The sequence below is a fragment of the Artemia sp. Qi Xiang Cuo genome, chromosome 10 (assembly GCF_049724085.1).
Source record: "Artemia sp. Qi Xiang Cuo chromosome 10, ASM4972408v1, whole genome shotgun sequence".
Taxonomy (NCBI): domain Eukaryota; kingdom Metazoa; phylum Arthropoda; class Branchiopoda; order Anostraca; family Artemiidae; genus Artemia; species Artemia sp. Qi Xiang Cuo.
The window spans coordinates 52395885-52467973 of record NC_142803.1 but is presented as its reverse complement, the minus strand read 5'-3'; the positions used below and the strand labels follow the sequence as shown (position 1 = coordinate 52467973).

Below are 72089 nucleotides of genomic sequence, written 5' to 3'. Positions count from 1 at the left end.
AGAAATACAAAACCCCTCAAAATCTGCGACCTGAACAGAGTATAGTTTAGTTTCTTTTCTCGGTAGGTGGGTATGAAAGTGTTCAAGGGTAACTAATGAAATCCCACCGAGGACCAAAACCATACACCGATGATTAGTAGGGCTATGTCCACATGATGAAATGTTCCAAATTCTTAAATTATCGGTTAAATCCAAAGAAACACTATGGTGCGTGTGCAAAATAATCTTCCCTTCAATTTTTAAAACGACGATAGACTTTAAACTAGACATAACATAAAGAAATTACTGTAAAATAAGAGGGGGGAAGCCTGGATATAGGCAAAGATCTCCTAAATCAAGATCTGCAACACTAAGAACAGAATGTCTAGTTATATTTGAATTAAAGTCATTATGAAAATACACGCGTCTATTACAGGCAAATAAAAGCCTCATATTAACGGGGAGATATTCTGGGAAGGGCTTTATAATCATATCGAAACACCGAGAGTAAGGAGGACAAAGTTCACAAGCATGGGAATACCATAACATAAGGCACTCAACTTTCTCACTGCAAATAGTGTCATGGGTATGTAAGATTATCGAACCTTCCAAAGTTTTAAATAAAATACATTTGTAACCTGCCATATTAAAAGGTAACTAAAGGACATAAAACCATTTCAGCAAAATGATTTGAAATCTGTTTGTTTGGTTGACCCTGTTTACAAGAGGGATATTGCTTAAGGAAACAGAAATACATAGCCAAATAGCCTTCAAGGATATTGGTCAGATCTTCCCAATTAACGGAATACATCAGGTAATATGGTATGTTAATACGGAAAGCCTCAGATCTGATTTAGACGATCTGAATTTGATTGTTTCAAATATTGAAAATATTATAATTATGGAACAAATAGTCAATAAAGACTTAGAAAAGGGAAAAAAGAATTCACAGAACTAAGAGAAATACATGACCTAAAGGAATATGTAATAAATAAGGGCAAACTATTACATTTAGAATTAAATGAAGGAAATGGAATTCTCAAAATATTAGAATCATTAATGACAGATAATACAAATCGAAACAAACGAAGTCTTTTACCACTTTTGGGAAAAACAATAGGATGGGTCACAGGACTATCCACGGAAGAAAATGTAGAAGACATTCTTCATCAGGTAGATTATTTAACGGAAGAAAATGAAAGGCTACTACACATGTCGGACAGATCTATATCTTTAGTAAGTGAACTCGATCGAGATTTAAGAATGGAAAGGAACATTAGCTTTTAAATTTTGGGAATAACTTCCAAGAGAATTATAGTTTGTATATAAATAGAAACTAGTGAGATAAATTTCCTAAAGATACAAATAAACTAATAAATGAAAAAAAGTTCAATTCAAAAGAAAAATCTTGTAAATAAAATAGAAACAATAATCCTTTCTATTCATCAAGCAGAAAATAAAAGTTTCCCGTTCATTGTCACAGATCCAGCAGACATGCTTAGGACAATTTTCGAAATTGAAAATTCACTACCAATAGGTTATAGAATATCGGTAAATTACAGACGATACGGCTTACTGGAACTTTATAAATCGACTAGCTGCAATGTGGCGACACAACAATTGAAATCGTTGGTTATTTGTGATTTTTCTAAATCAAATAAACAAGATGGGTTCAGAATGATCGAAATTTTCAGCATTCCGTTCCCAGTGTCAAACACTTCGTATTTCTTTCAAATAGAGAATGATTTCAAATTTTTTTGGATAAGTAAAGATCAAACGAAATATTTTTAGAAGATGACAATATAGAAAAAAGGTGTAATTTAAAGAATATACCACTATTGTGCAACCACCAATATATTATTAGAAGCACACAAATGAACTCCTGCAGTTTAGCAAACTATATGGAAAATAATGAATTAATTAATAAAGAGTGTCAAACCAAAATTATAAAGAAAAATAAAATCTTAATCCAAAGAATTGGAAGGGAAAAGTATATAATGACATCTCCTTTCAAAGAGTAAATAAGAATACATGTCGATTGTAAAACAGAAAAAAACAATAGACTCAAATATATAAGGGGAATGTCGGTTGTGAAATTGTTAGAAGAATGTTGTCTAACTTCAGAATCACTAAATATGAACAATATGTACGGGGGACAGATCACGAGGGAAATAGCACCTTTAAACATATCGATAATTATTCTAGAAGGTAACCTATTCGTAGCTGGTAAAAAAACGAAAGGAGCAAAGAATTTGAAAATTTAATCGCAATTTATTTCCAGAACTACTCCAAGATGTTGATTGTCATAGCTGAGCAAAGAAAAATGCACATTTACTAAAATGACGAAAAAGGAAGTAAAATGGCTAGCTATTGGACATTTTTTCTCAATACCCTTAATCTATTTCTATCTTTATTAGAAATAGTTTCTATTGGAATTATATTTAAAACATTGAAAAAATTATGGTTAGACTACAGGAAACAAAAGTCTCAAGGATTCCACGTATATTTAGAACAGGAAGAGATTGAACTAAATTGATTCTTAGCAAAGTTATAGTTTCATTAAGATAAAATAACTGTAGGAAGAATTTTAAGTGTGGGAGGTTGTAGAAATGTGGGAAAGCCATCACAACCTGACTAAATTGTAAAGATAGCAAAGTATGACTTTTACGTAATGATAAGAGTAACGAAGTATTAAATTTCTTTGTGTAAGGAAACGAACAACATTAGCTAGATTTTGAACTATTGTACCCTTGACTTAACAAGGACCATAAAATGCAAATACAAATAGCGGACTGCCGTTTCAAACTCGAGGGGTCAACGACAAGATACTACGCGATTTGAATCACAAGACGAAAAAAGGGTTTTTTTTAATAGAGAAAGTAGATACTAACTTTTGAACAAAGAACTATTATTAGGATGACATCAAACTGGTCTCTGACCAGTGACAGGAAAAAAGAACAAAACAGATAGAGCTTAAAATAGAGATTGAGGAACGAAAACAAGGTAGTCTTTTTTTGGAAATCGAACAAAGAGTAAGTGCTTACTTTGTAATAACGATAAGCTACCACTGTCTGTCTGAAATTTACCTTAGGGATAAAAGTTTGAAGATAAAGGTTAAAATAAGAAGAAAAACCTCTAAAAGACTTTCTGTCACTTGGAAATAATTTTAATACGTATATAAGAGAAATTGATGATTTGGGACTTATAGTTTCATTAGTATTCCCATCTAGTCAAGACTTGAGCCATTTGGACAAAACAGCATTTTGTTAAGGTTAGAATAAGCCAAATTTAATTTCTTCCCAGAAATTTAAGCTTTGAGTAACTGAGAGTTTAAGAAGGAAAGAAAACCTTAACCAAGAAGAGAAAGACGAGAGCCATTTGGGCTTCCCCTTTTCAGCCTAGAGTCCCTTGAGACTTTGTTTGACTTTATAAAAACCTTATATCCGAAAATTGGAATTATCGGACAATAATATTACTTAAACCCCCCCCTTGTGTAATCTTCAGACGTTTATACGAAGAGGAACACCGTTCCCCTTTTTAATCACTCTTTCATTTCGTTAACCCCGTACTGCATGTTTATACAAAAGTAACCTAAATGTTTATACAGGCAGGTCAGGGGAAGAGGGGAACAATATTATCAGTGTAAGAATTTCCAAACCTTTATGTCCAGATATTTTCAATTAAGCTTTCCCTGCTAAAGTTAAAGCTTAATAAAGGTCCAAACAATACACGGCCCTTTTTTTAAGAAATAATAGAGAATCTCTTGGTTTAGGTTAATGAAATTTGAATTAAAAGCAAGTACGGTTATTCTTAGCTTAGCTCAAAAATAACTTGAACTAAAGGATTTTTATAATCCAGAACTCAAGCCTTGACTAGCTGTTCAAGTGTAACCCCTTTAAGTTGAAACATTCGTTAGCTTAGGATTAACTTAATCTTTTTCTTTTCGGTATACATTGGTGGATTTGAACAAGTAGATCATTTGACCTTAGAAGAGGTTTGGAAATAGTCAACATAGATAGAATTAGAATATTTTTCATTTTATCTTATTTTATAAATAAAATCAGTTGTCACTGAATTCTGAGTACCGATTCTTACCAAAGGCCTCAGTTTGTATCACGCTACCAAATTTATTAGCCCTGTTAAGTAGGGGCAACCTTGCACATACAAATAAAAATTTTCAGACATACAAACCGAGAAAGACAGACACTGGGATAAGCAAACACCCACCCAGACACACACAGGCAAAAAGAGTGAGAAACACATACAAATACATAGATTCAGACATACAAACCGAGAAAGACATGGACTGTAATAAACAAATACCCACCCAAACACACAAGCAAAAAGAGTGAGAGACACATACAAATACATAGATTCAGAAATACAAACCGAGAAAGACATGCACTGGGATAAACAAACACCTGTTCACACACACTGGCAAAGATTGGGAGAAACACATACATATACATAGATTCAGACACAAAAACCGAGAAAGATATGCACTGGAATAAGCAAACACCCGCCCAGACATAAAAACATAAAGAATGAGAGACAAATACAAATACATAGATTCACACATACAAACCGAGAAAGACAGAGACTTCAGACATACAAACCAACAAAGACAAACACTGGGACTTGCAATCACCAACTCAAACAAACAGACAAAGAGAGTATGAAATACACACAAATACCTAGAATCAGACACACAAACCGAGAAAGACATGCACTGGAAAAAGCAAACACCCGCTCAGACACACAAGGAAAAAGAAGGAGAGACATACAAATACAAGATCCACACCCACAAAGCAAGAAAGACAGATACTTCAAACATACAAACTAACAAAAACAAACCTTGGGACTTGCAAACACTTGACAAACATACAAATAGAGTATGAAAAACATACAAATACATACATTGGGACATACAAACCGAGAAAGACAAAAACTGGGACTTTCAAACACCAACCCAGACAAACAGACAAAGAGAATATGAAACACATACAAATACATAGATTCAGACATATAAACCTAGAAAAACAGGCACTGGGACAAGCAAACACCCACCCAAACACACCAGCAAAAAGAGTGAAAGACACATGCAAATACATAGATTCAGACATACAAACCGAGAAAGACAGGCACTGGACTAAGCAAACACCTGCCCAGACACACACAGACAAAGAGTGAGAAACACATACAAATACATAGATTCAGAAATAAAAACCGAGAAAGACATGCACTGGAATAAACAAACACCCATCGAGAACACAGTCAAAGAGAGTGAGAGACAAATACAAATACATAGATTCAGACATACAAACGGAGAAAGTCAGGCACTTTAGACACACAAATCAACAAAGACAGACAGCGGGATATGCAAACACCCGCCCAGACACACAAGGAAAAAGAGTGAGACACACTTACAAACACATAGATTCAAACATAAAAACCGAGAAAGATAGGCACTTCAGATATAAAAACCATCAAAGACAAACACTGGGACTTCCAAACAACAACCTAGACAAACAGTCCATGAGAGTATGAAACACATACAAATACATAGATTCAGACATAAACCGAGAAAGACAGGAAGATCGACAAGCAAACACCCGCCCAAACACAGAAGCAAAAAGAGTGAGAGACACATACAAATACATAGATTCAGACATACAAACCGAGAAAGGCAGGTGCTGGGATAAGCAAACACCTGCCTAGACACACAAAGACAAAGAGAGTGAGAAACACATACAAATACATAGATTCAGACATAAAAACCGAGAAAGACATGCACTGGAATAAGCAAACACCCCCCCAGACACACATTCAAAGAGAGTGAGAGACAAATACAAATAAAAAGATTCAGACAAACAAAAAGAGAAAGACGGGCACTTTAGACATACGAACAAACAAAGACAGAAAGTGGGATAATGAAACGAGAATAATAACACACGATCAAAAAGAGTGACAGACACATACAAACATATAGAATCAGACATTCAAACTGAAACCGACAGGAGCTTCAGATATACAATCCATCAAATACAGACCCGAGGGCGTACAAACGCCCACTCTGACAAACAGACAAAGAGAGTGTGAAACATGTACAAATGCATAGATTCAGACATACAAACCGAGAAAGACAGGCAATGGGACAAGAAAAAACCCACCAAAACACACAAGCAAAAGGAGTGAGAGACGCATACAAATACATAGATTCAGACATACAAACCGAGAAAGACAGGCACGGCGATAAGCAAACACCAAACCAGACAAACAGACAAAGATAGTGAGAAACACAAACAAATACGAAGACTCAGAAACAAACCGAAACAAACATGCACTGGAATTAGCAAACACCCACCAAGACACACAAGCAAAAGGAGTGAGAAACACTAACAAAAACATAGATTCAAACATACAGAGCGAGAAAGACAGACACTTCAGGCATACAAATCAACCAAGATAAACCCTGATACTTACAAACACCAACCCAGACCCACACAGGCAAAGAGAGTGTGAGTCACATACAAATACTTAGATTCAAACAAACAAACTGAGAAATACATGCACTGGAATAAACAAACACCCGCCCAGACATACAAACAAAAAGAGTGAGAGACACATATAAATACATAGATTCAGACATACAAACCAAGAAAGACAGACACTTCAGACATACAAACCAACAATGACAAACACTTTTGTTGCAAACAACAACCCGGACAAACAGACAAAGAGAGTGTGTAACACATACAAATACATAGATTCAGATATATAAACCGAGGAAGATGACATAATTTAAGTATCAAATTGAAGAAATTCTTTATTAACGTTCTTTATCGATATCATTTGTAGGATACGTTTGATAACATTGACAAAATCTATGTATTAGAATGAAAAAATTCTTTATCATCATCCGTTGATGGATATGTCATTATGACAAAATTGTAAGTAAGTAACAAACTCTTTCTTGAATTCACCCCTTGGATACACAATACAGAAATTTCTATCATGAAAATATGAAAAAATTGTAAGTAAGAACCAAAATGCAGAAATTTCATTCAAGAAATTATGAAAAAATTGTAAGTAACAAACTCATTCTTGAATTCGCCTCTTAGTTACACAATACATTAATTTCATTACTGGAATTAAGAAAAAATTGTAAGTAAGTACCAAAATGCTGAAATTTCATTCAAGAAATTATAGCAAATTGTAAATAGATAACTAACTCTTTCGTGAATTCACATCTTGGACACACATTACAGACATTTCATTCATGAAATTATGAAAAATTGTAAGTTAGTAACAAGCTCTTTCTTGAATTCACCTCTTGAATACACAATACAGGCATTTCATTCATGAAATTATGAAAAATTTTTAAGTAACAAACTCATTCTTGAATTCGCCTCTTAGTTACACAATACATTAATTTCATTACTGGAATTAAGAAAAAATTGTAAGTAAGTACCAAAATGCTGAAATTTCATTCAAGAAATTATAGCAAATTGTAAATAGATAACTAACTCTTTCGTGAATTCACCTCTTCGATACACAATACAGACATTTCATTCATGAAATTATGAAAAATTGTAAGTTAGTAACAAGCTCTTTCTTGAATTCACCTCTTGAATACACAATACAGAAATTTCATTCATGAAATTATGAAAAATTTTTAAGTAAGAACCAAAATACAGACATTTCATTCAAGAAATTATAAGAAAATTGTAAGTAAGTACCAAACTCTTTCTTGAATTCACCGCTTGAATACACAATACAGGAATTTCATTCATGAAATTATGAAAAAATTGTACGTAAGAACCAAAATGCAGAAATTTCATTCAAGAAATTATGAAAAATTGTAAGTAGATAACAAACTCTTTCTTGAATTCACATCTTGGACACACAATACAGAAATTTCATTCATGAAATTGTTAAAAAAATTGAAGTAGCTAACAAGCTCTTTCTTGAATTTGCCTCATTGTTACACAATACAGGAATTTCATTCATTTAATTATGAAAAAATGGTAAGTAAGAACCAAGAAATTTACATTTCATTCAAGAAATTATGAAAAACTTGTAAGTAAGCACCAAACTCTTCCTTGAATTCACCTCTTGAATACATAATACAGAAATTTCATTCATGAAATTATGAAAAAATTGTAAGTAAGAACCAAGATGCCGAAATTTCATTCAAGAAATTATGAAAAAATTGTAAGTAGCTAACGAACTCTTTCTTGAATTCACCGCTTGAATACACAATAAAGATTTTTCATTCATGAAATTATGAAAAAATTGTAAGTAAGTACCAAACTCCTTCTTGAATTCACCTCTTGAATAAACAATACAAAAAGTTCATTCATGAAATTATAAAAAAATTGTAAGTAAGTACCAAGCTCTTCTTGAATTCACCTCCTGGATACACAATAGAGATATTTCATTCATGAAATTATGAAAAAATTGTAAGTAGCTAACAAACTGTTTCTTGAATTTACCTCTTAAATACACCATACAGAAATTTCATTCCAGAAATTATGAAAAAATTGTAAGTAAGTAGCAAACTCTTTCTTAAATTGCCCTCTTGGATACACAATACAGACATTTCATTCAAGAAATTATGAAAAAATTGTAAGTAAGTACCAAACTCTTTCTTGAATTTATTCTTTGAATGTACAACACAGATATTTCATTCATGAAATTATGAAAAAATTGTAAGTAAGAATCAAAATGCAGAAATTTCGATTCACAATACCGAAATTTCATTCAAGAAATTATGAAAAATTGTAAGTATGTAAATTTTTTATTGAATTCACCTCCTGAATGCACAATGCAGAAATTTCTTTCAAGAAATTCTGAAAAAATTATAAGTAAGTAACAAACTCGTTCTTAAATTCACCTCTTGGATACACAATATGGATATTTCATTCAAGAAATTATGAAAAAATTGTAAGTAAGTAACAAACTCTTTCTTGAATTCCCCTCTTGGGCACACAATATGAAAATTTCATTCAACAAATAATAAAAAAATTGTAAGTAAGTAACAAACTCATTCTTAAATTCGCCTCCTTGATACACAATACAGAAATTTCATTCATGTAATTATGAAAAAATTGTAAGTAGATAACAAAGTATTTCTTGGATTCACCTCTTGGACACACAATACAGAAATTTCATTCATGAAATCACGAAAAAATTGTAAGTAAGTAAGAAGCTCGTTCTTGAATTCATCTCTTGGATGCATAGTACAGAAATTACATTTAAGAAATTACTAAAACATTGTAAGAAACAAGCCCGTTCTTGAATTCACCTCTTGGATACACATTACAGAAATTTCATTCAGGAAATTATGAAAAAATTGTAAGTAAGGAACATATACCTTTTTGAATTCACCTCTTGGATAAACAATACAGATATCTCATTCAAGAAACTATAAAAAATTGCAAGTAGGTAGCAAATACAATTGCAAATACAGAAATTTTATTCATATAATTATGAAAAAATTGTAAGTAAGCAAAACACTCTTTCTTGAATTCACCTCATGGCAAAATACAGAAATTTCATTCAAGTAATTATGAAAAACATTGTAAGTAGATAACAAACTCTTTCATGAATTTGCCTCCTGGATGCACAATACAGACATTTCATTCATGAAATTATGAAAAAATTGTAAGTAAGAACCAAAATGCAGAAATTTCATTCCAGAAATTATGAAAAATTGTAAGTAAGTAACAAACTATTTCTTGAATTCGCCTCATGAATTCAAGAAATTTCAGAAATTTCTTTCAAGAAATTATGATAAAATTGTAAGTAAATAACAAATTCTTTCTTGAATTCACCTCTTGGATACACAATACAGAAATTTCATTCAAGAAATTATGAAAAAATTGTAAGTAAATAACAAACTCTTTTTGGATTCACCTCTTGAATACACAATACAGAAATTTCATTCAAGAAATTATGGAAAAAAAATTATAAGTAAGTAACAAACTCTTTCTTGAATTCACCTCTTGGATAAACAATACAGAAATTTCATTCAAGAAATTATGAAAAATTGTCTGTCGAGGTTAGTTTAGATTGGCTATAGATGGTAGCACACCCACTCTGACACAGTTATAGTGAGAGAGTGACATGCAAAAAGTTGGGCTAATTTAGGTTTAGAGTGGCGTGCCACTGTAAGTGAACCTAAATTAACCCAACGTTTTATAATTCAACATTTCAAAAATTTTTCCATAATTTTCTTGAATGAGTTGTCTGTTTTATGTATTCAAGAGGTGAATTCAAGAAAAAGTTTGTTAGCTACTTAAATTTTTTTCATAATTTCATGAATGAAATGTCTGTACTGCGTATCCAGGGGGTGAATTCAAGAACGAGTTTCGTACTTACTTACAATTTTTTCATAATTTCATGAATAAAATTTCTGTATTGTGTATTCAAGATGTGTGTTCAAGAAGGAGTTTGCTACTTACTTACAATTTTTTCATAATTTCATGAATGAAATGTCTGTATTGTGTATCCAAGAGGTGAATTCAAGAAAGAGTTTGTTTGCTACTTACAGTTTTTCATAATTTCTTGAGTGAAATTTCTGCATTCTGGTTCTTGCTTACATTTTTTTCATAATTTCATGAATAAAATTTCTGTATTTTGTATTCAAGAGGTGAACTCAAGAAAGAATTTCGGTGCGTACTTACAATTTTTCAGAATTTCTTGAATGAAATGTAAATTTCTTGATTCTTACTTAAAATTTTTTTATAATTACATGAATGAAATTTCTGTATTGTGTAACCATGAGGCCAATTCAAGAAAGAGTTTGTCAGCTACTTACAATTTTTTTATAATTTCATGACTGAAATTTCTGTTTTGTATGTCCAAGATGTGAATTCAGAAAGAGCTTGTTATCTACTTACAATTTTTTCATAATTTCTTGAATGAAATTTCTGCATTTTGGTTCTTACTTACATTTTTTTCATAATTTCATGAATGAAATTTCTGTAGTGTATATCCAAGAGGTGAATTCAAGAAAGAATTTGTTACTTACTTACAATTTTTTCATAATTTCTTGAATAAAATTTCTGCATTTTGGTTCTTACGTACAATTTTTTCATAATTTCATGAATGAAATTCCTGTATTGTGAATTCAAGAGGTGAATTCAAGAAAGAGTTTGTTACTTACTTACAATTTTTTCATATTTTCTTGAATAAAATTTCTGCATTTTTGTTCTTACTTACAATTTTTTCATAGTTTCATGAATGAAATTTCTGTATTGCGTATTCAAGAGGTGAATTCAAGAAAGAGTTTGTTAGCTACTTAACAATTTTTCATAATTTCATGAATGAAATGTTTTTATTGTGTATCCAAGAGGTGAATTCAAGAAAGAGCTTGTTACTTACTTACAATTTTTCATAATTTTATGAATGAAATGTCTGTATTGTGTGTCCAAGAAGTGAATTCAAGAAAGAGTTTGTTACCTAATTACAATTTTTCATAATTTCTTGAATGAAATTTCTGCATTTTGGTGCTTACGTACAATTTTTTCATAATTACATGAATGAAATTCCTGTATTGTGCATTCAAGAGAGAGTTTGTTACTTACTTACAATTTCTTCATATTTTCTTGAATAAAATATCTGCATTTTGGGTCTTGGTTACAATTTTTTCATAGTTTCTTGAATGAAATTTCTGAATTATGTATTCGAGAGGTGAACTCAAGAAAGAGTTTGTTAGCTACTTACAATTTTTACACAATTTCATGAATGAAATTTCTGTATTTTGTATCCAAGAGGTGAATTCAAGAAAGAGCTTGTTACTTACTTACAATTTTTTCATAATTTCATGAATGAAATGTCTGTATTGTGTGTCCAAGATGTGAATTCAAGAAAGAGTTTGTTATCTACTTACAATTTTTCATAATTTCTTGAATGAAATTTCTGCATTTTGGTACTTACTTACAATTTTTTCATAATTACATGATTGAAAGTTCTGTATTGTGTAACCAGGAGGTGAATTCAAGAATGAGTATGTTACTTACTTACAATTTTTGACAAATTATGACATATTCAAAAACGGATGATGATAAAGAATTTATTCATTCTAATACATAGATTTTGTCAATGTTATCCGACGTATTCGACAAATGATATCGATAAAGAATGTTAATAAAGAATTTTTTTCAATTTGATACTTAAATTATGTCGTCTTTCTTGGTTCGTATATCTGAATCTATGTGTTTGTGTGTGTCTCACACTCTCTTTATCTGTTTGTCAGGGTTGTTGTTTGCAAGGTTCAGTGTTTGTCATTTTCGGTTTGTATGTCTGAAGTGTCTGCCATTCTTGGTTTGTATGTGTGAATCTATGTATTTGTATGTGTCTCTCACTCTTTTTGCTTGTGTGTCTGGGCGGGTGTTTGCTTATTCCAGTGCATGTCTTTCTCGGTTTGTTTGTCTGAATCTATGTATTTGTATGTGATTCACACTCTCTTTGCCTGTGTGGGTCTGGGTGGGTGTTTGCGTGTCCCAGTGTTTGTCTTTGCTGGTTTGTATGTCTGAAGTGTCTGTCTTTCTCGGTTTGTATATGTGTATCTATGTATTTGTATGTGTCTCTCACTCCTTTTGTTTGTGTGTCTGGGCGGGTGTTTGTGTATTCCACTGCATGTCTTTCTCGGTTTGTAAGTCTGAATCTATGTATTTGAATGTGTTTGACACTCTCTTTGTTTATTTGTCTGGGTTGGTTTTTGCAAGTGCCAGTGTTTGTCTTTGATGGTTTGTATATCTGAAGTGCCTGTCTTTTTCGGTTTGTATGTTTGAATCTATGTGTTTGTAGGTGTCTCTCACTCTTTTTGCTTGTGTGTTTTGGCGGGTGTTTGCATTTCCCACAGTCTGTCTTTGTTTGTTTGTATGTCTAAAGTGTTTGCCTTTCTCGGTTTGTTTATCTGAATCTATTCATTTATATTTGTTTCTCACTGTCTTTGTCTGGTTGTCTGGGCTGGTGTTTGATTATCCCAGTGTATTTCTTTCACTCTTTTTATGTCTAACTCTATGTATTTGTGTGTGTCTCTCACTCTCTTTCCCTCTGTGTATGTTTGGGCAGGTGTTTGCTTGTCCTACTGCCTGTCTTTCTCGGTTTCTCTGCCTGAATCTATGTATTTGTATGTGTCTCTCACTCTTTTTGTTTGTGTGTCCGGGCGGGTGTTTGCTTATTCCGGTGCATGTCTTTCTCGCTTTGTGTGTCTTAATCTATGTATTTGTATGTGTTTCACACTCTCTTTGTCTATTTGTCTGGGTTGGTGTTTGTAACTCCCAGTGTTTGTCTTTGTTGGTTTGTATGTCTGTTGTTTCTGTCTTTCTCGGTTTGTATGATTGAATTTATATATTTGTATGTGTCACTGACTCTCTTTGCTTGTGTGTCCGGGCGGGTGTTTGCTTATTCCAGTGCATGTCTTTCTCGGTTTGTGTGTCTGAGTCCACGTATTTGTATGTGTTTCTCCCTCTCTTTGCCAGTGTGTGTGGGCTGGTGTTTGCTTATCCCTGTGCATGTCTTTCTTGGTTTTTATGTCTGAATCTTTGTATTTGTATGTGTCTCTCACTCTTTTTGCTTGTGTCTTTGGGCGTGTGTTTGCTTGTCCCATTACCTGTCTTTCTCGGTTTGTATGTCTGAATCTATGTATTTGTATGTGTCTCTCACTCCTTTTGCTTGTGTGTTTGGGCGGGTGTTTGCTTGTCCCACTGTCATTCTTTCTTGGTTTGTATGTCTGAATCTATGCATTTGTTTGTGTTTCATACTCTGTTTGTATGTTTGTCTGGGCTGGTTATTGCAAGTCCTAGAATTTGTCAATGTTATCCGACGTATTCCACAAATGTTATCAATAAAGAATGTTAATAAAGAATTTTTTCAATTTGATACTTAAATTATGTCGTCTTTCTCGGTTCGTGTATCTGAATCTCTGTATTTGTATGTGTTTCCCACTCTCTTTGTCTGTTTGTCTGGGTTGTTGTTTGCAAGTCCCAGTGTTTTTCATTGTTGGTTTGTATCTCTGAAGTGTCTGTCTTTCTCGGTTTGTGTGTATGAATCTATATATTTGTTTGTGTTTCTCGCTATTTTTGCTTGTGTGTCCTGGCGGGTGTTTGCTCATTCCAGTACATGTCTTTCTCTGTTTGTGTGTCTGAATCTATGTATTTGTATGTGTTTCACACTCTCTTTGTCTGTTTGTCTGGGTTGGTGTTTGCAAGTCCCAGTGTTTGTCTTTGTTGGTTTGTATGTCTGAAGTGTCTGTCTCTCTAGGTTTGTATATGTGAATTAATATATTCGTATGTGTCTCTCACTCTTTTTGCTTGTGTGTCTTGGCGGGTGTTTGCTAATTCCAGTGCACGTCTTTCTCGGTTTGTGCGGGTGAATCCACGTATTTGTATGTGTTTCTCCCTCTCTTTTACAGTGTGTATGGGTAGGTGTTTGCTTATCCCAGTGCATGTCTTTCTCGGTTTGTATTTCTGAATCTATGAATTTGTATGTGGGTCTCACTCTTTTTGCTTGTGTGTTTGGATGGGTGTTTGTTTGTTACAGTCCATGTTTTTCTCAGTTTGTATGTCTGAATCTATGTATTTGTATGTGTTTCTCACTCTCTTTGACTGTGTGTGTCCGGGTCGTTGTTTGCTTATCGCAGTGTCTATCATTCTCGGTTTGTATGTCTGAATCTTTGTATTTGTATGTGTCTCTCACTCTTTTTTCTTGTGTGTTTGGGCGCGTGTTTACTTGTCCCACTGCCTGTCTTTCTCGGTTTGTATTTCTGAAGCTATGTATTTGTATGTCTCTCTAACTCTTTTTGTCTGTTTGTCAGGGTTGGTGTTTACTTATCCCAATGCCCGTCTTTCTCGGTTTGTATGTTTGAATCTATGTATTTGTATGTGTATCTCACTCTTTTTGCTTGTGTGTTTGGGCGGGTGTTTGCTTGTCCCACTGCCTGTCTTTCTCGATTTGTATGTCTGAATCTATGTATTTGTTTGTGTTTCACACTCTCTTTGTCTGTTTGTCTGGGTTGGTGTTTGCAAGTCACAGTGTTTGTCTTTGTTGGTTTGTATGTCTGAAGTGTCTGTCTTTCTCGGTTTGTATTTCTGAATCTATATATTTGTATGTGTCTCTCACTCTTTTTGCTTGTGTGTCTGGGCGGGTTTTTGCTTATTCCAGTGCATGTCTTTCTCTGTTTGTGCGTCTGAATCCACGTATTTGTATGTGTTTCTCCCTCTCTTTGCCAATGTGTGTGGGCAGGTGTTTGCTTATCCCAGTGCATGTCTTTCTCGGTTTGTATTTCTGAATCTATGTATTTGTATGTGGGTCTCACTCTTTTTGCTTGTGTGTTTGGGTGGGTGTTTGCTTATTCCAGTCCTTGTCTTTCTCAGTTTGTATGTCTGAATCTATGTATTTGTATGTGTTTCTCACTCTCTTTGACTGTGTGTGTTTGGGAGGATGTTTGCTTATCGCAGTGTCTGTCTTTCTCGGTTTGTATGTCTGAATCTTTGTATTTGTATGTGTCTCTCACTCCTTTTGTTTGTGTGTCTGGACGGGTGTTTGTTTATTCCACTGCCTGCCTTTCTCGGTTTGTATGTCTGAATCTATGTATTTGAATGTGTTTGACACTCTCTTTGTTTGTTTGTCTGGGGTGGTTTTTGCAAGTCCCAGTGTTTGTCTTTGATGGTTTGTATATCTAAAGTGCCTGTCTTTCTCGGTTTGTATGTTTGAATTTATGTTTTTGTATGTGTCTCTCACTCTTTTTGCTTGTGTGTCTGGGCGGGTGTTTGCTTATCCCACAGTCTGTCTTTGTTGGTTTGTATTTCTTAAGTGCCTGTCTTTCTCTGTTTGTATGTCTGAATCTATTTATTTGTGTTTGTCTCTCACTGTATTTGTATGTCTCTCTCTCACTCTTTTTGTCTGTTTTGACAGGGTTGGGGTTTGCTTATCCCATTGCCTTTCTTTCTCGGTTTGTATGTCTGGATCTATGTATTTGTATGTGTCTCTCCCTCCTTTTGCTTGTGTGTTTGGGCGGGTGTTTGCTTGTCCCACTTTCTTTCTTTCTCGGTTTGTATGTCTGAATCTATGTATTTGTATATGTTTGACATTTTCTTTGTCTGTTTGTCTGGGTTGGTGTTTGCAAGTCCCAGTGTTTGTCTTTGATAGTTTTTATATCTGAAGTGCCTGGTTTTTTCCGGTTGTAAGCTTGAATCTATGTGTTTGTATGTGTCTCTCACTCTTTTACTTGTGTATCTGGGGGGTGTATGCATATCCCACTGTCTGTCTTCGTTGGTTTGTATGTCTAAAGTGCCTGTCTTTCTCTATATTATTGTCCGAATATACGTATTTGTATTTGTCTCTCACTCACCTTGCCTGTGTGTCTCGGTAGGTTTTTGCTTATCCTAGTGCCTGTTATTCTCTATTTGTATGTCTAAATCTATGTATTTGTATGTGTCTCTCCCAATCTTTGTCTGTGTGCGTCTGGGCAGGTGTTTGCTTCTCCCAGTGCCTGTCTTTCTCGGTTTGTGTGTTTGAATCTATGTATTTGTATGTGTCTATCACTCTTTTTGCTTGTCTGTTTGGGCGGGTGTTTTTTTTGTCCCACTACCTATCTTTCTCGGTTTATATGTCTTAATCTATGTATTTGTACGTGTTTCATACTAGCTTTGTCTGTTTGTCTGGGTTGGTGTTTGCAAGTCCCAGTGTTTGTCTTATTTTGGTTTGTATGTCTGAAGTTTCTGTCTTTCTCGGTTTTTAAGTGTGAATCTATGTATTTGTATGTGTATCTCACTCTTTTTGCTTGTGTGTCTGTGTGGGTGTTTGCTTGTTCCAGTGCATGTCTTTCTCGGTTTGTGTGTCTGAATCTATGTATTTATATTTGTTTCACACTCTCTTTGTCTGTTTGTCTGGGTTGGTGTTTGCAAGTCCCAGTGTTTTTCTTTGTTAGTTTGTATGTCTGAAGCGTCTGTCTTTCTTGGTTTTTATGTTTGAATCTATTTATTTGTATGTGTCTCTCATTATTTTTGCTTGTGTGTCCGGGCGGGCTTTGCTTTTTCCAGTCCATGTCTTTCTCGGTTTTTGTGTCTGAATCTACGTATTTGTATGTGTTTCTCAACCTCTTTGCCAGTGTCTGTGGGCTGGTGTTTGCTTATCCCAGTGCATGTCTTTCTCGGTTTGTATTCCTTAACCGCTCTCCGAAACTATACCTAGTGGAGGAAAATAGTACCCTCATTTTTAATATTATTAAACAGTTTTAAGAAAATAAACGAGTATATTCAAAAAGTCATTTCGTTAGCCGAAATTTACATTAGGAGAAAAATAAGGCCTCTTAGGCGTTATTTGTAAGCCCAAACTCATCAAATCACTAAATCCAGTTACTAAATTTGTCCAACATTCTCTTCATTTCTCTCAATCTCTCTTAATCTCTCTCAATCTCTCTTAATCTCTCTCAATCCCATCTCAATCTGTTTCGCTCAAATCATCCTCTAAAATGTCTCAAACTGTTTCTCCCAAATAATCTCTAAAATGTCAATTAATTTGTTTCACCCAAATAATCCCCTAAACGTAATTTCTGAATGTTCCTTTGTTTTGGCATCCCTGCACTGTCACATTTAAAATTCCCAGGAAACAATTCCCGCGTTAAATATATTCAATCTGTCTTAATCTCATTGTGTCTCGTTTGAATTTCTGAAAATTATCTAATATGTCCTAGTTACACTATTAAGGCTTCGAAATAATAATTCCTGAATTTATCGCTAAGCCTAAAGAAAATGAAGCCTTATTAAAATATAATTTCTATCTCTTTAGAGTACCGCATAATTCCTGGAAATCAAGTGACGTCATTCCCGTCTGTATTCAAAGTCCCTATGATTTGTCTAGAAAGAGACGTGTGATCTTGTACAGTTAGACTCGTTATAGATGGCAGCAGAGGTGTCCCCTTCAAATTGAATAATGGGTTCCTACTCATATAAGGCTTTTAAAGAATGCGTTGTCGTAGTAACTTCAAAAAAGGCTCATTCGATTGAAAATTCAAAAGGCTAGTGCCCTTTTTAATAGTCGAAAGTGAATGGAGGGAAACTAACCCCCTCCCACGCCCACCTTTTCCCCAAACACATCCAATCAAAATTTTGGGATAGCCATTTTGTTTCACGCAGTTTAAAGTTCAGGAAATCTTACCTTTGAGCAGGACACTCCACCCACAGTCTTCAGGAGAAGGGTTATAAGTTATGCCCTGGGGACACATAAGGTTTTTATTGGAATTTTTGTCGTAGAAGCATGAAAAGGGGCTCATTCAATTGGACATTCAAAGGGATAGTGCCCTTTTTGATAGTCGAAAGCGATTTGAGGGTAACTAACCCCCCTCTCACGCCAATCTTTTTCCCAAATACATACAATCAAAATTTTTAGATAGCCATTTGTTTCAACGTTGTTGAAAGTTTTGGAAATTATGTCTTTGTGAATGACAACCCTCGCCCCAAAGCCCTCAGGGCAAGGGTTATAAGTTATGCCCTGGGGGCATATAAGGCTCTTATTGAACGCCTAGTCGTAGAAATTTCAAAAATGGCTCATTCGATTGCAAATTAAAAGGGCTAGTGCCTTTTTAATAGTGGAAAGGTATTGGAGAGTGACTTATGCCCCTCTCACACCCACCATTTTCCCAAACATATCAAATCAAAATTTTGAGATATCCATTTTGTTTAAAGTACTTGAAAGTTTTGGAAATTAGGTCTTTGAGGATAATAACCCCTTTCAGAGCCCTCAGGGCAATGGTTATAAATTACACCCTGGGAGCATATGAGGTTTTTATTGAAAGCTTTGTCGTAGATACTTGAAAAAGGGAGAATGCGATTGAAAATTCAAAGAGCTAGTGCCCATTTTAATAGTCGAAAATGATTGGAGGGCAACTAGACCCCTCTCACGTCCACCTTTTCCCCAAATACATACAATCAAGATTTTGAGATAGCCATTTTTTTCCACGTAGTTGAAAGTTTTGGAAATTATGTCTTTGTGAATGACGACCCCCCCCCCAAAGCCCTCGGGGCAAGGGTTGTAAGTTATGCCATGTGGGCATATGAGGTATTTATAGAGAACGTTGTCGTAAAACTTCAAAAATGGCTCAATAGATTGGAAATTCAAAGGGCTAGTGCCCTTTTTAAATGTTGAAAGTAATTGGAGGGCAACTAACCGTTGTCGTAAAACTTCAAAAAGGATTCATTCGATTGGAAATTCAAAGGGCTAGTGCCCTTTTTAATTGTTGAAAGTAATTTGAGGGCAACTAACCCCCCTCTCACGCCCACCATTTCGCGAAACACATTCAATCAAAATTATGTGATATTCATTTTTTCAACGTAGTTAAAAGTTCTGGGAATTATGTCTTTTAGGAAGAAAATCCCTCAGAGCCCTCAGAACAAGGGGTAAGTTATACCCTGGGGGCATATAAGGTTTTCATAGAATGTGTTGTCGTAGAAGCTTCATGGCCACCTTTTCCCCAACCACATTCAATTAAAATTTTGAGATAGCCATTCTGTTCAACGCAGTTGAAAGTTCTGGAAATTAGGTCTTTGAGGATGAGACTCCCCCCAGAGCCCTCAGGGCTAAGGTTATAAGCTATGCCCTTGGGGCTTACAAGTTTTTTTTTTATAGAAAATGTTGTCTTAGATATATATATATATATATATATATATATATATATATATATATATATATATATATATATATATATATATATATATATATATATATATATATATATATATATATATATATATATATATATATATATATATATATATATATATATATATATATATATATATATATATATATATATATATATATATATATATATATATATATATATATATATATATATATAGAACCGGGAGCCAAGCGGCTTCGCCACAGGGTCCTGGCACGGCTACGTGGAAGGCTTTTACATATGGACTACCATTGTTGCTTGTCTGCTAACTGCTAACAATGTGAGCCTCTTCTGGATGTCATGGCGTCACCATAGGTTCAATACAACTACCCTGGGAAAACACGAAATATTCCTTACAGTTTTGACCTATTTAGATGGGTTTTTTTTGTGGCCGGAAATGTTAATGTACCAGTTTTAAGAAAAAACACAAAAAACTGTCTAGCCGAAATCAAGGCCTCTGCACGGCTACGCGTCAAGCTTGAGTATATTGATTCCCATTGTCGCTTTTCTTCTAACCACAGACAAAGTGAGCCTCCTCTTAACGTCATCGCTTCACCAAACGTTTGATGCAGCCACCCTGGGAAAAAATACCAATTCTACCTTAAGGCTGTGACCTTTTTAGATCGTTTTTGTGGCCAGAAATGTTAATATGCCAGATTTAAGAAAAGGAAACTGTGTAGCCGATTTTGGCAGGCTTTGGCCTGCCAAACACTTGCCATTTGGCAGGCTTTTATATAATGATTCTCATTGTAAGTAGCAGCCTGCAAATGAGTCAGCTTTATTTGTGACTCTTTTCTGGCTGGGGGAATGTAAAGGGTTTCAATGGGTCATTCGGATTCTCGTCACGATTAATGGACCAATCAAATTACTCTTACCTGTATATCCTTCACAGGCTCACATACGCTAAGCTAACACGTTTCTACTTTCTATTCTAGTTTTGTCTTCTGGCCACCGAATTTGTTGTTCAACATTTTCGTATGCAATTCAACGTGTCTTTTGCTGTTTCTTGTTCCATGTCCTTTTCTTTAGATTTTCAGTCATTTGTCATCTTGTGTTATTTTGCATGCGTCATAGATACTTAAAACGATGCAACTACTCCTGGGGGGGATGATGTAATTTTTGCTCATGAAACTTTATGACGTCACTCTTGAATTTTGCTTTAAAAAAAACTCTTTTTTTTCTCTCGCTCAAAAATAAAGGTGATTTTTCATACTCATGACCTATCTAGATCGTCTTTTCAGACCAGAAACTTTCAGGGTCCCAATTAAAAAAAAAAAAAATCGGAGCTGCAAAAGTTAAGTTTTAAGACTATAAATGAAAACTAAGAGCACTCATGATATATTTCACGCTTATTCTATAGTGACTCTTATGTTTTGACTATCCTGTAAATACCATTTTTAACACTAGATGCTACAATTGGAGCATATATTAGGGGTTTACTGGACCACAGCTAGGTTATGATTAAATATCTTATATTTGAACTCTTGTCTTGCAATCAATTGATCTATTAGGTTCTTCATCATCTATTTCAATTAAATCTATATGCCTCATTTTAGTATTATCTATAAAGGCTTTATGTGTTATGAAGTTTTGAATAAAATCGTGTTCGTAAATTGTTTCGAATTCTGTTGCTCAACGCTTAGGCGCTATAATTTATTATATCCAGAATTTAGTGCTACGGAAAATTTCAGAAACTTAACTTCAATCCCTTCTAATAGTTGTCCTATAGAATTATCACGAACACCTAAAAAGAGGTTTATTGAAGAAGGGTGAATAAATGAAATAAACAATAACAACAGACGAATTATTTGAAAACTTTGTAATCATGGAACTAATCTCGAGATATGAGAAACTAGTGACCTCAATGTAGCCCACCCCTCTCTGAGTCTCAACACCAGGGTGACTATGAAGCTGAACTAAATGGACCGTCGTCTTTGTTATCCAGAAGAATAGTATTATCAATATTGCCGGTGTATTGTATAAGGATCTGATATATCTGCAAAAAGTCCTGAAAAAGCATTTGGAAAATTTTTGATAGGAGGGATCATAGTCTTTTTTCGAATTTGGGTAAATTTGTTTATTTTATTTTATACACTAAAGTGTATAAAATATCGACGAGCAAAATAGGAAGTCATATATGGACAACTATAATGTGAATGAATGAATGAACAGAATTTTATTTTAAAAATTAGCATCACAGTATGATCGCCAAATTTGAATTTTACGTCCAAAAAAAAAAACACTATATAAATCTCAAAAGCACTATACATATATATATATATATATATATATATATATATATATATATATATATATATATATATATATATATATATATATATATATATATATATATATATATATATATATATATATATATATATATATATATATATATATATATATATATATATATATATATATATATATTTTTTTTATATATATATATATATATATATATATATATATATATATATATATATATATATATATATATATATATATATATATATATATATATATATATATATATATATATCTGACGTTTAAGTCAAACATGTCACTGTAAAAAAAAAAGTTAAAAAAAAACTACACTTAGTTAAAAAGTCAATATTAAAAATAAATAGAAAACAATAAAATCAATGAAAATACATAAAAATATGATCGGTCAAAATTTAAAAATTTGTGTTATAGCTTACATATTTACGAAACTAAATATAAAACTTTTTGCTAACCGCTGATGGGCACAGTATACCGGCTGAAGTTTCTCAACAGGCCCTGCAACCCTGTGCGGGAGTAATTTTGTTGTCGATTTATGGGGGGGGGAGGGTTTTGTGAATTGGGTGGCTCAGAGATTTTATTCCGAAATCCATGCAGAGTTTCTCTCTTCTTTTTTTCAGAGTTTGTATTTTAAACTTTGTCAGCAGCTCTTCATACGATATTTTTGCCTGCTTTGAAACCATCATTAGAGCTCTTTTCTGAGCTCTTTCGATCCTGGCGCTTTGCTCAGTAGTCAGTCCAAAATGTCATACAGGAGCTGCATATTCCAGAATTGGGCGAATAAAAGATGTAAATATTCGGAAGAGGTGATCTGGAGGAGCACCATATTTTGACATAAGCTTGAGCATCTGCAGCCTAACATTCCCTTTTTTACTAGACTAGATGTGTTTGCTTCCCATTTTAAATCACTGGTAATAATAACTCCCAAGAGTTTAATTTTCCTTACTTTAAGAGAATCAAAGATACTTGGTATAAAATTTGGTTCAGAAGAATTTAAAAATAAAATATTTAAAATTGAAGATTTACTGTCGTTTAATTTCATATTTGAACTGGAAGCTCTAGTCTTCACGTTATCAATTAAAATTTGAGCTTTGCTACGTTCATTTGTTTCACAAATTTCTCCAAGGGTAAGGTTGTCAACATATTTCCAGCAGTCTTCACATTCATTAGCAATATCATTGATCATAACTAGAAAAAAATAGGACCCTAAATGGTACCTTGAGGTACACCACAAAAACTGGCTTGGGTTCAGAGAAAGACTTCTTATATTTTAAAGTTTGGAACCTATTTATTGAAAAACTCCGAGTCACTTTCACAACAGCAACATTCACTTTAAAATCAATTAAAAGCTTAGAAATTAAAATGTTATGATCAATCAAATCGAAACCCTTTTTAAAATCAATTGTTATTAAGTTTAGCCATTCACCAGGTTCATCAATATGCGTAAAAATAAAATGTAAAAGACTGACTAGATAATGGGATATTCATGTATTCTTTTTGTTACGGTACTGATGAGGATCAAGGAGGGGTTCAACTTCAGCTTTAAGCCAATTTGCTACAAAAGTTTCATATATTTTGCTGAACAAGGGGGTTAAAGTGATTGGCCTCAGACCATCTAAATTAAGTTCAGTATCTTTTTTAGGGATTGGAGTAACATACCCCGTTTTCCATGTTTGTGGGTAAACTGAAGAAGTTGAAATGCAATTAAAAATTTGTGTTAGTGGCTTAGTCAATTTGTCAGGAAATGCTTTTATAAGTTCAGTCGGAATATCTATGGGAGTTATACTAATTCGTTTAAGTTTCTTTATTTTACTAAAAACTTGATCCTCAGAAATAGTAGGTAAAGGTACGCCATCATGTGGAATTTTCTAACACTCTTGGTTCGTTTTATTTATATCAAGACGCGGCAAAGACTGGATTATTCTGGCCAAATGACCATTTAACTGGTTAGCAACTGTTTCATCGTTAGAATCCGAACAAAAATCAACACCACTAGGGATTTTCCACAAATTCGTTTTATTTCCTTATACCACATGCTGGGCTTTGATTCAAAAAGGTTATCAATTGTTTTTTTTGGTAATGCCCAGCCGCAGCCGTCATTTTACGTGCTTTGTTGCGGAGCATATTAGCATTTTCTATTTTCCCTTCTTTTCTTAGTTGAATTTTATACTGAATCAAATCGTTGATTTCTTGGGTTATGTATGGACGATCTGTGTTGCACCGCTTGAGCGTTTTCTCAGGAAAGTATTCTTCATATTTATTTCTTAATTTAATGTTGCAAAAATTTAGCTTTTTCATTAGGGGACTCTAAAATTTGCTACCTTATCCCATGACTCGGCTGTAATCCAATTTCCAAATTCTAAGAGACCCCTGTCCGAAAGAGGGCGGTAGGAAACTGTCTCAATGACATATTTTACTTTACATGACGGAAGCAGAGCCCACTTTATTATGTAGTGGTAGCTACCACCAAGGGGAGGTAGGTCTTGAGGTTCATTATAATATTCTGACAAATTTGTGAAAATTACGTCGAGTTTAGTATTACCTTCAGTAGTCGGAAACTTTACTATTTGCGTGAGTCCTTGACTTCTGAGGAAAGTTTTAATTCTTAGATCGATCTTATCACCAGTAACGCAAACTCCAACATTCGGGTACTTAGAAGTAATAAAATCAATACAAAAATCTAACTTTTCAGCCAAGACCTTTCTTTGGAGAGATGCCATACTAGGTGAGCAATAAAACACTCGAATAACAATACCAATTACAGATCTCAGAAGCTTTTTTTAGTCGAATCATAATCCAAATCATTTCATCATCGTCATCAATATGGGGAATCTGCAGAGGCTACGGCGCCAACTACTCACGTACGAAACACGCTACGCCACCACCTTTCTTACCTAACGTATGATTCTGATGTCTTAGTTCAATAAATTGTTTGTAACCTTGTATTGTAAGATGTTCAGGACTTTGTTTATGTACTTCTGTAACTGCAATGATATCGGCTCCAGTTACATAAACATAACCCTCAAGTTCCCCCATTTTATCAACGTTGAGACTTTCCGCATTTTAAGTCAATAAAGAAGGAAAATGAAAATGTTATTGAGGGACGTCTTTTTCAACAAGTTTAACTTTGCTTACTTTTGTCTGTTTTGGAAAAATCTGTTTAGGCGGGAGAGAGACTTGAAATTCATCTAATTCAATATCTAGCCTATCTGATTCATCATGAAAGGCTGCAAAACGGTTACAGGACCGAAACGGTGACCACGGAGCAAAAAATATATTAGCGTTCGTCTCGCTATCTGAAGTTTTAGAAAATCTACATGGAGCTATTACCTGTGGATCGTTCTGCCTGCTATCTGAAAATTTCGAAAATGGTTTCGCCAGGGCATGGTGGGAAGAGGTGGGGGAGAAGTGCGTATGGGCGGGGGAGGAAAACTGAAAGAGGATACTAAAGTAGGGGTATTCAGGGATGGGGGGCTTTGGGTATTGAAAGCTTGGTAGAGATTCGAAACTATTTTTTGTCTGATATTCGCAAGGATGTCGCTGACAACGGCAAGCAGCACCATTAAGGAGCGATAATGGCGTGCTCGTTGGCGCATGCCTTTTTATTTTCCGAAAGTCAGGAGTGACATGAGCAAAAATGCAATCTCTGTCGGTGCAAGTTAAAACACTACATAAATTTACGTGGTTAAAACTACAATCATTTTGTTGCAGCATTTTGATCTAAAGTTTAAGCATATACGTAAAAATCGAATCTTTTTCTTCCGTCTACAAAACCCTCGTTCGAAGAACCGGCAAAGCGTGTTGTATTTACGAGCGGCACTGTCCTTTTTACTGGTTGTACGCTCTTACGTCACTCTTCACTGCGAGAGTCGGAATGGGTACACTTGCACTAGCTGATGACGTATCACAAGGATTCATTTCGTGTGTTAAGATCACACAGTCGTGGGCTACGCCTGGGCTAGATTTTATGTTTTGCACTTCATTATTAAGGGGTGAATTTCGGTTAGCAACAGCGAAATCATTGTCCGTTTGCGTTGACACGGTAACTTGGTCTCGGGAAGTTTGCGAAGGGCTACAAGGGCGGGTTTCAATAGCCACCAAGAGTTCTTGTTTCAGCTGAGCTATAAGAAAGTCTTTAACCTCCAAATGACCTGTCAACACTTTAATTTGATCGTTTTTTTCCTCCGTTTCTGACAGAAACGTTGAGTGCTTTTTCTGGATTTCTAGATTTTCTGCTTGAGATGCCGATAAACTGGCTTCCAGGGTCTTAATTTTCTCCCACAGACGAATTGTTTCGGATTCATAATTAAGAATGTCTACACTTACCGCAGACGGCTTAGTCCCTTTTGGTAGCTCGGGGTTGGTTCTAGGTCTCGTAGTAATTTGTGGTGAAGAGGTGCCGATAAATATCTTAGGGGATGTCTGCCCCCATTACACCCCACCTCTTTAAGTAAAGTCCAACTATTCTAGAATAGAAGACTATAGCCAGCAGGTTATTGTAAGGACTGTGTCTTATGATTGGATTACAAAACAAGCACTTGAAAGGCTTATTAGTTTAACAGACAAAAATATTGAACTCTTCCGTTCTTGAAGCCATTTTAATAAAAAAAAAAGGAATGTCTTTGAGCTCTAGCTATATAATAAATAAAGTCTGCACTTCCTTTGCCCCAGCGTTCTGTAAGCTAGAATATCAGAACTGACCACTTGATGTGACTTTAAATTGCCAATTAACAAAAGATTAATCAAATTTGTATTGTATTTCTAATAAAATTATACAGTTGAAGTTATTAACGTCTTAAACTAAACCTAATGAAATTAAAGGTTCTTTCCTTTAATAATCATCTGGTGAAAAATCATTTTAAAGAGTTTAAATGAGCACCAATAATCCTTAATTCTAGCGCTCCGTTTTATTAACATAATTTTGTTCATTGTTACACGGTAACCAATATTCTAAACTCTTAATTTTGTGAGTACGGTCGTGCCGTGAGCCATGCCTCTTTCTAGGTAATCCCTCTTTCGGTGGTATTAGTCACCGAAGTCTCTAAATATTAAGGCTTATTAATTTTGGCCCGTTCAAATGCCACAAAATATAATTTTCAGGCAACCAATATAATTGGATCTTTTTCTGCCATCTTTACCTCCTTGACAGTATTATTTTACTTCTGCTAAAATGCTGGGGTAAAAGAAAGGCTTTTCTAAGTTTTGAAGACGGGGATCTGTAAATCTTCAGTATAGGCTGTACACTACGAGAAATCTATTTGAGATCTAAGAATTCACCTTTTTAGGTATTTGGGCTCAAATTAATGTTTTGCAGCACAAAATGGCAAAAAGCGACACATCACTCTGACACGATCTATTCGCAACTCAAATTTAATCTAAATATTTTATTGCTGTTCAATGATTTCTTTCCCATTATCTTTTGACCTCAAATATGTCCTCTTCTATTGTTTAATTCTCTTATAGTGCACATTCTGACATAATAAATTTTCCTGTGCCCCCACCAAAGCAGTTGTACTGTTTTTTTTTTTTTTTTTTTTAAAAAAATAGTTTATTTATAGGGATTTCTTGATATAGATTCGACTTTGAGAATAAAACTTAATGTAATTGAGATTTAGTAAAAGAAGACTTAATTACAATATGCATTTAGAGCTGAATTTTTAGCATATTGGTAGCAATTATTAATTAGGATATGACACAAAAAGTCCCCCAGATAGGTTTCAACAGCTTTACAGACTATAAGATGGTGTAAACAGACTGTTTTTTTAAGTTAACGACATTTGGCTAAAATTCAGATGTTTTTGCAAATTTTTCGAAAATTTATACTACATTTAGGGCTCCAATATTAGAGGAACTTTTTTTGTCGTCTTTCCAGAGCTTTTTGAAGAGTAAGGACCCTTGAAAATGTCACTGAGCTCGTACTTGACCAACATTTTATGTCCTTTGGTGTTGCAGTGGATTTGACGTCAGCTTGGTAATACGGGACCCAGAGATAGAACCCGACTGTAGCAACACATGGCAGGGCCGACGCAAGGACCTTAGTAGTCAAGATACGTCGTTAATCCGACAAAATGTGAAACAATAATTACTTTTATTGTTCCAGTAAAAAATTACCCTAGGTCTATAAAATATAGTATTTTATATATTATTAAATTTCCTTATTTTATATATTATTATTTCCTTATTTAGTTATTGCTTTGTCTTTTTTCTTGCAATTACTTGAGTTTTTTCATTTTATATTCTTTTTACTTTACTTAAACTTCTTTTTCATTACTTTTCAAAATTCTTGTCTCAATGCTTTACTACCAATCAAAACCAGATCTATAGTATCCAGCTAGTGACTGTTATTCATAAGTTAACAAAAATATTATATCTGTGGGGGAGACTGGGCTTGAGCTTACATCATTAGAAATTTAATGATTTTAGCAAAACCTTACTTTAGGTCTTCTGAATTTTGATCGAGGACCGGTGAATGAAGCTTCCGTGAAAAATTCTGAGTTTAAAATACCCCCTTAAAAGGTGTTTCAAGTTCCTATCTCTACTCCTTCTGTAGCCTATTCTAAGGCTAAATAAAATGCATAAAGACAAGTTGAGCCTTAGCCTTAGACAAGTCAAGCATAAAGACAAGTTCAAGTTCCTATCGCTACTCCTTCTGTAGCCTATTCTAAGGCTAAATAAAGTGCATAAGGACAAGTGCATAAAGACTTGTTCCAATCTTACGAAACAAATTATACTTTCCCTAATTTTGGTTAGAGTCTGATTTTCTCTTAATCTAGGTTTTTTATTACGTAAACTAGTCAATGTATTACCTAAATAGATATCAAATATCCTAAAAAGATAGAGCCTACACTGCTAACTTTCAACTGAAAATATATTTAAATACACCGACAGACAACTGTGCCTATAACTAGTCTCTCAGATTTACTGCAAAAAATAATGTCATGATACAATATTTTTAGTATGCATTGACTTTTGAAAAAAAAACATAATGGGCACTTCCAGTCAACAATTAAGAGCCAAAAGCGTATTAAAATACAGTTTAAGTTGAAGACAACAAGGCCAAAAGAAAAAACTTGGAAGAATAGACCAAAAAATCTAGCATGTTCAGCCATTTTCAAGTAAACTTACTACTCCAACTCGTATGTTCTAACACCACTAGGAAAAAAAGCGTTTCGTAAGAGCAATTTCAATACGCTTTTCTATTATGCATGATATTCCAAAGAAGGATTATTTAGAAAAAAAGGCATTATTGCATGCATCACACGAAAAGTAAATTTTTACCAAATTTCGCTAAATTCTTGGATAATGAGATAAAATTTAACTTCAACCAAACTTTTTAAACATAAATAACACTAGCTAAGACTATCTCGGGTATAAATTCTGCATTGACGAGATTACTCGGAACTTTTGCAGAATGTGTTCTTACATACATTAAGCTTGTAACATTTTCTCCTTGCAGTTCTTTGACGTGAAGGTAAATTCCCAGCATAACTGAATCTTTTCTCAAATTTATTCTCCTTCAAACTTGTTTTTTTCCATCATGAATTCGGTGGTGTTTCGATAAATTGGAACTAGAAGCAAAGCTTTTCTCACAAACATCACACTCAAAAGGCTTCTCACCGGTATGGATTCTTTTATGTAAAGACAAATTGCAACTGGAAGTGAATTTCTTCTCACATGAATCACACTCAAAAGGTTTTTCCAAAGTATGTGATCTTTGGTGTTTAGACAAATTGGAGCTGGAAGCAAACGCTTTCTCACACAAATCACAATTGTAAGGTTTTTCTCCAGTATGAACTCTTTGATGCAAAGACAAATTACTACTAGAAGTGAACTTTTTCTCACAAAAAATACACTCAAACGGTTTTTCTCCAGTGTGAGTTCTTTTGTGCTTGGATAAACTTGAACTTGAAGTAAAACAGGTTTTACACACTCGACACTCAAACCGTTTTTCCCCAGTATGGGTTCGTAGGTGTAAAGTTAAATTAGATCTTTTACTAAAACTTTTTTTACACACATCACATTCATATGGTTTTTCTCCACTATGTGTTGTTTGATGATCACTTAATTTATTAATCGAGTTGAAAGTTTTTGCACATATTTTACACTCAAAAACTTTTTTCTCTATATGTCTTTTCATATGTGCAGTCAGATACTTCTTTCTTTCAAAAGTTTTACTACACACCCTGCACATAAACAACAGATTTGCACTTGTTAATATATCCATAAAACGACTTGGCCCCTCTTCAGGCTCTTCCTCCTTTTTTAGACCATCTCCCGCTAACAGAAAGATTTCCATTGGCAGCTCACTTTCACTATCTGAATCTATTTCTTTTTTAATGTATATACTTTCCAAATCAGGCATACAAAATGTTCCACACACTTGTGTAGACGGATCATTCTCAATAAATGACGTGACATCTAGAATAAAAAAAACCACAAAACCGTTAATTTAGAAATTTTTCCATTTTAAAGTTGATTCGTAATTTTACTTTTATTTTTGCATATATTTATTTTTTACCTTTTTTGTTTACTATTTTTTATTTCACTTTTATTTTTGTCTGGTGGAAAAAAAGAAAAAAAAAAGAAGATTAATCGTTCAATAAAAATTGTGCATCTATACAGGCTGAAATCAAAACATAATATCGTTCAAGAGAACCTTCAGCTATTCATATTAAAAAAACTTTGGATTAACAAATTACCATAACTTGGGCTTTTTTTCAAAATGTTAAGAACCCAATAAATCTTGATATCAGTATATCTATGTTTAGGATAGTTGTGAATTAAGGATTTCAGACACGTTTAAGATAGGTCTATGTTTTCTTGAAATCGAGATCAAGAGAAAGCGAGAGAGAGAGAGAGAGAGAGAGAGAGAGAGAGAGGGAGAGAGAGAGAGAGAGAGAGAGAGAGAGAGAGAGAGAAAAAGAGAGAGGTAGTTAGTATTACTACAACTACCAAAACTATTACCGCTACAATCACTGCTTCTGTAGCGAGTAGTGTTGTAAACTTAACGTAAAATAAAAACTTGGTAAGTCAAATTGGTAGAATTGGTAAAATAAGGTAAAATTGGTGTTGCCCTGTAGCTACAAGATCAGTTGAGCATTTCTTTTTAAGCATCACTTACAGCTTGTAATGAAAATTTCTAATGATTCGGATTTTCTTGGGCTTAAACAAGGTAATCCCCCTTCATCTAGAGTTTCATCAATTTAATTAAATTTCTATTTTATCCCTTTGGTAATCTTCTGCCTAGGGTAATACCTCAGCAATTGGCCAGCGCCTGATTTCAGACATTCATTTTGTTAAAAAAATGAAAAAAAAAATAAAATAATAATAAATGATTCAAATTTGCCATTATTTGGGATTAAAATCATATTAATCGGTTTTTTTCTATATTTAAACCTAGGAAATGTTACCCTAACAGCCTTGCATATTTAAATAGCCATGTTCAACCACATTCCGCATATTATATATATGTTATTTTTCATTTATTTATAGACGTACCAAATACAATTAAAAAGACGTTTGTAACACTTTGATTAACAAAGCACTGGATCATAAGAGCGGAACATTCAGTCACTTTTACAGTCATAAAGACCATCTTCAACAGGATTTGCTTGCAAATCTAGCTCCTGATTTAGGTGACCGTGCCTATTCTGAAGCCCCCCTCCCACCTCATCCTAAACAAAAGTCCTGAATACGGCCCAGAGGATTATATATCAATTTCTACCTCCACCTTCCCACCGTCTCTATCTTAGAGCTAATTCTGTATTTATCTGAAGATTATTTAAATCAACTGCTGTGAACACAAGGGCCGTTAAACTAGAATAAGAATTTCTTTTAGATACAGTAGCCAGTAGAAACTCACTCGGTAGCACTTGATCGAAAAGCAGGCTGAATCTTAGAAAAGGTCACTAGAGCTTTGGATTTCCAATTGATTGAGCCCCCTCTAAAGCTAGTCCGACCACCCCTTCTACATGAAGTGCCTCTGGGAAAAAATAAATTAACAAATATTAATACACTAAACCCTTATGGATCTTCTTTATAATTGGCCGTGACTAAAACAATAGAGTAGAAATTTCAATTCCCCTTATAATGAAAATCCTGGAATTATTCAAGGGTAAATCCGGGGAAATGTTCCACCGAGGGGGGGGGAGGGTATTCCGTTAGGGTAAACGCTCGAATACAAAATTTTTGTAAAATGTGAAATTTAAAATAAAAATGCGGATATTTATTCTGCTTTGGCCCTCCACATTGTCGAAAATCCAGATCCTGCATTTCTTTTTGACGAGGCAACTTTAATATTTGAAGCAAATGGGTAATTGAAATTCAAAAAGTCCATAAATAGAGACCTTCCTTTAAATAGATACTCGAGATATTCCTATAAACCCAATTTACAATAACTTAAAATGAAAGGCTTCAAATTGAATTTTACTTCACTTTAAATTAAGATCATCTGATCACACTTTTAATGAAAATTAGGCACAAGACAAACTAAGTCAATCACTAAGCAGCGAATTCTTGCCCAATCTAATTGGTGAATAGTCTTTCATGTGTTCTGGCTTGGTTTTGTGTTTTGCAGTCTTTCATCTGCTGAGTTAGAGTTAATTCAAAAGCTAGGTTTTCCTTCTTTTTTTTGAGCACTAAAAACGACTGGGCGGAAGTCCCTGACGAAATATTTGCTTCTATCATTTTAGCTTCTTTTTTGTCCGCTGGCTGACATTACCCTTATTTTTCTCGGCTATTTAATTTTTGTTTGTTTGCCATATGTCAATCCTGTTTCTAGCCCTTTCAGTCTTTAGAAGTTCACAGAAATAATGTAATTTTATTTCAGCTAATATTTCACAATTTTAAAAATATAATTACATATACTATAATACACTTTATCGTTCTGATAACAAGAGACCTAAGTCAGACAGGCCACCTTTTAAGCCTAGGAACAGAGCTATACACAAAACAAAATCCCATTCAATCTTTTTTCTGCCAGCCTTTTCACGCTTTTGTGCGCTGAAAATTGCAAGGCGTTGTAAAATACGTAAGATACCAGTAGAATACGTAAAATACCGGTAAAATAAGTAAATCACGTAAAATAGGTAAAATACCAATTTTAAGGGGGTCCATAAAATTACGGTAAAATACCCAATTTTACCAGTTACAACACTAGTAGCGAGTACTACCAAGGCTGAGATTATTGAATTGAAAATTTCAGGAAACATTGGGCTCTAGGACAGTGGGCTCTAAGGGCTGCTTTTAGTAAGTGAAATTTCAAAGGGCTGCGTTTTTAGTGCTAATTCCCTTGAGATTTCAAAAAAGGAAATTCCTTAGTTGATTCTTCACTTTGACAGCTAGGGGAAAACTTCACATCTACATACACTATTTCTGATTTCGGTCAAAATTCTCTCTGCAATTTTCTTCCGGGTGTTCACTTATGCGATTAGTTTACTTGTGATATCCATGTGATAATTTATGTTAGCTACTGGGTTTTTCTTGATTTCTCTTATTATTAATCCGTTTTTCTCCCTTTTTTGATCGGGTATAAGTAAAATAACAATAATGTGAATTCTTTATCATGCTTCAGCTTCAGCCTATCAATCGCCACGGTAAAATATCTTAAAATTTTCCCGTATATTTTTCTTCGTCTTCCAGATTTCTGAAAATGAAGACAAGAAACCACTGCGTTTCACTTGGCGTAGCTTTGGACCTCTTAGAAGACGAAGAATTTACATGTGAAGATATTCAGGTTTTTGTCCTGCCCACTGACACCAATCAAGCATCTGATAAAGATGAAGGAAATGACGACACGGCGGCTCCGATTGTAAATGACGTCCCGGGAACTGTTGAAATAGATTTCAGACTATGTCCTCTTGAAGAAGAAAAATATGAAGACATCGACAACATCATCCCCACTGAAGAAGAGGGTGCATCAACTTCGAGAGACAGGCCACTGAAGAAGCAGTTCAAAGCCGCAAACTCTAAATGGAGGAAGCAAAAAGGAACCAATCCTTGGCAAAACTTGGGCAAAGGAGCGGCTCAGGCACTAGAGAAAGTCTGAGACGCAATACAAGGAAAAAAAGTAGAAGTTTTGACTTTGTTTCTAGGCAATAAATTCTTCTACCTCATTTCTCGTGAAACGGTTAGACATGCGACATCTAAGGGAATATTCGACTTCAGTACATCAGCTGATGAAATCGTGGGAATACTGCTTTTTTCTAGGTATATTAGATTGTACTCCCAAAGAGCTTATTGGTCAGTCGATGAAGATCTTGGAAGTGACTTGGTAAAGCAAGCAATGACCAGAAATCGATTCATGAGGATAAAAGAGAACATCCACTTCGAGAGACTGGGACGGTTGGAGAAAACAGATTGGCAAGGTGCCCTGTCGTTTCAAACATGGATTTTAAGGAGTAGAAACGAGGAACGTATGCTTATCGGTTTGATGCAGTAAACAACAAAGTGATCATAAAATGCAAGGTAACAAAGTTGTCTCTGTTGCATCCAACCGTATCAGTCTAGATCCACTAAGACCTGTTGAACAAACCATGAAGGGACAGATGGAATAGACAGCAGTACCGCAGCCACAGCCGTTCAGTAAATACAAGCGGTAAATGGATTTGACATTGGGGTGGATCTGATTTACATGACTAGTTTGTCAGCAAGTATGCTGGGTCTATTAGAGGATAGAAATGGTATTGGGCTCTGTTCCTGCGCCAGTAAGACATGGTTGTCCTAAATGCTTGCACACTATTCAATACAGTGGTTGAACAAGAAAAGGAAATGACTCTTGTAGATTTCAGACGGGAGGTCACACAATTTCTTCTGAAAACCAATTACGGAAGGGTAGAGCCAAGGCCTTAAGTGTTAAAAGGAAAACCAGTTTCTGTGCCACCAGTCAGCACACGATATGATAGAATAGACATTTCCTAGTGAAGGGCGAAATGTAGCGACGATGCCCAGGCAAAAACTACAAAAAAAAATCACTGAGCTACTCTGAGAAATGCGAAGTAACCATGTGCACTGGCTGTTTTGCGTCTTACCACACTAAGTTGCACTTTGTTTTGGTTTTGTATTGTATTTAATTGAATCTAACATATTTGATGGAATCATGTATATTTTGATACCACAAGGGCCCACTGCCCTAAAAATCTGTAAATGCATTTTTGGCTTACTTGTGTTATAAAAGGAAACTGGTGAAAAGAACGACTAGAATCTCCCACATTTTTTTCTTGGACCTTAACGGGTAAAGCTAAATTAAAGTTAAAGTTTAGACCTGAATTAAAGCTTAACAAAAATACTAAATTAAATAAGCTGAAGTATAGAATCTATAATACTTGGAACAAATTCTATTTTTTTTCCGATGCACATTCAGCTGCACAATGCACATATATTATATCATATAGTATTTTCTTGTTTACTATACATTTTTGGTAAAGAAATATGGAGGACCTGGATATAAAGTAAATAATGAACTACCATTTTCTTCTTGGCAATTTGAATACTTTATAATAAAATTCTTCCCGTATTAAAATTACAGGCCAATTTAAATTTCAATTCTTTTTTAAACTAGGTTAAGTTTCAATTTAGTTCATTCTAATTAACCATGTTATCTAGTATCTTTCGTTGAAATTACCTAATAATTACCTTAAAAATACCTAATAATTATCATAAAATTACCTTGAAACTACCTTAAAAATACCTAATAATCTATTGGTTCTTCTTGATCTTAATGACGATTTGATTATTTCACAAGTTTTATGCCAAAAGCATGAAATTGTAATTTTAAATTGTTATATCATTTTGAAAAGAGAATGAAATTTGTTATACTTTGACAGTTAGCAATTTGCTTATAGTGACCATTCAAAGACAGTATAGCGCTGCTTGGATTAACGAGGAAATAATTTAGAACTTAATCTGTAGTCTCTTTGACGACTGTAACGATACAGTGACAAAAAGAATGTTTAAATACTTACTTGGGGAAAAGCGTCCCAAAGTATAAGCTTCAAAAATACTAAAACATTTTATTCACATACTCTTTGCTTACAAGGGAACTAAGAAAAGTATACATTCAGAAATTTGCTTTCTGCATACATTCAGTTTTTTTTTTTTTTTTTTTAATTTGGACCCTTTGTGAAAGGTCAACATTAATTGTTCATTCATTATGGCCTTCAGATAAGCATAAATTCCTCAACCACTATCTTCAAAACATTTTTTTAGTTCATATTCTTTCCTTTTCATTTTTCATCTTTACACAAATGAATTGAAGGGAACAGAGATTAAATATAAAAAATCAAGTTTTTTTAACAACGTAAATGAGCGGAGGTATGTCTTGGGCACAGCAAAAAAAAAAAGAAAAAAAATTACGAGTAAATAGCAAAAACTAAGAGTAAAAAGTAAATAGCGGAGCTATGTCTTGAGCAGAGCAAAAAAAATTAACAATGAACTATAGGTTAAAAGTAACAGATATTAGACTTAATAACAAAAAAACAATAGCGAAAAAATTAAACCTTTGGTACAATAATGTACCAAAAATAAAACTGATATTCAACTCAGACACAAAAACGAACAGAAATTGCTAAATATAGGAAGTGGGGAGTCGTCACCTTTGTATCCCAATTACAGTTTAAAAAACAGACAATAAAAGACAGATGTTAAAGTTAAAAGAAACAGATATTAGACTTAATTCAAAAACAAAAGTTTTCATTAACTGTAATTTTTTTATTAAGTTTTTTTTACCCCCGGAGCCCCTTCATATAGAAGGAATGGTCATATAAACTTGGAAGGAACTCATTCGATTGGAAACTGAAAATTCTAGTGCTCTTTCCAAGACTCAAAATTGATCAAAAAGCAAGTTGCCCCCCTCCCACACCCTTTCCCCCAAACACAGCCGACCGAAATTTTGAAATAGTCATTTTGTTCAAACTACTCTAAAGGACAAATAACTATGCCTCCAGGGTTAAAATAGCCCCCACAGCTTCCAAGACAAGGGCTGTAAGTTATGCAAGTGGCCTGTTGTCAACACAAAGGGTTTTTTATTGGGACAAGAAACCATTAACTAAATTCACGGGATCATTAAACAAGGAATTAACTGGTAACTCAATTACATTTAATCCCAAAAGTTACGTCTGGTACCACTTCTTCTTAAAAAAAAACAACTTTACAATATCTGTTTCTTTTAACTTTTAATTCATTTTTCATTATAATGTCTGGTACTTTTTTTGCTCTGCTCAAGACATGGCTTTGCTCTTTACTTTTGTTAAAAAAACATTTTTAATTTAATACCATGAAAGGCTAAGAGTATTATATTGAAACTTTCAGGGCATGTCGTCAGGGATGTTGAAGTAAATCAATAGGCAATTTGCGGTAAGAGCGATAATTTGAAGCTTTCAGGGCAAGAAAGGCCAACTCAAAAAATGTTACATCCATCCAGGTTGCCACCAGGGTGCATTTGCAATATCCCAGGAACGACAAGGGGTATTAAGTTGAAAATTTCATGGCACGCTGAGGAGGATATTAAATTAAATCAAAAGACACTATGTGCATCTAAGGCTGTCGAAAAAAATGTATTTAAAAAGTTTCAGGAACGACTTAGGGTTTTAACCAGAAACTTTTAGGGAATATAAAGGGACATAATCCAAAAGATGCTGTGTGCATCCGTGTTCTTAAATGGCGTTTTTGAACGGTCAGGAACAGTTATGAGTATGAATATAAAGCTTTCAGGGCATATTAAACTAAATAAAAGTCACTATGTACATCCAGGTTGTCAAAAGAGCGCATCCACAGTATCCCAGGAATTACTACTACTACTACTACCAACTCACAATAGTACAAAGCCACGAAAGGTCTACACAGCTGAATATACTACTCCTCCATCCCAATCTATTAAATGCTTCTCTCTTTACCCCCTCCAAACAGTTGCGATTTCATTTAAGTCCTTTTTTCCCTCTCTGGACCAAATTTGGGAAGACCATGCTTTTTGCTTGGCCCTAGATGAGTGGCCAAAAGATGATCTTTGGTAATCTGTCACCCTTCATCCGCAAAATGGGTCCTAGCAATCTCAAACTTTCTCTCATTATAGCCCAAAAAGTGGAATAGAACAAAATTTTTCGTACAGCTTGTTGTTTGATACATGGTCAGTCGAACGCTTACCTAAAACTATCCTTAATCAAAAGGGCGTTACTACAACACATTAGGATATACTAGGGGCATTACATGACAACTTTCAGGGCAAGTTGAACTAAATCAGGGAGACATTATATACGTCCAGGCTACTGATAGGGCGTGGTTGCAATATCTTAGGAACGGCTAAGGGTATTCAGTTGAAAACTTTCATGGGATTTCAAAGAAGATATTAAACTAAATCAAAAGAACTGAAACGCGAGCAGGAAGCAAAAAAGTGGTATCTCCAATATCGAAGGAATGGTTACGCGCATGTTGAAATTTTCAGGTCATGTTCGGGTGGAGGATATTGAACTAAATTCGAGGGAACTATGTACATCCAGGTTGTCAATAAGGGCGTATTCACAAAATGTCAGGAAAGCATCAGACTATTAAGGTAAAATTTACAGGGCATGTTAAGGGGAACAAGCCAGCAGATACTATGTGCATCCATGTTGATGAAGGTGCGTATATAGCAATTTTAGGAGCCACCAAGAGTAACAAATTAGAACTTTTATGGGATATTAGAACGAACCAAAAGATCCTATTTACACCAAGTTTGTCAAAAAGCCATCCTCACCACCCCTCAGAAACTACTACAACTACTAACAACTGACTACAGCCTCAATGTGCATGAAAATAGCACTCAAGAAAGTGATTTATAAACTGAGAAAATTATTTTTGAAAAAACAGCATAAGAAAAAGACAAATATGAAAAATTACGCAAAATTGTGGGCGATTATGAAATTATTAGTACGTTCCTAAATTCAACGTCAAAACTCAACAAAAAATCAAACGTTTTGATTTTAAACAAAACGATAAGGGTTCACTTATGTCCCCAAATTTATTAGGAAAAAGGGGTCTCAATAAAAATAGGTTATGTTTTTTTTTTACGTAAAGGACCTTACTATACTGAATTCAAAATGTTCATGGAAATTGGCTTCATCTAGAGAGGGGAGGGGGACAAAATTGCCATTACCTTTGTGGATTTGCAAGGTCTTCAGGCTTAAAAGCCTTAGCGTCATTTTTCGGCGTTTTCATTCAAGACTTAGCAATCTAATGACAAGTGTTTCAAATGTAAAATTGATTCACACAAAGAAAAGATATTGCAACCCTATGCCATATATAAGCATATAAAAGAGTTCAGATGACCTTAAACGGCAATTATTTCCAAGGTGTTAAACATTTCCAGCATTTAAAATTATTTATTTGTTGATTAATTGGGTCAAAGTCTTTAGATTGAATTTTAGCACACACAAAAAAAAACATGCTTAAATCAAGAACATATTTTACGTCGAAAATTGGGTCAATTTTGGGCGACACACCTGGCCCCCTTATCCAGAGATTTCATTTAATTTCGCCTTTCCTGAAACTAAAGAAATTAGATTATCAATAACACCCTAATTTAGTAGATTTTAGTCTAATTTACTGCTGATATCCTTGTGAATCAGAAAATTTCCAAAGCCTGCTAACAGAAACAAGCTGACATTGTTTATTTAAATGTTTTGACCATACCTACTTCAGATGCTCCATTTTTCGTCTGCTTGCGCCTCCCTATCTTTTTCATTACCAGTTCCTTTTCTTTGGGTACCTTCTCTTCTTTTTCACCTCTTTCTTTCTCCTTCCAAACTTCTTTCTCTTCTGTTTCCTCTTCCATATTGTCTTCACCCTTTTCTTCTGCTCTTTCTGGTTCCTCCTTTTCTTCTTCTTTGGATATTTCCGATTCTAGAGGCTTTTCTTGATCTTCGAGATTCTCGTTATCTTTGGCTTTTTCTGCCTCTTGGCGTGTTTCAACTTCTTGAGGCTTTTCATTCTTTTTTGGTGCTCTTTCGGCTGTCTCCTAGTATGATCAAAAGAAGAAAAAAATACACCAGAATCCAACTTTACCCTCCACTAGACTGTCAACCGGAAGATATTCACCGAAAGAAGAAAAAAAATACACCAGAATCTAACTTTACCCTCAACTAGACTGTCATGCGTAAGAAATTCACCGCTCTAAATTGTTAACAGCTTTTTAATATTACGTATGCCCAACATAAGATCATTGCTGTCTATCTCCCAGTTATGTTGCAAATTTAATATTCCTGCTCCTTTGTTTTATCCCCTAAATTTTCAAGAATTCCCTCTTCTACAAGCAATTTACTTCTTACGGTTATTATTGGGTAGAAACTTTTTCAGGGAAATATGATGGTACTCAGTGGGGATTGTAGGTTGTTCAAAAGTGTAAGAAATTGAGTACATTAAACTACTTTCCCCGCATCACAATGTCAAAGCAAGTAAATGAATAGTTCTAAGCAATGATTTGGTAGCCCTTAAGATTTTACTTGCTGTTGAGCTCATAGCATAAAACAAAGAAAGAAGATTATAACTGAACTATTATTACAGATACACAATATAAAAGTACATATAAAAGTACTATAACAGATATGCGTCAACCACCAATATTTAACCCACTACAACGCTTGCTGCAAGAAAAACATGGGTATAAATTTACCCGAGAGTTTTCATGGTAAAATATTATCAAAGCCAATTTCTTAAGGAGCATTATCTCTTGAATTGGGTATTGTCCGAGGCTGTCATTTCAGTAAGTGTTGAAAAAAAATAATAGGTAGCAGAAAAATAATTCAAGCTTTATAGACAGTTTCCAAAGCTTTACTTTTTAGCAACCTAGCACAGCGCAAATAAAAAAATTCGGTATCTTCGAAAAGAATGGGAAAAGGACCAAGAAAATACTGTGAGAAAGGTGGAAGTTTATTGGAGGTGGTAAATAGTGAAGTTCTGAATAGAGTCGAGTGCGAGTGTGTGCATTTTTTTGGGCCTCGGTTAATTCAAGATTTTATTTAACTTCAGTTCCCTTTATTACCAAATTATGTTAACAAAGAAAGTGTCTATACTTTATATTATTTCAGTAAAACAAAACTGACAGGCAGTTGCAAAATGAGGCTCAGTGCAATTCGTCTATGGCTATGATAAAAGAAAGATTAAGTTGAAAAATGATTAAAGCTCTATGGGTCATAGTTTCCAAAGCTTTGATTTTTAACAAACTAGCAAACCCAGACAAAAAATAGGGTATCTTCGAAAGGAATGGGAAGAGGACCATACTCTGAGAGAGGCGGAAGTTTATTGGATGGAATATGGAGTTAAGTTCTGAATAGAGCCGAGTAAGGGAGTGTGTGGATTTTCTGGGTCTCAGTTAGGTTGTTTTCATGATTTGTAGTGAGCATTGAGTAATTCACTTTATCTTACCATCTTTTCTTCTCTTGTTTTTTCCTCTGCAATTTCTTCTTTTCTTTCTTCAACAGGTTTCTCTATTTCCTCTGTTACTGCTGGTCCTTTCATTTCTTCAATAGGTATTTCTTCTTCCATTTTCGTCTCTTCTATTTCGCTTGTCGTTTCCAGCTCTTTAATATCAGTACTTTATTCAATTTCCATGTCTTCCGTTTCATTATTTGCTTTCCCCTTTTTGAACAAAATTTGAAATTTTTAGTCGGTAATAAGTTTAAATTTCTTTTAGTTTCAGTTCTATTTAAATTAAACATTACTAGCAAAATGATCTTGCCTTGCAGTGAAAGAGAACCATATCGAGAATTATCAATCAACCGACTGCATGTCACAGTACAAACTGCTGCCGTGACAACATTTCATGACAAGGCAGCTTAGTGCCACCAAACCTTTAAATCCTTCCAGTGTGAGTTTAATTCAAACGGAACGATGTCTAGCTCAGTATTGCATCAGAGCTCACCCAGCTGAGTAGCACTATTTGAATATTTTTTTTTTATAAAACTACTTCAAAATATGAGCAAATGAAAATAGCTCTTGATTTTAAGCTTTTTAATTAAAATTTAAAAAGTAAAAGCACAAGTACGTAACGTATGCAGAAGAAAAGGCTAAAGACCATTAAAAATCCGTATGATTATTCTGAAAAAGTCTTGAATCTTCTGCAAAATCTAGCATGGATTTTGTATGGCTTTCCATTTCTCGCCCCACTCCAAATTATAGGTATGCCCATAAACGCCTGTGACACAATACACAGACTAAGTCAGTGTATTATCTCATTTTAATGTTTTCAAATAACATACAGAAGGATCAGAATCAAGCAAAATTGATTGATCGAATTCGAAGTGAGGTGATTCAAATCCTTTCCAAAAATACAGTAAAGGTTCAGGAGTCAAAAGATACGTCACCGGGAAGATTAGAAGGTTCTCGATGTAACAATTTGGACCCTACAGGCAGAAGTAAAGAAGGGATGAAAATTGATTCCTTCGACAATCAACGATTTCATGCTGACCACCGTGCAGAAGACAATAATGGGTCATCCAAAAGACCAGATCGCTGTGCATACACATCAAAACCCTTGTCACATTTGTATGATGAAAAGCCATAAAAGTGTGATATATGTCAGCGAGGTTGTATGAATCCGAGCTACCTCATTAGACACAAGATGATCCACACATCTTGTGTGAACAACCATTCAAGTGTGGCACATGTGACCAGAGTTTTAGTCAAAATGGCAGCCTCGCTGCACACAGGAGAATCCACACCAGGGAAAAACCTTTCAAATGTGACATATGTGACCGAGATTTTAGTGAGAAAGGCAAACTTACTAAACACAGAAGAATCCAGACTGGGGAAAAGCCATTAAAGTGTGACGTATGAGACCTAGGTTTTAGTCGGAATCATAGCCTCACTGCACACAGGAGAATCCACTCTGGGAAAAAGCAATTCAAGTGTGACATATTTCACCAAGGTTTTAGTCAGAATGGCACTCTCACTGTACACAGGAGTATCCATACTGGGGAAAAGCCATTCAAGTGTGACATATGTGACCCAAGTTTTAGTGAGATTAAGACAAAACAATTTTGGTTCCCGGAGACAAAACAAAACTAATTTAAAAATTTTCAGGTATTTTTCTAGTTTGAATTAAAAAACTAGTGTTATTGGTTAGACACCATAAATATTTTTGCAGTTTACATGATAACTTTAGCAAATCTGAACTGAAAACTAAAATAAATAAAATTGAATTGTTTTTTCTTCTGAAATATTTAGACAACGCTCTAGAGATTCGTACTTTATGGATTAAGCCAAAAAACTTTGGTTCCAGGAGACTAAAAACAAAACTAATTTTAAAATTGTGAGATATTTTCTAGTTTGAATTAAAAAATTGGTAGTATTGGTTAGACACCATAAATATTTTTCAGTTTACATAGTAACTTTAGCAATTCTGAACTGAAAACAAAAATAAAAAAAATTGAATTTCCTTCTTTGGAAATATAGGACAACAATACATTTTGGTTCCAGGAGACAAAAACAAAACTAATTTAAAAATTTTCAGGTATTTTTCTAGTTTGAAAAAAATTAGTGTTATTGGTTAGACACCATAAATATTTTTGCAGTTTACCTGATAACTTTAGCAAATCAGAACTGAAAATTAAAATAATTAAAATTGAATTGTTTTTTCTTCTGAAATATTTAGACAACGCTATAGAGATACGTACTTTATGGATTAAGCCAAAAAACTTTGGTTCCAGGAGACTAAAAACAAAACTAATTTTAAAATTTTTAGGTATTTTCTAGTTTGAATTAAAAAATTGGTAGTATTGGTTAGACACCATAAATATTTTGCAGTTTACATAGTAACTTTAGCAATTCTGAGCTGAAAACAAAAATTAAAAAAAACTTTCCTTCTTTGGAAATACAGGACAACAATATATAGATACGTACTTTACGGGTTAGGCCAAAAAAAAAGTTTGGTTCCAGGATACAATTATAACTTTTAACTGAGATGAAATAAAATCATTTTGTTTAAATTTATAGGATAATTATTATCTTTTCGAAAAATAAGTTTGTAAAAATGCTGCATTCACTTATTACAGCATGCAGGGTTATAACCTATAAGATTATAACGTCATTCATCAAGCTTTTACAGGAAAATGCAGTATTTGTGTCCAAATTGATTTTATGTAAAAACTATTCTATTTTTAATTACAAAAGGCACTAGATGTAGCAATTTCCTTTAAAATATGCCATTATACAGCTCTCTATGATTTTCCAGTGCCTAGCCAGCTGAGGGAAAAAAACGGAAAAAAAATGCTGTATATGCAGAATATCGCGGTTTCAGCCACTTTTCTTAATTTTCAAGCCAATATATTTCCCTTTTTGTTCAAGCAAAGGGACGGTAAGTTTCCTATATAGGGGTGTCAGAAAAGGCAGTTCCAATAGTGTACTTTTTTGACCTGACTATAGTTTTAGGAGTTATTGGCTATTTTGTTTTTACTATGGAACGTGATCGTCTCTTACTAGGTTGCAAGCTACCGCTGCAACCCGGATATAGGGTAGATAGAACCTAACAAAACATAAAACTAATTTTAAAATTTTAAGGTATTTTTCTACTTTGAATCAAAAATTCAAATTATTGCTCGGATGCCATAAATATTTTGCACTTTACATAATAACTTTAGCGATTCTGAACTGAAAACAAAACTAAAATAAAAATTGCTTGTCGAAAAATAAACGTGCATAAATATTGCACTCACTTATTATGTCATATATGGTTATAAGAGAAAAATCAATCCCTTTGTATTTTTTCAACTTATTGTAAACTGTGTCCTTTTCAGTGTGATTATAAGTAACTTATTTTTCATAAGTTTGCGATGGTACAACGGTAAGCATTCTGGCATTTATCAAGTTTGGCAATAAAAATGCAGTTTTTAGTAGAATTTAAATAAAAAAGTTTTCAATTTAATTAAATTTTGTTTTTTAATTAAAAAAGGAACTAGAATTTTTAATTTCCATTAAAATGAGCCCTCTCTCGACATTCTAGGACCACTGGGTCGATCACCCCAGCGGAAAAAAAAACAAACAAAAAAACAAATAAACACGCATCCATTATCTTTCTTCTGGCAAATACAAAATTCCATGTTTTTGCAGATAGGAGCTTGAAACTTCTACAGTATGGTTCTCTGATAAGTTGAATCTGATGGTTTGTTTTTCATTAAAATTCTATGGCTTTTAGGGGGTGTTTCCTCTTTTTAAAATAAGGAAAATTTTCTCAGGATTGTAACTTTTGATGGGTTAGACTAAATCTGATGAAACTTGTATCTCTAAAATCATCATAAATATCTAATACTTTTGATGTATCTATTGGTATCAAAATTTCATTTTTAAAGTTTCGGTTACTATTGAGCCGGGTCGCTCTTACTATATAATTCGTTAACACGAACTGATTGATTAATGAATTTATTATCATGTCTCATATTTAACCTTTTTTTCATAAGTCCTGATTGTAACATGGTAAGCATACGTGCTTGTAACTAGGGGCTAGGATAGCTGCCATTCATCAAGATTGTCCATAAAAATGCAGCTTTTAGTGGAAAAATTGATTTTATTTAAAAAAAAATACAAATAGCACTAGATCTAGCAATTTCCTTTAAAATGAGCCATTGAACAACTTTCTACGATGTTCCAGTGCCAAGCTGTCAGTGGAAAAGACAAAAAAGAAATGATGCAGTTTATGCAGAATATCATAGTAGCTGCCACTTTTAGAGGTACAGGCTGTTTCGACTTCACGACCACAATCCAGGTCTCCAAGTATCGAAAAGGAAAATCCTTTATTTGCCAGTATGTCAGAAAGGACTGTTAGTTCATGTGTCCTGTTGCCTGAACCAAATGGAGAGGCGTATTCCGTATCATAGAACAAAGCTGTGCAGCTTAAAAAATGATAGCCGACTCGGAAGCCTCCAAGACTCCTTGGTTTTCACAATCGGACCATCACCTATACTCTGTCCCAAGTATAGTAGCAAAACTGAAGATTGCCCAAAGGTTTTTATTCTTGAATTCAAGCCAAGGGACGGTAAGTTTCCTATATAAGGGTTTCGGACAAGGCGGTTCTAATAGTACAAAATCAGCATAAAAATCTAATTCTTTTGATGTATGTATTGGTATCACAAGTCCGTTTTTTAGAGTTTCGGTAACTATTGAGACGAGTCACTCTTACTATACAGTTTATTACCACGAACTATTTGATCAGCTATCAATAAAACCATTTTAACGATGATACCTAAAAATTCCCATTTACATTAGCGGTCCTGTATCTAATGAGCCATTGAAAAACTCTCTACAATGTTCAAGTGCCCATCTATCTTTGGAAAAAAAAACAAGATACTATCAATAAAATCTATTGATAGTATCTTGAAGAAAGCTATCAATAAAACCATTTTAACGATGATACCTAAAAATTCCCATTTACATTATAGGTCCTTTATGTAATGAGCCATTGAAAAACTCTCTACGATGTTCAAGTGCCAATCTATCTGTGGGAAAAAAAAAACACGATACCATTTAGGCAGAATGGTGTAGCAGCTGCCACTTTCCTTGATTTTTAAGCCAATATATTTCCCTTGTTATTCTAGACAAGGAACTGTTAATTTCATATGTGGGAGTTTCAGACAAGGCGGTTCTCATAGGGTACTTCTTGTTTTGATCTGACTATTCTTATGAGTTATGGGTTATTATATTTCTTAACATTGGAAGTGATTGTCTCTTACTAGGTTGCTAGCTACCGCTGCAACCCTGATCCCATTTTCCAAAATTCATATTCCCTCAGGCTCATGACCTTTGATAGGTAATTGATGAAACTTATATATTGAAAATCACCATAAAAATTCAATTCTTTTGATGTATCTATTGATATTAAATATTGAAATATAAATGTTTTTACTTTCATAACTTTAATAAATCAAATAATATTTACATTCTGATTACTAAATATGAGTATATATATATATATATATATATATATATATATATATATATATATATATATATATTGAACTGACAATTCACATTCATTTGTATTTTTTTCAGTAAAGTACAAATTATGTTCTGGCCTTGGGAAGGCATAGGGCTTTTGGGCCATACGCATGTTAATTTCTGCCTGTTTGAGTTTGACTCAGTTATTTATGGTAATTTCTGTTCGTTTTGGGTTTATTTATCGATGCTGATTTGTGGTAGCTTCACACTTGGTAGATTATTTGATTTTATTTTTGCTCTTTTTTTGGTTTAATGGAGTTCTTTACTTTTCCTTGAAAAAACTTATTTTTTGGAAAGTTTTTTAATTAATTTCTGTTTGTTTTATATTGACATAGTCTTTTCAGGGATAGAGAAAATAATACTTTAAGTCTTTTTTTTAAGACTTTATAGTTTGGCCTGCTCGTTGTATGCTGGAGAAAAATTTTCAGCAATTTTTAACAACACACACCCTTTAAAAAATCTGGACACAAATAGTAGTGTTTAATTTAGTTTCATACCTCCTCTAGTTGACCTGAAATAAAAAACTTGATACCAGTCGTATAAAAAATCTGTTTACTTTCTTTGATAGCTTGGATAAACTTACGCTATTTTGATTTGGTTAAATTTTAAGAGCAGAAGTAGCCCCGAAAGTTTGAACATGATACCCTCAGTCGTTCTTGGGATACTACTGAGATGCCTTATTGGGAATTAGCATTAACACTGTTCATCTTGATTTAATCTTAAGACAAAATTTAGTTTCTAAACATTATGGTAAAATGAGAAGGTGGGCGTGGGTTGGGGACTAGTTGCCCTCCAATCTCTTTCGACTATTAAAAAGGGCATTAGTCCTTTCTATTTTCTATCGAATGAGCCCTTTTCGAAGTTCCTATGACAACTCCTTCGATATGAAGTGCCGTGGTCTAAACAAAAAAATAATAATAATACATTGTACCCATATCAATCTTTACTATAGAAATGTCGAGCCTTCCAATTACTTTCGATAATTAAAAAGGACACTAGCCCTTTCAACTTCCAATCGAATGAGCCCTTTTTGAGTTTCTATGACAACACTTTCTATAAACACTTTATATGCGCCCAGGGCATATCTTACAACCCTTGCCCTGAGGGCTGTGAGGGGGTTGTCACTCTCAAAGACCTAATTTCCAGAACTTTCGACTAAGTTAAACAAAACGGCTATCTCAAAAACGGCTATTGGATATGTTTGGGGAAATGGTGGGTGTGAGAGGGGGGTTAGTTACCCTTCAATCATTTTCGACTATTAAAAAGGGCACTAGCCCTTTCAATTTTCAATTAAATGAGCCTTTTTGAAGTTTCTATTAAAAAACTTCCTATAAAAGCCTTATATGCCCCCAGGACACAACTTACAACATTTGCCCTGAGGGTTATGGGGGGGGGTTGTTATCCTCAAAGACCTAATTTCCAGAACTTTCAACTACGTTGAACAACATGGATATCCCAAAATTTTGATTGGATGTCTTTGGGAAAATGGTGGGCGTGAGAGGGGGGTTAGTTGCTCTTCAATCACTTTCGACTATCAAAAAGGGCTTTACCCATATCAATTTCAAATCAAATGAGCCCTTTTTGAAGTTTCTACAACAATTCTTTCTATAAAAACCTCACATGCCCCCAGGCCATAACTTACAACCCTTGCCCTGTGGTTTGTGGGGGGGGGGGGTTGTCATCCACAAACACATAAATTCCAAAACTTTCAACTAAGTTGATAAAAAATGGCTATCTCAAAATTTTGATTGGATGTTTTTGGGAAAAGAGTGGGCGTGAGAGAGGGATTAGTTGCCATCCAATTACTTTTCACTATTAAAAAGGGCACTAGCCATTTCAATTTCCAATCGAATGAGCCCTTTTTGAAGTTTCTACGACAATGCTTTCTAAGAAAACCATATATGCCCCCGGGCATAACTTACAACCCTTCCCAGGAGAGCTGTGGGGGGGGGGGGGGGTGTCAACCTTAAAGACCAAAATTCCAAAAATTTAAACAACGTTTAAAAAAAGGGAAATATAAAAATTTTTATTGGATGTGTTTGGGGAAAAGGTGGGCGTGAGAGGGGGGTTAGTTGTCCTCCAATCACTTTCAACTATTAAAAAAGGCACTAGCCTTTTGAATTTCCAATTGAATGAACCCTTTTTCAAGTTTCTACAAGAAAGCTTTCAATAAAAACCTTATATGCCACAAGGGAATAAATTTTAACCCTTGCCCTGAGGCATCTGAGGGGGAGGGGTTGTCATCCTCAAATACCTAATTTCCAAAACTTACAACTACATTGAACAAAATGGCTATTTCAAAATTTTGATTTCTTTGTTGTGTATCTTTGCTCTCTTGCAAAATTCACTTTGGATTGTAAATGTACATAATGTTCATAATTCCTTAAAGTCTCAAAATTCAAAATTTAATCTAGCTTTAGCTTCCTTTATTTTTCAATTTTATCAATAAAAAAATTGTCTATAGTTTATATTGTTATCAGTTAAGCACAAATGACACAATCAGCTTTAAAACTTTTACAATTAGGAGAGGATGAAGGGGACAGCAGTCAAACTTCTGTTTGTAGTAATTTTTGGTCAGTCTAAGATTTATTTATTCATGTTCATCAGCATCTGTCATCTGTATGTTTTATATGACCTCTTATTTTAATTTCTGTTCTTTTTGGGTTTGAATTAATATGGGACTTTATTTTTGACAGTCTTAAGTTTAATACAGCTCTTTATTTTTCCTTGTAAGACTACTCTTTTGGAGTTTTTAAAATTAATTTCTTTTCGTTTCTCATTGCTAGTTTTGTTTTTGATTAAAACAGTAAGTATTTCTACAGGTTCTCAGGTCTCCAGCTAAAGAATTAAAATATCTTATTCTGATTTAAATTTTTAAGGAGCATAAGGTGATTTGACCTTTGGCTTTGATTAAATTCAATCTAATTATTGTATAAGTTTTGTTCCATTCTAAATCATGGTTTAAAACAGTTCTTGAACAAATACTTTAGTTCATCAGTAATTCAAAAGAATATATTTGAATGAATCCTCTACAGGACAAAGTACCAGGTATTACGCAAGAATTAAAATGGTATAGGAGAATGAACATATTTCAAAGACATCAATCAGCTCTCTTTATATTTTGCTATAGAAGAACTGTGTCTCATATTTTCTTGATTTTAAAAGAAATTTCAAATTACACAGTTGGTGGCAATGAACTGTATAAACCAACAATGACCAACTTCTGTCAATAGTGACCAAAACTACAAAAAGAGATTTTGATCACAATTTACAAACCTAACTTAATTTTCAGAGGGTTTATTTCAAATATGAAAAATACACTAAGTTTAAAGTCACATATGACAAGTTACTTACTTACTTAGGAAAAACATCTAAGAATCTAACTGTTTGATTAAAAGTTTGAAGTTTTATCAGAAGAGGGTACAAAAATCTGATTTTCTGAAATTGGAGCATTTTCACCAACAAATTTGACAGATAAAAAAAAATACCTGGTTTCAACATAAGTTGGAAGCCAATTTGACACAAGTTGAAATACTTGGGGAATGCTAGTGGGCAGATCTTGGTGCATTCAACATGCATATTCTTTTGACTTTATTTCTTTGTTTCTCTCCTACTCTGTTTAATGTGTAAACATATAAAACAAAATTCAGATAATGGAAGCAAAAAACTGAGAAAAATGCCTCAAATAGCCTATAGGGACAAATTTGGATAATCATATGGAGTATAATTGTGTGACCTAGGTCATATAACTTTTTTTTCACAGTGTTGTATGTATGCCACAAGAATAGCATCTCTAAATGCTATCTTGAATGGCCCACTCCTCTCAGTTTTAATGGTCCAGCAAAGATTTCTTTATTGTTTACTGTGAAAATGTTGTCAACATTTGGCCATTTCAAAGTTAATCTGCCATTTTTATCCACCTTAAAATTTTATTTTTGATTATGCTTTGTCTGGAAATTCCAAAATTCTTCGAATATTAATTTTCTACATAAGATCTTTGGAATGTGTGACATCGAGGAGTTTAACGTTCTCGCTAGCAGGTTGGGTTAAATGGGGACTAAAAAAACAGGAGTAAACTTTTAAAAATTTAAAAAATTTATTATTATTATAATTGACTTAGTGGAATTTAATTTCTTACATAAATTCTTAGCTTTGTCCAGAACATGGATAGGATTTTGATGGGGTCACTTTTGATATTTCTATGACATACTTCAAGGATAAGCAGGTCATCTACACATTGACACCAATCTGACCAATTTCATTAATCACTATTACATATAAGAGTGGTCCTAACAAGGTTCCTTGAGGAATTCTATACTAAGTAGGGTGGGCTTCAGGGAGAATATTTTTGCATTTAACAACTTGTGATCTATTTGAAGAAAACAAATAAAAAATTTACTAAGAGAGGGTCTACTTCAAAGTTAATCAGTGATAAATGAATTAGGATGTTGTGATCAACCAGGTCAAATGCTTAAAAATATAAGCATGGTATGAAGCCAAGTGGCAGTTCCTCAGATGATGGAAAAACCTAGCATCTAGCATCAAATCAGTAAAACTTAGATTAAAAAAAAACCTTTTTTAATGTTTTTTTTTATGTGAAATATTAATAGAAATAATAATCATTAAAATCTCTTGTTTTTGAGAAAGCACCTGTAAATTTAACAACTATGTTTTTGTCAGAGGTCCCATGAATTTTGACACCAATTGTTTGTCATCTGTTTTACATGTTCAGTGAAGCTCTGACACAGTCACCTATATTTTGATAGGGCCTGGTGCTGTCTGTCAAAAATTTAGAGGAAGTTACTACAAGATATTCTCAAAAGAAATGAATCTCATGACAAAAGTCAATATCTATAATTGAATTGGTGGAAGGAACATTTTTAGTTGGCCTGGTATTCCACTGCATCAGACAATAATTTTTGACACTTGGAACATAGTTTTGTCAATATAATATTAACTGCCACTTTAATTTAATTTTATAAAAAAAAAGCCAAGTAATGACAGTTTGGGTGTAAGTCTAGGAGCAGCACAGTACATAAGGAAACATGCTAAAAAATGATTCTTACTGCATACTATGCAGAATAAGCCTAGTAATCATATTTTGCAGGGGGAGAACCTTTATCTTTACTTCTTTCATTGTTGTAAAAAATTTTAAAACAAAATTCTGAAAAATAAACATGAATTAAACTGCATTTTCTATTTTCAAATAATTTAAATTTTTATTTAGACACCCTCAATTTCACCTACCAAAAACATTTTTAAAGGTCAGGGTGTCACTCCTTCTCTAAAGGGAGAAGAAGTGGAGGTAGGTACTTCAAAATACCTTCCTGGGACACAGCCTACTTTAGCCTGTAGACCCATCCCTGAAAGTTTCATTTTCTTAACCTAACCCCTTTCCAGGATAGTCAAAAGTAGCTAAAGCAGAATTTTACCCAGATTTTTAAAGGTCATCAAAGGTCACGGCCCTCTAAAGGGAGAAGGAGTGGAGGTAGGTACTTCAAAATCCCTTCTGGGACAGAGCCTACTTGAGCCTGGGACTCCACCCTTTGACTATTGGAAAAAATTAGTTTATAAGCTTACATAGAATGGTACTATCCAATCTCCTTATAATTAAAAACATTTTAGTCACCTAGTTGGAAAATTTGGGACATCTGTACAGGAAAAATCTACATTTGCCAACTAGTTGACAATAAATGTTGCCCTAGCAAAACTTTCCTTTTCCAACTAGTTGACTAATAACTTCTCCCCAGCAACACTTAAATTTGCCAACTAGTTGACAATAAATGTTGCCCCAGCAAAACTTTCCTTTTCCAACTAGTAGACTAATAACTTCTCCCTAGCTCAACTTTCATTTTTCAACTAGTTGACTAGTAACTTCTCCCCAGCAACACTTAATATTGCCAACTAGTTGACAATAAATATTGCCCCAGAAAAATTTTCCTTTTCCAACTAGTTGACTAATAACTTTTCCCCAGCAAAACTTAATTTTGCCAACTAGCTGGAAAGAAACATTGCCCCAGAAACAACTCATTTTCCAACTAGTTGACTAATAATAGTTAGAGTTTATTCTGAATAGCATAAAATATGTTAATATTATAGGGTTCTTTCAAATTTAATTATCACTATTGTGTTACAACTTCCACCTCTCTCCCTCTTAACGGGAGATTTATTTTGAGTTATATATTGGGCTTTGAAGCCAGGGATTTTTTGTTTTAATTCTCAGAATAATTAGTCTTTACCTTGTCGCAAAAGTGAGATTAAATTTGGCAAAGCTTAGAGGGTAATTCTTCCTGTCCATATAAAGAAAACAGATGCACATTTGAAGTTTTGTTAATTTCCATCTTACAATTACTGGACGAAGATTGTGTATGTTCCTTCTTTTATCTTTCTTTGTTTCTTTTCTGGATGACTATTTTTATCTCATTTTTAAAATTCGTGACTAATTTTCCAATCTAGTTGGCTAATAGCTTCTCCCCAGCAACACTTAAATTTGCCAACTAGTTGACAATAAGTGTTGCCCCATCAGAACTTTCCTTTTCCAACTAGTTGACTAATAACTTCTCCCCAGCAACAGTGTAATTTTGCCAATTAGCTGGAAACAAACATTGCCTCAGAAAACAATTTATTTTCAAACTAGTTGACTAGCAACTCTTCCCCAGCAATACTTTCTTTATCCAACTAGCTAGAAACAAACTTACCCTATAAACACTTTTGTTAGTCCTCTATTTGGCAAGTAACCTTTCCTCAGAATAATTTCTTAGCTAACAATGTGACATAAAGAGAAAAAAAAACATACTATTTCCAGTCCAACAAAAATTGGCAGTATGTGCTTTTAACAAATGCACTACAGCAAAGGTAAATCAAACAAACTGAATTCAGGAGTAAATAGTCTTTAACCCACAGAACTAAAAGTCTTCTCCTTCTATAAATGAATATATATATATATATATATATATATATATATATATATATATATATATATATATATATATATATATATATATATATATATATATATATATATATATATATATATATATATATATATATATATATATATATATATATATATATATATATATATATATGAGCAAAATAGGAAGTCATATATGGACAACTATAATATGAATGAATGAATGAACAGAATTTTAATTTAAAAATTAGCATAACAGTATGATTGCCAAATTTGAATTTTATATATATATATATATATATATATATATATATATATATATATATATATATATATATATATATATATATATATATATATATATATATATATATATATATATATATATATATATATATATATATATATATATATATAAATAAATATATATAAATAAATATATATATATATATATATATATATATATATATATATATATATATATATATATATATATATATATATATATATATATATATATATATATATATATATATATATATATATATATATATATATATATATATATATATATATATATATATATATATATATATATATATATATATATATATATATATATATATATATTTATAATCAGTTTTTGTAAAAAACCAGTTTTCTACTCTAGAAGTCTTAATTTAAAGACTTTTGGTTTGAAAAGGGTTTCAGTATGTAGGAAAAACATCTAGGAATCTAACTGCTTGATGAGAAGTTTGAAATTTTGTCTGGAAAGGGTACTAAACTCCAATTTTCCGAAATTAGAGCATTTTCACCTACAAATTTGATGCAACAAAAAAGTTACCTGTTTTCAACGCAAGTTGGAACCCAATTCGACACCCGTCTAAATACTCGGGGAATACCTGTGGGCAGAACCTGGTGTATTTGACACGTATATTCTTGTTTCTTTGTTTTTCTTCAACTTTATTTAATGTATAAAAGTATAAAAGACTATGCAAAAAGTAGAAGTTAATAAAACTAACAAAATTATTTCAAGCATGTAGTATTTGGTATAACAAAACTGGTACAACAAATTTTAATATACATTATTAAATACAAATAGTATTTAGATAACAAATTTAGTATAACAAAATTGTTTCACTAGCATTTTGGAAGGGATAAGGTCTAGGAAAGCGGGAGTGGATTTCAAGAAATTTAAGATGTTTATTTGATTTAGTGGATTTTATTTTCATATGCAAATTCTTAGTTTTGTCTAAAACATAAGCCTAAGCGTCATTTCATATAAGATATTGTATTTGATAAAATTTGTATTTTTTATTCGGATGAAGGATAAATAAGGGTATAATCTAAAAAAAATCTGGAGGATGGGCAAAATCAGGTCCGGGGGGGGGGGGCAACTGCCCCCCTGCCCCATAGCAATTTACGCCCCTGCATAGTATGAGGCCAAGCAGCAGTTCCTCAGATGATGGAAAAATCCAGGGTCTTTAAGTAAAACTTCAAAGTTAAAAAAAAACCTTTTGTTTAAATGTTCTTTCATCTGAAATATTATTAGAAATAATAATCATCAAAATCTCTTGCTGCACAGAAAGCACCCGTAAATTTGACAGCTATGGTGCCTATGGTTTTGTCAGTGGATCCTGGAATTTGACACCAAGTATTTCTCATCTGTTTTACATGTTCAGTGAAGTTTCAACAAAGTCACCTATATTTCAACAGAGGCTGTTGCTGTCTGTCCAAAATTTTGACAAGGTTACTATGAGATATTTGCTAAAGAAATAAATCCCTTGATAGAAGCTGATATTTACGCTTGAATGGGGCTGAAGGAACATTTTTAGTCCGCCTGGTATTCCACTACATTTTTGATACTATGTGTATTTTTATGTGAAATTGCATCTCTGTGAACCTAGGGTAAGACTATCTTGCAGAGTGTTGCCTAAGATTGGTAAGCACACTTGTAGAAGAAGACTTTTAGTTCTGTGGCTTTTAGACTATTTACTCCTGAATTCAGTGTGTTTGATTTACCTTAGCTGTAGAAAATAAATTGTTTTCTGAGGCAATGTTTCTTTCCAGCTAGTTGGCAAAATTAAGTTTTGCTGGGGAGAAGTTATTAGTCAACTAGTTGGAAAAGGAAAGTTTTGATGGGGCAACATTTATTGTCGACTAGTTGGCAATTTTAAGTGTTGCTGGGGAGAAGCTATTAGTCAACTAGTTGGGAAAATTAATTAAAAATTTTAAAAATGAGACAAAGATATTCCTGCAGAAAAGAAACAAAGACATATAAATGAAGGAAAAGACACAATTTATGTCCAATAAATGCAAGATAGAAATGAATGAAACTTCAAATTTGTATCCATTTTGTTTAAACAGACAGGAGGAATAATCCTCCAAGCTTTGACAAATTCAATCTCACTTTTGAGAGCAGGTATAAGACTAATTATTCTGGGAATTAAAACAAAAAATCCCTGGCTTCAAAGCCCAATAAGTAACTCAAAATAAATCTCCCATTAAGAGGGAGACAGAGAGAGAAATGGAAGTTGTAACACAATAGAGATAATTAAATTTGAAAGAACCCTATAATATTAACATATTTTATGCTTTTCAGAATAAATTCTAACTATTATTAGTCAACTAGCTGGAAAAATTAAGTTTTGCTGGGGAAAAGTTATTAGTCAACTAGTTGGAAAAGGAAAGTTTATCTAGGGCAACATTTATTGTCAACTAGTTGGCAAATTTAGATTTTTCCTATACAGGTGGGCCACATTTTCCAACTAGATGACTAAAATGTTTTTAATTACAATGAGATTGGATTGTACCATTCTATATAAGCTTATAAACTATTTTTTCCAATAGTCAAAAGAGTGGATATTCCTTTAGACTGTAGACCCATCCCTGAAAGTTTCATTTTCCAAACTTAACCCCTTTCCAGGATAGTCAAAGGTAGAATTTTACCAGGTAAATTTTTACCAATTCATATTATTGACTTACAAATAAAGTGAATGTACCACTTGATGCCTTTTTGGTAAATATCTACCAAATCATACTATTGATTTCAGAATAAAGTGAATACACCATTTGATGCCTTTTTTATGCTGATTACAAATATAATAAGCATCTTTATCAGAAATGAATTTCAGCCCCCCCCCTATATATGCCAATTCAGGGTTAGGTTACGTTGGGTTATGTGTATATACAGGGGGCTGAAATTCTTTTCCAATAGAAATGCTTATTATATTCATAATCAGCATTAAAAAAGGCATTGAATGGTGTATTAACTTTATTCCTAACTCAATAATATGATTGGGTAGATATTTACCACCTTTTTTATGCTCTTTATGAATATAATAATCATTTGGAAATGAATTTTAGCCCCCACCCCTATATATACCAATTCAGGGTATATGTTTGCAGATTAGCGGGGTGGGGGAAAGTTTAATCTTACCTCTAATTTACATCAGAAATAAAATTTACCCCCACCCCCCTAATGTGCAAATATATATGATGAATCGGTATATATAGGGCTGGGGGTAAAATTCATTTCCAACAAAAATGATTATTATATTTGGAAAGAGCATAAAAAAGGTATCAAGTGGTATGTTTACTTTATTTGTAAGTCAATAATATGATTTGGTAAAAATTTACCTTTTACCAAATTTACTGCTATCCATGCAAAAACCCCCTTTTTGTTTTTCAATGGCTGGCAGTCTACTATAGCCTAGAATGGGATAGGCTACCTTAACCTATACAAGGTGGTCAATATCTAGGAAATCATATTATTGAGCTAGAACAAAAGTGAATACACCATTTGATGCCTTTTTTTATGCTGATTACGAATATAATAAGCATTTCTATCGGAAATGAGTTTCAGCCCCCCCCCCCCCTATATAGGCCAATTCAGTTAGGTATAGCCTATATAGGGGGGGAAACTGAAATTCATTTCCGATAGAAATGCTTACTATATTCGTAATCAGCACAAAAAAAGGCATGGAATGGTGTATTCACTTTATTCCTAGGCTATCTCAATAATATGATTTCGTAGATATTGACCTACAAGGTTGCCCATACCATGTAGGCTTGTTGTCCATGCCATGCATTCAGGCATTTTAGCTTTGTGATGAATTTTAGGAGTATACAAGAGAAACAAAAAGGTAATACCATAACCCAAAAGAAGTAGCACTAAAGGTAATAAACCGCACTAAAAGTTTCTTTTCTTCTTCTTAAGGCCTGTTTTTTAACGAAATGATTCCACAAATCCACATTAAGCGGGGCTCCCATGGCGTCAATAAAGCTGTCCACAAAGTTAATAACCGTTTTCCTCGCATAACTTTGTTGACTTTATTGCAGTCGGAAGGGAGTTTTAAACTTTGCTTAACTTTTTCAAGAAAATCCGCAAAGTTCAACCAATAGCAGAAGACGTGTGGAAAATTTCAAGTAAACAAAATACAAATTAGTTTCTTCAAATATAATCCTTGAATACTTGTTTAAATATTTAGCTTGGTAAAAGAAACAAAAAATATTTTTATTTACTATTAAAAGGAAAAAATACTTAAAAAGATGGTTTTCTCAGCTCCATGTCTTAGTATTTCAGTTACTTTCTATGAAAAACTGCTGTTAAGGCAAAAAGATTGAAATTTTGTGTGATCGGGACAAACTCTGGCGAACAAAATGTTGGCAACGACTACAAGAGGGCAGGTTTCTTCTGCCATTCAAAGTCCAAAAATATAAAAAAAGCCAAATTATTATATAAAATAGTTCTGGAAGCTAAAAAAAAATATTTCTGGTGTTCAGTCACACATCAAACGGGAATTTGTAATGTTCATGGCTGCTTAGATGAATTTTAAAACTCTTTGCACAGGTCATACTTTGCACTAACCAATAATACTAATTTTTTAATTAAAACAAGAGAAGTACCTGAAATTTTTAAAATTAGTTGTTTTAGCTACTCGACACGTGGTATAGTGTACTTAATAATTTTAAACATTGAAAAAAGATGGTCTCACGCGAATGGAAAAAAGAGAAAGAATAACCAAAAAAATATCAAAATAGAGTAATCCAAATTTCTACTTATAAAAAACTTTATTACACAAAAAATAAAGCCAACATCCTGAAATATAAGAAAAGTTTACTTAAAAGAGATAAAAATGCCACCGAACGCATTAAAGCTCGAGCACGCGAGGGATTGCAACTAAGATGTCTTGTGATCCAGGATTTTAGAAAATGAAATGTGACAGAGCAAAACAGAGGTATGTAACGGATCAAGGGTATCGAGAAGGGAAAATTGAGACAGCCAAATAAAAGAGCAAGGAACGGTATGATAATAATAAAGATTACCGAAACAAACATAAGAAAACAGTTGCTACCAGAATAATGGGTAGACACTGGGGTAACAAAAGCTATACTGAAAAAATTAAAACCTCTGCGAGGCTTTACCAAAGAATGCATAAGGACAAAGTTAAAAATTACATTCAGAAGTCCAAGAAGATGGCAAAAATGCATGCTTATCTTCGTAAATTTAGAAACGTTTTACAAATGTTTTACCAGGATTACGAAAAGTATTCAAAATTACAAATTAAAATTCATTTTGAAAGAGCGGATGCTGTTTAAAAGTCGGCTAGAAATGCTCTGGAAAAACTTCATAGTAATATCCGAAAGAAATGTTGTCAGTTTAATGAAAAGCTTCCAAGCTATGGACTGGCAACATTGTATCAGTTTATAGATGCAATGGAAAATTCTAGACAACACAGTGAATATACGGAGGCGTACTTAGAAAATTCGTATATTAATTTTGGAAGGAGCAATTGCAGTTTATGTAGCAGTAATAAAAATATAAATGCAAGAATACCTATGAACAGCGAAAAAAAAGCACCGTTTTACAATTATTGCGGAAACGAACCTGTTAGGGTTATTAGTATATGTCTTTGTAAGATTCTTCCTCAAGACAAAAGTATTTCTAACTGTGTTTTAAACAGTTCTTTTAATTCTCCTGAATATTTGGAAAAAAATACTGTGTTGTAGAACAAGCTGTCCTGAAAAGTGAAAGAAAACAATTGACAAATGCTCTGAAACTAATCTGACAATGCAATTATGATGATTGAACTCGCCTATAACAACCTGAGTAAACATTCAAAAAAAAAAAATTGGGCAGCAGGTTACTTGGCAATGTCATCTTGATATCTGCAAGCTCTATCCAACGGATATTGCATTATGTCAAATTCTTTTTGAAATCCTTGGAAATAATATAGCATTAAAATTTTCAAATGACAAAATGGTTAATTTCTACCTTGACGGCTTGGATTATAGTGAAATCTATTACATTAACACAAGAAATCCTTGATAAGGTAGCTAACATCAGGGATGTATATCCCACAATGCATTGTGACAGTTGCGAGCAGATAAAGACAAAATGTAAATTGAAGAGTCTAAGATCCCTTTCAAATAGAAAAAGTTTTGATGTAATGTTGGCCACGATTTTAAAATACTTCCAACAGGACATACCCAAAGATGACAGAGAACAGCTGACGCTCCCTGATCGGAGCGTTTAGTTAGGGGAAACTCTGTATCCAGAGAAACGTGGTCAGCAGACATGGTCTGCATCATTCCTGACGAGCGATTGAGAGAAAGAGAGAGTTACGTAAAGGTTCGATACTGTAAATGGAAATTTTGTAAGAATCATTGGTATCATGGTTTTAGTGAATTACAAACTAAAAGAAATCAAACCCTGGTGGCCTTGAACTACCAATCCTTCGCTTAACTGCCGATCGTGCTAGCCGCTTGCACCACAATGTCATTAATTTAATTTGTAAAATTAACAGTATCATACATAAAAAATCGATTCAGTTCTTTATAAATGGGGACTATGTAAGCTTCATCGTATATAGCTGAAACCAAGGAAAGAAAAACCACGGCAAATAGTAACTAAAAGTTAAGATAGTACATTCGGGCTGCAGCGGAGATTTATTCTAAACAAACAAACAATTTAACATCAATTTAGTGGCCACCCGAAGAAGTAAAAACTAGTCCAAGGGGGTGGCAAAAATACACTAACATAACAAAACAAAAAAAATAACCTTCCTATATCACAGTCCCCAAACAGCACCACTAACCACACACCTTAAGATTTTCATTAAATTTACTATCATATTAATAATCATCACCCCTAGGAGCCATAAATATTTACCAGTATCATTATTTAAAAAAAAACACTAAAATTCATACTTACAAAACAGCATCCCTTTAATTACTATCTTAGACCAAGAAATATCACCTATATTTTTTATATATTGATCAAGATGGTTCCAACTTCTGATCCCCCTGTGAAGCAAAGAAAACATCAATCGGGCTGAAACAATCAGCGGAATATTAATCTCTACAGATGACCTAGTATCAAAGTCATGGACGGAAGATCTCAGGTTTGCAAAGCTATCAAAACACGGGAGGTTTATACCCTTCTGAATCCTAAAAATGAAATAGAAGTGTATACAACTCCCGTAATCCAGAAGCTGGCAGTATCTTTACACGCTCATAAGTAGAACCCCCTTATCCAATACGACGATTACATAATTCATTCATGGTTTATTGATCCATGAAGGGGGAAGAATTTCTGGGAACTTGATTTGCATAATCGACTGGGACAAGAGGGGACAGGATTTCTGAGAAATTGATTTGCATAATCGGAGGGGAATTCTATCATGGGGGGATTTAATTTTTAAATATGGCCTCTCAGGTCCTTAGGTCTGAGAGATAATTTAATATTCTATTTTTAAATATGGCTTCTCTGATCTTTAGGTCTGAGAGATAAATTAATATTCTATCTTTAAATATGGCTCCTCAGGTCTTTAGATCTGAGAAATGAATTAATATTCTTTCGAAACCTTAATAGTGTAAGTAGGAACACCTTAAATATATTTTCAGAAATTCATACGTGATCAAGACAGATTAAATAGAATTTACGTGGGAAATGGTTTCCTGGGAATTTCAAATGTGAAACCGCAGGAATGCCAAAACAAAGGAACGCAGAGAAATTACTTTAAGGGGATTATTTGGGCAAAACAAATTAATACATCATTTTAGGGACTTTTTGGGTGAAATAGTTTGAGACATTTTAGAAGATGATTTGGGATGAAACTCTGTGGTCGCTATAATACCCAAGTTCCATTTGAACAGTGTTGTGAGGTCCCCTACCCCCCCCCCCAAAGACACCCTACCCCCGGACCCCAAAAAAGCAAACAGTTCAAAAAAGCAAACAGTTCAGGATATTACATTAAAAGACGATCATTTGAATAAAAATTGCTGTAAAGAACAAACTTCCAGCTCATAGTAACTAAAATAGGATTATAACTAATTTTAAAGATTGATCAATGTTGTCATAATCGTAGGTTGTAGCCGGTTCGTCTCTTACTATTCCAATTAAGAAAAGCCATAGGCTTTTTCCTATTTGTAATAACATAAAGAATCGATACTGTAAATGGGAACTATAAGAGATCCACCCCGAGTAGTCTTGATCCGGGTTGCAGTGGTAGCTAGCAACCTAGTCACAGATGATCACTTCCAATGTTAAGAAATATAAGAACCCATAACTCCTAAGAAAAAAGCGTCAGATCAATACAAAAAGTATACAATTAGAACCACTCCGAAACCCCCTGTATAGGAAACTTTCTGTCCCCTGGCTTGAACAGCAAGGGAAATATATTGGCTTGAAAATCAATTAAAGTGGCAGCATCTACAAAATTCTGCCTAAACGGCATATTTTTTTCTTTCTTCTTTCTTTTTCTTTTCACAGATAGCTTGGCACTGGAACATCGTAGAGAATTGTTCATTGGCTTATTTTAAAGGAAATTAATTGGGTTAAAAATCTTTTGTAACTAAAATAAATTATTTCTAAAAGAGAATAAATTTTTCCACTAAAAACTGCATTTTTGATGTCTTTTCATACTGCAGTCTTTTCAAAGATATTTGATTTTTGTACATAAATCATAATCGTATACCAGCGGTAAGATTTGAACCCACGCCCCGAAGAGACTGGCGGCTAACACCAGCACCTTGGACCCCTCGGCCACGCTGCCTCCCATAACTATATATGTGAATCCGGGTTGCAGCAGTAGCTAGCAACCTAGTAAGAGACGATCAGTCCAATGCTAAGAAATATAAAAAAAATAGAGTCAGATCAAAACAAAAGTACATCATTAGAACCACCTTGTCTGAAACCCTACTAGATAAATAATGAATGTCGTCATAGTTTTATTAGACCTAACACGTTAACAGAAAAACACGACATTATGTTGTTATTTCTGAAGACGTCATTAAATAATATCATTACGCCATGACGTCATGAAATAAAATCATTACACCAGGAAGTCATGATTATTGCATAAACGCCAACAAAGAAACAATGGTCTCATTCATAGTTACATAATGGTTAAATCGAAGCAAGCTACATGCAAGTTAAACAAACACCACTACACAAAGAAAAGAGATAACATCTTGAAAAGAGAAAAGCAAAGGTATTCAACCGACCAGGCGTATCGAGAAGTATAAATTGAGAGAGCAAAACAAAACAGCAAAGATAGCCTCTTGAAAAGAGAAATAGCAAAGGTATTCAACCGACCAGGCGTACCGAGAAGTATAAATTTAGAGAGCAAAACAAAACAGCAAGGAATGTTATTACAATGATGAAGTTTATAGACATGCAAAAATTGATAGTGACAACCAGCGTTATTATAATGATGAAGTTTATAGACATGCAAAAATTGACACAGCCAAACAAAAGAGCAATGCACAGTATGATAACGATAAAGATTACCGAAACAAACATAAGAAAAAAGTTGCTACCAGAATAATTGGTAGATTCTGGGGTGACAAAAGCTATAATGAATAAATTAAATTATCTGCGAGGTTGTACTGAAGAACGCATAAACACAAAGGGAAAAATTCCATTCAGAAAGACAAGAAAATAGCGAAAATGCAGGCAGATCTTCGTAAATTGAGTAACGGTTTACGTATCTTTAACCAGGATAACGAAAACTATTCAAAATTACAGATTAAAATTCGGTTTGAAAGATTGCATGCTGTTGAAAAGTCGGCTAGAAATGCTCTGGCAAAACTTCATAGTAATATCCAAAAGAAATGTTGTCAGTTTAATGAAAAAGTTTCCAGGGTATGGATTGGCAACTGCGGAACACTTTATAGATGCAAATGAAAACATTCGACAACACAGTGAATATACGGAGGTCTACTTCCTAGAAAATTCGTATATTAATTTTGTAAGGAGCAATTGCAGTTTATGTAGCAGTAATAAAAATGTATATACAAGCATACCTATCAACAGCGAAGGAAAAACAATGTTCTTCAATTATGGCGAAAACGAACCTGTTAGGGTTAATAGTATATGTTTTTGTAAGACTAATGATTTAGAATAAATTCCGGTAACACCTCCTCAAAAAAAAGTATTTCTAACAGTGTTTTAAACAGTTCTTTTAGTTCTACTGAATATTTGGCAAAAAATACTCTGTGTTGCAGAACAAGCTGTCCTGAAAAGTACAAGACAACTATTGAAAAATGCTCTGAAACTACATCTGACAAGGAAGCTCTATCCGACGGATATTGAATTATGTCAAATCCTTTTTTAAATCCTTGAAAATAATGTAGCATTAAAATTTTCAACTGACAAAATGGTTGATTTCTACCTTGGCGACTTGGATCATTGTGAAATCAATTACAGGGACACGAGAAAGCATGAGCATTCGTTGTAATGTAGCCCAAATGAGGGATGTCAGAGCTATTTGCGTTCTCAAAGGGCAATAGCTTCACATTTTCCTGTCTTGACCTGTTTCATTAATCCGGGTTGCAGCGGTAGCTAGCAACCTAGTAAGAGACGGTCGCGTACAATGTTAAGAAATATAAAAACCCATAACTCCTAACAAAAAAGTCAGATAAAAAAAAAGTACACCATTAGAACCGCCTTGTCCGAAAGCCCTGTATAGTAAACTTTCTGTTATTTGGCTTGAACAGCAAGGAAAATATATTGGCTTGAAAATTAAGAAAAGTGGCGGTTACTAATACATTCTGCCTAAACGGCATATTTTTTTTTCTTTCTCTTCCACAGATAGCTTGGCACTGGAACATCGTAGAGAGTTGTTCAATGGCTCATTTTAAAGGAGATCTCTAGATCTATTGCCATTTGTACTTAATTTGTTTTTAAAAATTAATCATTTTTTACGAAAAACTTAATTTTTTATATACAATATTGATCAATGACGTCAGAGTCGTTGGATGTAGTTAGTACATAATAAAGGCTTGATCATCGAATTTAAGCTGAAACTAAGTAAAGGACAATTATGCCTCCATTTATTCACAGTGATGTATAAGATTTCCCATTACATCTGTAAACTGTTCCACAGTTGCCGGTCCATACATTGGAAGCTTTTCATTAAACATGCAACATTTCTTTAGGATATTACTATGAAGTTTTGCGAAAGCATCTCTAACCAACTTTTCAACAAAATCCATTCTTTCAGAGATAATTTTAATCTTTAATTTTGAATATTTTTCGTAATCCCGGTAAAAAATTCGTAAATTTTTTCTCAATTTACAAAGATCAGCCTGCATTGTTGTTATCTTTTTGGACTTCTGAATATAATTTTTAATTTTGTCTTTATGCGTTCTTTGCAGCTTGTGTAAACTGCAAAAATATCCATGGTATCCGAGCAATAGTTTGAATATTTCAATTCAAGCTAGAAAAATACCTTAAAATGTTAAAGTTTGTTTTATTTTTGGTTAGGTTCTAGCTACCCGATGTGGGATTTAGGATGTTTTTTCAGACCAAAAATTCAATTTTTTAATATATTTTATTTTTCAGTTTAGAATCGCTAAAGTTATTATGTAAACTGCAAAAATATTTATGTTATCTGAGGAATAATTTTAATCTTTTCATTTAAACTAACAAAATACATGAAAATTTAAAAATTAGTTTTATTTTTTGTTAGGTTATGGATACTCGATACGAGTCTTAAGAAGTGATAATTAGATAAGAATATTATTTCTTGTTTTGTAATAAGATGCCTTCTAAGCGAGTTATACGTAGTTTAAAAAAAACAGTACTATACAAAAACAGAGATAGCATCTTGGAAAAAAACTCTAACTCTTGTTAAAGGGGAGAGTACTGTATTAGCCTGTCCAATTAAGCAGAAATGATTTTATATAAAATAAAATATTTATGACGCAAAATAAAAACTGCAAAGTTTTGAAGTACCACTCTTTACTAAGATAAAAGAAAACATCCTCCATGTGAGACTTGGAAAGGATATTGAGGAATAACCACTTCCCTTGCTATATACGTCAATTGGCCGGGTTTATGTGGTGATCTATGGTATAAAAGCTACAATTTATGGGTTCGAATATCTTTGTACTGTTCTATTGTCGGGCTGACCTCTGGTCCGTTTAAATTAGGCATACCTTGGAATATCGTATTTGTCTAAATGTCTTATAGTAGGTAATTATATTATTTTATTTGTGTATTCTATGGGGCTAACAGTCCCAGTGGCATATATATAGCCAGACCCTGTATCGCTGTGTGGTGCATCAATAAAAGTATTATATGATACCCAACCTCTCTACAACGTTATTTAAGTTTTCTCAACTAAACCGGTAGGACACCAACATAAAGAGTCAGGGCCAAACCTAAGGGCACGCTACCCAAGTTTTAATCACCTTAGGACCGAACCAGACCCCCTCTAAGGGCACGGTTTAACAACCCATTATACTATCACCAAACCTACTTTATTACATTGTGCCATAGTAAAAAACAAAATAGCCCATAACTTCTAAAACTATAGTCAGATCAAAAAAGGAAGCACACTATTAAAACTGCCTTGTCCAATACCCCTATAAAGAAAACTAAATGTCCCTTGGTTTGGATAACAAGGACAAAATATTGGTTTGAAAACCAAGAAAAGTGGCTGAAAACCCAATATTCTGCATCGAGGACATATTTTTTCTTTTCATTTTCTTTTCCTCAGAGAGCGGAACACTTGAACACTGTAGAGAGTTATTTAATAAGAGATTCATATTAAAGAATATTGTTGGGGTTGAAAATCTTTTGTAATTAAATTATAGTAAAGAACGAACTCGAGCCCAAAGTATATTAAAAAACGATCAATAGAAGAACAAACCATTGCATATATTGGACTTGGTTATCTGGCTGATTCCTTGAGGCTTTACGTAAAGGATCGATATAGTTCATCACAAACGGAAGTAGTTATTAAAATTCAAACAGTTCGTGGTAACGAACTGTAAATATGGAGCGACCCGGCTCAATGGTAACCGAAACTCTAGAAAACGGAATTTTGATACCAATAGATACATCAAAAGAATAAGATTTTAATGTTGATTTCAAATATATAAGTTTCATAAAGTTTGGTTCTACCCATCAAAAGTTACGCGCCTGAGATAATTTGGCTGATTTTCGAAAAAAAGGGGAAAGACCCTCTAAAAATTACATAACCTTAATGAAAATCAAACCATCATATTCAGCGTATCAAAGAACCCTACCGCAGAGGTTTCAAGCTCCTATCTACAAAAACGTGTAATTTTGTATTTTTTGCCGGAAGAAAGATCACGGAAGGGTTTTTTTTTTTTTTTTGTTTTTTTTTTGTTTTTTTTTTCAGGGGTGATCATATCGAACCAGTGGTCCTAGAATATCGTGGGAGGGGTCATTAGAACGGAAATTAAAAGTTCTAGTGCCCTTTTTAAGTGACCAAAAAAATGGAGGGCAACTAGACGCCTTGCAACGCTCATTTATTTTCCCAAAGTCACCCGATCAAAATTTTGAGATAGCCATTTTGTTCAGCATGGTCAAAAATATGATAAATATGTCTTTTAGGATGACTTAATCCCACAAAGTCCCCTGGGGGACGGCTGAAAGTTATAAACTTCACCCAATGTTAACATATAGTATTGGTTATTGGGAAGTATACAGACGTTTTCAGGGGGGAATTTTTTTCTGGTAGTGGGGGAGGGTGTTGTGGGTCGGGGGCTATGTGGAAGGATCTTTCAATGAAGGAAGTTATCAATGGGGAAGCGACATTGCTAGGAAGGGGGCGCCGGATTTCCCAGCATTATTTAAAAAAAAGATCAGAAATTAAATTTAAAAAACACAAGTTTTTCAACTAAAATTAAGGAGCAACATCAAAACTTAAAACGAAGAGAAAATATTACGTATACAATTGGGTTCACTCCCTACTCAACACCTCGCTCTTCAAGCCAAAGATTTTTTAGTACTTTCATAAGAGCTATTTATTCTAATTAGCGGCCTTTGTGATTAACTTTGTGATTTAAATTTTTAAAGAATTGGAACAAAATTCGAACTTTAGCAAACAGAGCAGTGTATTGACTAGGGTGCGAACCCTCAAATATACGTATTAAAAATATATGAATATAGAAGTTCGTTACGTAATTTAATTCGTAAGTTACGTATATTTATTACTAATAAAAACGTTTGTAAATAAAATTAAACAAGTATCGAGAAAGCCATTTAACCAACTAAAATTAAAATTAATATTCAAATTTTGTTTTAATTATTCATGCATGGTGAGCCAAAATCAAAACTTGCATTAATTCAAAAACGTTCAAAAATTAAATAAAAAAAATTTTTTTTAACTGAAAGTAAGGAACGACGTTAAAACTTAAAACGAACAGAAATTATTCCACATATGAAAGGGGCTGTCCCCTCCTCAACGCCTCGCTATTTACGCTAAAGTTTGACTTTCTCACAACTATATTTTTTTTAAACATTGAAAAAATTTAGCGTAAAGAGCGAGGCGTTGAGGAGGGGACAGCCCCTTTCATATACGGAATAATCTTTGTTCGTTTTAAGTTTTAACGTCGCTCCTTACTTTCAGTTAAAAAAAACTTGTTTTTTTTATTTAATCATTGGCAGCGCGCATACGCTGCCTAGGTAAAGAACGGTGTGGGCACAATATGTTTTTGTTTTTTTTCTCCATGCCCGGGCACTTCGTATCGAAGGAGTCGTCATAGAAACTTCGAAAAGGACTCATTCGATTGGAAATTGGAGTGGCTAGTGCCCTTTTTAATAGTCGAAAGTGATTGGAGGGTAACTAGCCCCCCCACACCCATTATTCCCCTAAACACATCTAATAAAACTTTTTAGATAGCCATTTTGTTCAGCGTAGTTGATTTTCAAATGGAAAATATGTTTTTTAGGAGGACACTCCCTCACAACTCTCAGGGCAAGGGTTTTAAGTTATGCCCTGGGGGCATATAGGGTTTTTATAGAAGGCGTTGTCGTAGAAACTTCAAAACAGGCACAATCGATTGGAAATTCAAAGAGCTAGTACCCTTTTTAATAGTATAAAGGGATTGGAGGGCAACTATCCCCCCCCACGCCCATCATTCCCCCAAAAACGTCCAATCAAAATTTCGAGATAGCCATTTTGTTCAGCGTAGTTGATTTCCCAATAGAAAATATGTTTTTGAGGAGGACACTCCCCCACAACCCTCAGGGCAAGGGTTTTAAGTTATGCCCTGGGGGCATATAAGCTTTTTATAGAAGGCGTTGCCGTAGAAACTTCATAACAGGCTCATTCGATTGGAAATTCAAAGGGCTATTACCCTTTTTAATAGTCAAAAGTGATTGGAGGGCAACTAACCCCCCCCCCCGCCCTTCATTCCCCCAGAAACATCGAGTAAAAATTTTGAGATAGCCATTTGTTCAGTGTACTTGATTTCCAGATGGAAAATATGTTTTTGGGGACACTCCCCCACAACCCTCAGGGCAAGGGTTTTAAGTTATGCCCTGGGGGCAGATAAGCTTTTTATAGAAGGCGTTGTCGTAGAAACTTCAAAACAAGCTAGTACCCTTTTTAATAGTCGAAAGTGATTGGAGGGCAACTAACCCCCCCCCCCACGCCCTTTATTCCCCCAGAACCATCGAGTCAAAATTTTGAGATAGCCATTTGTTCAGTGTAGTTGATTTCCAGATGGAAAATATGTTTTTGAAGACACTCCCCCACAACCCTCAGGACAAGGGTTTTAAGTTATGCCCTGGAGGCAGATAAGCTTTTTATAGAAGGCGTTGTCGTAGAAACTTCAAAACAAGCTAGTACCCTTTTTAATAGTCGAAAGTGATTGGAGGGCAACTAGCCCCCCCCACGCCCATCATTCCCCCAAACACATCCAATAAAAATTTTGAGATAGCTATTTTGTTCAGCGTAGTTGATTTCCAGATAGAAAATATGTTTTGAGGAGGAAACTCCCCCACAACACACAGGGCAAGGGTTTTAATTTATGCCCTGGGGGGCATATATAGTTTTTATAGAAGGCGTTGTCGTAGAAACTTCAAAACAGGTTCATTTGATGGGAAATTCAAAGGGATAGTACCATTTTTAATATTCGAAAGTGATTGGAGGGCAACTAGCCCCCCACGCCCATCATTCCCCAAAAACACAATGTGTTTTTGATTTTTCCTCCATACCCGGGCACTTCATATCGAAGGAGTTGTCGTAGAAACTTTGAAAAGGGCTCATTCAACTGGAAATTCGAGTGGCTAGTGCCCTTTTTAATAGTCGAAAGTGATTGGAGGGCAAGTAGCCCCCCCCCGACGCTCGTCATTCCCCCAAAAACATCCAATCAAAATTTTTTGATGGCCAATTTGTTCAGCGTAGTTGATTTTTTGATGGAAAATATGTTTTTGAGAAGGACACTCCCCCAAAACCCTCAGGGCAAGGGTTTTAAGTTATGCCCTGGGGGCAGATAAGCTTTTTATAGAAGGCGTTGTCGTAGAAACTTCGAAACAGGCTCATTCGATTAGAAATTTAAAGGGCTAGAAACCTTTTTAATAGTCGAAAGTGATTGGAGGGCAACTAACCCCCCCCCCCCCACGCCCTTCATTCCCCCAGAAACATCGAGTCAAAATTTTGAGATAGCCATTTGTTCAGTGTAGTTGATTTCCAGATGGAAAATATGTTTTTGAGGACACTCCCCCACAACCCTCAGGGCAAGGGTTTTAAGTTATGCCCTGGGGGCAGATAAGCTTTTATAGAAGGCGTTGTCGTAGAAACTTCAAAAAAAGCTAGTACCCTTTTTAATAGTCGAAAGTGATTGGAGGGCAACTATCCCCCCCCCACGCCCATTATTCCCCCAAACACATCCAATCAAAATTTTGAGATATCCATTTTGTTCAGCGTAGTTTATTTACAGATAGAAAATATGTTTTGAGGAGGAAACTCCCCCACAACACACAGGGCAACGGTTTTAATTTATGCCCTGGGGGGCATATATAGTTTTTATAGAAGGCGTTGTCGTAGAAACTTCAAAACAGGTTCATTTGATGGGAAATTCAAAGGGATAGTACCATTTTTAATATTCGAAAGTGATTGGAGGGCAACTAGCCTCCCACGCCCATCATTCCCCCAAACACAATGTGTTTTTAATTTTTCCTCCATACCCGGGCACTTCACATCGAGGGAGTTGTCGTAGAAACTTTGAAAAGGGCTCATTCAACTGGAAATTCGAGTGGCTAGTGCCCTTTTTAATAGTCGAAAGTGATTGGAGGGCAAGTAGCCCCCCCCCGCTCGTCATTCCCCCAAACACATCCAATCAAAATTTTGAGATGGCCAATTTGTTCAGCGTAGTTGATTTCCAGATGGAAAATATGTTTTTGAGAAGGACACTCCCCCAAAACCCTCAGGGTAAGGGTTTTAAGTTATGCCCTGGGGGCATATAAGGTTCTTATTGCAGATACTGTAGTAGAAACTTCAAAAAAGGCTCATTCGATTGGAAATTCAAAGGGCTAGTACCCTTTTTAATAGTCAAAAGTGATTGGAGGGCAACTAACCCCCCCCACGCCCTTCATTCCCCCAGAAACATCGAGTCAAAATTTTTAGATAGCCATTTGTTCAGTGTAGTTGATTTCCAGATGGAAAATATGTTTTTGAGGACACTCCCCCACAACCCTCAGGGCAAGGGTTTTAAGTTATGCCCTGGGGGCAGATAAGCTTTTTATAGAAGGCGTTGTCGTAGAAACTTCAAAACAAGCTAGTACCCTTTTTAATAGTCGAAAGTGATTGGAGGGCAACTAGCCCCCCCCCACGCCCTTCATTCCCCCAGAAACATCGAGTCAAAATTTTGAGATAGCCATTTGTTCAGTGTAGTTGATTTCCAGATGGAAAATATGTTTTTGATGACACTCCCCCACAACCCTCAGGACAAGGGTTTTAAGTTATGCCCTGGAGGCAGACAAGCTTTATATAGAAGGCGTTG

The 72089-nt window shown here is 34.1% G+C and overlaps 1 protein-coding gene across 2 annotated transcripts; it reads right to left on the bottom strand.

Annotated features, from left to right (window-relative positions):
* Positions 1-27469: 27469 nt before the first annotated feature.
* On the bottom strand, positions 27470-58022 carry LOC148947876 (uncharacterized). 2 transcript variants are annotated; one of them, XM_089095495.1, is made up of 4 exons: positions 57972-58018; positions 41345-41557; positions 39614-39938; positions 27470-30370 (listed from the first exon to the last, which is right to left on the bottom strand). In XM_089095495.1, exons 2-4 carry the CDS (start codon positions 41462-41464, stop codon positions 29469-29471), a joined length of 1347 nt encoding a protein of 448 aa, XP_088951621.1. In that variant the 5' UTR covers positions 41465-41557; positions 57972-58018; the 3' UTR covers positions 27470-29468. The 2 variants fall into 2 exon arrangements, with proteins under 2 accessions (XP_088951621.1, XP_088951622.1); XM_089095496.1 differs by lacking the exon at positions 41345-41557 and having other exon boundaries at positions 57972-58022.
* Between the last annotated feature and the right edge of the window lie 14067 nt (positions 58023-72089).

What these genes read in the sequence shown, in the direction of transcription:
- LOC148947876 (XM_089095495.1), bottom strand. Translation starts at nt 41,464, where the DNA reads ATGGAAGAAGAAATACCTATTGAAGAAATGAAAGGACCAGCAGTAACA. An exon ending in AAACAAGAGAAGAAAAGATG is followed by an intron (nt 39,939 to 41,344) that starts GTAAGATAAAGT and finishes TGATCATACTAG; the next exon opens with GAGACAGCCGAAAGAGCACC. An exon ending in AAATGGAGCATCTGAAGTAG is followed by an intron (nt 30,371 to 39,613) that starts GTATGGTCAAAA and finishes TTTTTATTCTAG; the next exon opens with ATGTCACGTCATTTATTGAG.